General features: G+C 42.2%; 1 protein-coding gene across 1 annotated transcript; it reads left to right on the forward strand.

The window, feature by feature from the left end:
* Positions 1 to 30,935: 30,935 nt before the first annotated feature.
* Positions 30,936 to 59,862, forward strand: Dpt (dermatopontin). Its single transcript, XM_005398205.2, has 4 exons — positions 30,936 to 31,277; positions 46,073 to 46,198; positions 56,486 to 56,593; positions 58,663 to 59,862. Exons 1-4 carry the CDS (start codon positions 30,973 to 30,975, stop codon positions 58,727 to 58,729), a joined length of 606 nt encoding a protein of 201 aa, XP_005398262.1. The 5' UTR covers positions 30,936 to 30,972; the 3' UTR covers positions 58,730 to 59,862.
* Positions 59,863 to 72,089: the final 12,227 nt, after the last annotated feature.

Here is a 72,089-nt window from a genome sequence, read left to right on the forward strand (position 1 = left end):
GACCATGGGCTTAAGGGAGGAGTCAGGAGCAACGGCAGGTTAGAGCCATTCTGGAAGGGAGAGGAGCACCTTCACACAGGTAAGTCTACTCCCCTAACCTCTCTGAAGGAGGGGCAGACTGTTTTCATGCCACTGTCCAGGTAAGGCTGACAGTGCCCACGTGGTGTGAGTGTTCATTCTTTCTCATCATTCTAAATCCACCTGAAGACTCTGCTGAGAAGGGACCTACAGTTTGTCACTGCTATGAGTGAAGTGAACGGGTCCTAGACCTGAGACCATCCCTGAGAAACACTTTTCCATATGTCTCTGTCTGTTCGGGGCTACTAAAGCAGAATTCCACAGGCTGGCTCTTTTAGAATGAGTAGAAATTGACGTGGCTTGTGACTCCTCAGGATGGGAAGGTTAAGATCAAGGGGCACGTGTGGGCATCTGGAGAGGGCCTTCTTGCTGCGTCATAGCATGAGTAAGGGTATTATGTGATGGGGGGGCTGAATTCACCCTTTTATCAAGAACCCACTGCTGTGACAATATCACTAACCCATTCGTGAGGCTTTAACTATCCTTAAGGGCCTGTCTCTCAACAGTGTTGCCCTGGATACTAAGTTTCCAACATACTGACACTGGAGGACATATTCAAACTCTAGCACCAGGCACCTTGCTCAAGCAACCCAGGGATGTGCAGGTAGCTTTTCTTCAGGATCACAGAGAGCAGCATGTCTTCACAGACAGACAGCTCAGCAACTGGGAACTCCCCAAATATTGATTAAGGCTCAGGGCCCTGCAACCCGAACAGGTCATTCAGGAGTTTGGTACTGGCACACTGTCCGACTTTCCTACGTCACTCTGGGCCAGTTCTTCAAGACTCTAACCCTCGAGTTCTTCTTACCTAAAATTAGGACACTAAGGCTTGATATTTTTGAAATGACTTCTGCGTTGTATCCCTTCAGGTCTCACCACTGTGAGGCTGGATAAGCGTTACTGTGCTCAGCAGCTCTGAGAGGCAATGGACTACAGCCGTGACCATGAATGTGCTCTCAGTAGAGGTCGGAAAAGCACCCTGGGCTGCTTACCTTGAGCAAAACACCCCTTTTTCAACTGGGTGGCTTTACATGCTCACCACAGAAAAGATAGGGGTCCATGTATAGCCAAAGGTTTGTTTTCTTTTTGTAATAGTACTGGGGATTGAATCCAGAACTTTTGCACTAAGCTACATACGCAGTACATTTTATTTTTCATTTTGAGACAAGGTCTCACTAAACTGCCCACGTTGGGCTCAGATTTGCAATCCTCCTGCCTCAGCCTCCCAGAGTGCTGGGAGTCCAGGTGAGTGCCACGGAGCCTGGCTTTTGCCATTAGTCACTTTAGGCTATTTCCTTCTGAAAGACCAAATTCCTCCAATGACCGTTTCATCCCTCAGGGCTCCCTCTCTACCCTGCTCATGTGCAGCATCCAGCAATGTACCTTTGATACTGGGTGGATTCACCCTAAGTTGTCCCACTCTTTTGTGCTGGTCCACAGTGAACCTCAGCTCTACCACTAATTATCTGGCTGATCTTGATAAGTCACCTATGCTACTGGAGCCTTGGCTTTCTCATGTATAAATGGGGATGATTCCTATTTCAGAGGTTCCTTGTGAAAATTAACAAGATAATGCATGCAAATGTTTTGCAAACTGCTTTACAGACTATTGCTTGATGCTATTGATAACCAAAAAAGACAGACTAAGAGGTAGCAAGGCACAGTGAGAGATTCAGAAGACAGAGGACATATACGCCTCTCCAGTCTCGGCTACGGCGCTGTTATAATCTTGGTGAACTTGCTACCTCTACCTCTTAGTCCTCATCTTTAAAGAAAATACTTTTATCATCACTTTAAGGTTTTTGTGAAGATAAAATGAAGCAATTCATCAAAACTCTTAATACAATGCCTAGAACTCAATAGCTTGTCTTGTTACTGCGGTTGCTATTATTATTTTGTATTGTATATTATACAGATTATTTTGGAGTAGAATATTTCCATAAACATTTTTGTTCCACAATATGAAGCATAGTGTTTTGCAAATAATAGGGCCAAACCTAATTTTCATGGGAATGATTGATTTTTAAAAAAAAAAAAAAATTCTGTGAGGTGATAAAGAGGTGACAATCACTGTAAATCTATATGAGTTCTGTATAAATGCCATGCTTTGCAGTATTTATTCTAGTTAGAGACCTTGTGTAGCAGGGCAGAATGAGAAGGCTTGAGTACAAGTCAATTCTTGGGATTCATCCTTACTACCTCTCTCCTGCACTTTTAAAGGCTGAGATATATTTATCTTTATTACATGCTGTGCTTCCAGAGCACATGTTCCAGCAACCGTGGTAGAGGATGAGCTCCATGGAAACCAGGTCCACATTCAGCTCTTTGCATCCTCAAGAGTTACCAAACACAGAGTGAGAGAGAGGCTCGCTAATTACCGCTGACCACCATGGCCCCACCCACTCTGCAGAGCAGGGTCCAACAAGGGGTAGCTGCTGAGACTTTGAATAAAGGCTCCACCTTCTGTTCTTCTGTTCTGAATCTTTTGAGAAAAAAATCACTTAGGTGCAACATAAACAGAAGATGCTGTGACTTTTACTAAGGTGTTAATTATCAGTGGATAGATATTAAAGGGAAGTGTGCTTTGAATTTCACGTTAAGTTGGTTACGTGCACAGCTGGACCCTGCAGAATAACCCCATCAGATATAATAAAGTTGTTTGCATACCTCTAACTAATCCTGGGATCTTATGTTTGGTACTAAAAATTAAGAGTGAAAAGGTCTCTGACTATCTCAATTGTGATATTTCTAGAGATGCAATTTTTTTTGGTACTGGTACTTGAACTCAGGGCCTCATACTTGCCAGGCAGGCGCTGTGCCACTGAACTATAACTCCAGCCCCATACAGCACTTTCTATTGAACAAACAGTTTTTATTTACATCATATCACTGAGTCTCATCAGGACCTTTCCAAGCATGTGGTTATTATCCCCATTTTTATAGATGCAGAAACCCAGATGAAGACAAGGGCATGTGGTAAATTAAATCACTGCCTTCAGCTGTGCAGCCAGTGTATTATCCTTTGCACTGTGACAAACTTTCCCAAAACTTAATAGTTTAAAACAACAAATATTTGTTATCTCACAACTTCTGTACATCAAGAATCAGGACACTGCTCAGCAGGATGCCTCTGGCTCAGGTCCCTCGTGAGGTTGCAGCCAGGCCACTGGGGCAGGCCTGTTTCCAAGTGCACTCGCAGTGCTTGCAGCATCTGTGCCACGCAGGCTGTCAGAGTGGGGTCCCAGCTCCTTGTTGGCTGTGGGACAGAGACTCCCCCCAGTTCTCCACTGGGTAGCCCACAACATGATGGCTGGCTTCCCTCAAAGAGGCTGTCTTAGTCACCTTCCCAGCACTGGACACTAAACACCCACAACCTAAAGGAGGAGAGGTTTCTTTTGGCTCACAGTTTCAGCTCAGAGTGGGCCGGTTCCAAGGCAGGAGGGCCATGGTGGAAGGGCCTGGGTGGAGCAAGGCTGCTTACATCATGGCAGCTGAGAAACAGAGAGAAAAGGGAGGAGCTAGAGATGGAGATAGACCCTTCTGAGTCACATACTTGGTGACTCACTTCTTCCAGCCAAACCCATGTCCAACATCACATTCAGCCATGAGGCTCCATGATCAAATCACCTTCTAAAAGACCGATGTCTGAACACGTGAGACTTTGGGGGAACATTCTAGATCTAATCCATAACAGTGAGCAAGAAAGAGAGACAGAGAGAAACCTCAACACAGAGCTACCCTCATTTTACAACTAAATCTTGCAGCTGATACATCCTCACTTCTGCTGTGCTCACTTCCTTAGAGACAGGTCAATAACCCAGCCACAATTAAGGACCATGAGCCCAGGACACAGGTCACTGTCTATGGCCACCTCTCTGCCCAGCAGGTGATGAAGAAAGGACTCGAACTGAGGTTAGTGGTTGTGCTTCTTCAGCCAGGACCCAGGCATTTTTCTCATCTACGTAAATTCATGGCTGAAACTATTCTTGACACAAAGGATGAAGAACAAAAGTAAGTGAGATGAGAGAACTCACAGTGATTGAGTGAGGACGGGTGAATCCAGGACCTGGGATCTAAGCTGTGGCACAGGAAAGCAGCTGGCATGGTGGGAAACTCAGGGGGAGGCACACAGCTGGGGCCCAAGAAACCACTGGGAGGGAGGAACTGACATCTGTACTGGTGGTGATGGACTCAAGGGCCTGGTGGGACTGAGTCAAGAGGAAAGGTGAGAAAGGGGATCTCCAGCATCTACGGGAGACAGAGGTATGGCACAACGCCCCCATTCCATGAAGTGCAAATACAACTGCTGGGTGCTGGGCAGCTCATCTCGAGGCAAGAGTCAAGCTGTGTGCAGTAATTCTCAACCCTGATCATGTGAGAGGCACCTAGAGAGATTCTAAAATGCCCATATCTTAAATTAAAATTAATGAAAGAAAAGAATCTCTAGTGTGGGTTCTGAGTGTTGTTATATTTTAAATCATGCTAGGTGACTCCAAGCTGTTGTCAGGGTGAAAACTACCAAGCTTGATCTTAAAAAGGCCTTGTAGATTATGATATTTACATTTTCTTCTTGAAAACATCAAAGGCCACAACTTGAGATTTGTAGTCAGAAATTACTTTCTACCCATATAGTCTGGAAGATGAAATAGAAGGGAAGAAACTGAAAAACAGGTGGGAATGTTCCAAAAAGTAAAAAGAAGAAGGTGATTAGAGGGGTCAAATGATACAGAAAAATGAATAATGAAAAGTTATGATTAGTGGCTTTTTGGATTGACAGACACCAGGCACTTTATACTTTAAAGCAATAAATTTGAGAACATCCCCAAATTTAAATAAAGCACCCATTATTGCACATTAAGACATAGATGTTACATATTAAGACATCTATGAAGGAAGAGTCCAGAAGTAACACACAGGATGAAGTAGGACTTATACCTGAGTTGGAAGAGTATCAAAATCCAGGAAGACATCAGTGGAGCCACCTATAAAACTGTTTTCCAGTAGGAGGGAGGAGCATGATACGTAGACAACTGATAGTAAGTGCTACCTACTGTAAAGGGTTTTCTTCAAGCTCTCTCCATAACAAATGTACAAGGTAGAGATTATTATATTTTTTAAAAGACAGATGAGAAAGCCATAGGGGAGGTGAACCAGCTGTGAGGATCTGCCCTAGAAAACACATCTCAGAAATGGAAGACCTGTGATTCAAGCTGATTCCCAAGACTGGTTTTTGAGCTCACTGTGACTGTGATTGCTATCATTCCCCATAAATGAGCATAAGTCTTTTCTTAGAGTATGTTTTAGGCTTTCGTTTCCCCATTCATGTACTTGTGAAGGTGTTTTCTCTAAATAAACTGTGGCCTTAGTTGTCTGCAACTTCATGAGTTTATGACTAATTACTTCTCCAACTTGTCAAGACTGTTCAGAAGTTTCATTTCACTCTGCAAAGTGTTAGTCATTCCTTATAACTCAGGATTAACTCAAGTGAGAAACACATTCTCAGCAACAGTCTTTCAAACTGTGGCTGAAATTACCTGTGTGTTGAGTGACCAGAACACCACCTTGAGCGTGATACATGGCACATCTGCCTCCCACTACAAGGGCCCCTAAAGACAGTGTTTCCAAGCTTGTTAGCAAATTCACTGTGGTGCAGAGCCATGTGTCTTATTGATGATAAGATAAGCTACATTTATTCCTTATTTTATCTACAGAACAGTCCATCTATCTGCCTAAGAAGAATATTGAATCTTTGTAGATAGAATGGTTTGGAAGCTGGTTTGTTATTATAAGAAGCTGTGATTGTTCACGTGTCAGCAAATTTATCATCTGACTTTCTGCAAGGTCTTTCTAGGAAACCAGGTCGCAGTGATTGATCAGTCATGTCCATGAAAACTTTCTTTGTTTTCCCTTGTTTGTTTGTTTTTTTTTTTTTTTTTTGCATCCTTTTCCTCTTCTGATATTTGCCTCTTACTTTTGATCCATTCCTCTGTATTTCTCTTGCATAAGAGGTTTAGCTAATGTAGCCCTGGAGCCACACTCCGGGATATAAGGGCACAGAGTTAGAGAACACTGGATTGTTGATAGACACTTTAACCTTCAAATTTCCACAACCAGCACCATCTATGCACATGTCTGTTCCCCATACCAAAGGGTAAGAAAGCAGGCACAAAATCCAGCAGAGTTTCAAGGCATTACAATTTGCTTTATGTCCCCAAAGCCCCCACCAGGAAATGACTTACTCCTTTATGGTCAGTAAGTGAAGGTCTTCCATTCCACGAAGGACAATCATGGGACATATCCAAGTCTAATACAGAATGGAAAATGTTGGCATCGGGAGGGCCAGTGATAGTGTGAGCATTGTGCTCAGTACCTTCACATACAATAACTCGTTTTAATTTTCACATAAATCCTACCAGGCAGCTATTACACAGTCTTGTCCTACAGTAGAAGAAACTGAGGCCTAAAGGGGCTGAGTAATGTGTTCCTGGTTACACAGTGAGGTAGTAACAACCCAAAATTCCAATCCAGGTTTTTTTTTTTTTTTTAAGCTGCAAAGATTGAACACTTAACAATTCAGCTCTTCTATTTGCCAAATGTTGAAGTAAGCAATAGCAATATCCTCTTGATTCATTCACATATATCCATATCTTGCTACTACATGTACAGGCTTGAGTTTTAAAAGTGAATAACATTTTATCCATTCTTAAATTGCTCCAACTTTTCTCCAAGAAGAGGGCAAAACATATCTTGTTCCACAAAGGTAGGAGGTCTGGGAAAGGCTTTTGGGGAAATGTTGTTCATCAGGCTGGGACTGGCCCGAGCAGTTCACCGGGCTGGGACCGGCCCGAGCAGGAGCAGGAGGGAGCTCCCTAGGAATGATGGGATGCGAGCCCTGGATCGCCTTGGCAGAGTGCAGCATGATGGGGCCACCTACCTTGGGAGTTAGAAAACAGCTACTTTTTTTTCTTTTAAAAACAAAGAACAGGCTGCAATGAAAGATGGAATTCCTGGGAACCAAAAACATGAGGAAGTTTTCAAGCAGCCATTCTTCATCATGGACATCTATGGAGAGCTCACGACAAGGCAGGAGGCAGGGCTGAGCACCGCAGAAAGCATCCTTGAAGGCACAGATCAGCTGCAGGTAAACCACGAAACATCATCTAAGGAACGAAAGTTATTTGTGGAGGGGTAGCTCACCTTGGTCCAAAATGAAGACATACTACATCTATGAGAAAGCAAAGCAAAACAAAATAAACAACAACAATAAGAACCCCCACAATTCTACCCTTAAGGGAAACAGACAGAAATAGCCCTGAGCCAGGTTATTAGATGTCTCTCAGTGCGGGAGGAGGTAGGATCAAAGGTAAAGGTTCACCCTAAAACATAATGCACAGCCATGCCCAAAACTAGACCTGCAGGTAGCAGATAAGAAGGAGCAGCAGTCTGACCCCTGAGAAGTGCAGGGAGAGAGGTCCCTTCAGATGTACACACACAGGGAAAGCAAAGGGTATGGGTGAAACAGGGGCTTCAAGGAAGCCTTTAGGTAGGACTCTCCCCATCAATGACAACACAAGGGAAACCTGCAGAGACGACCACAGCAATAGCAGACCTAAGCCTTCACTGAGCAGTTCTGGAGAGAGTTCTGGAGCTGGGTGTGGCCTATTGGCCACCACTGATAAGGTAAGAATATCCTGAACGGAGGCAAGGGGCCCAGGCCTTTTCACCACTGTCTGACCAATCACTGGGCTGCAAGAACAACATGTGGAGAAAAGACCTTTCTTTCACCAAGGGCGCAGTCTGGGAAGGCTCTCAGCTGTGGGCCATCGGCAGCCAACGGCCCCAGCAACTGGGAAGGCGCACTTTCACCCCGATGGCCAGTGCGGTACAGCACCTCCTGACCCAAGCACACATCGGTGAGCAAAACCAGGGTCCTGCACAGGAAGCTTATAGTCCAGTAAGTCCTGTTACCATTTCCTCTCTTTGGCCATGTGCATCCTATCCTGATACCCTGTCCCTGCTCTGACTTTATTCTCTAATAGGCTGATCATATCATACATATGTGCAAAGCAACTGCAACCTCATAGGTATTTGGCAACTGATATAAATGAATACCTGAATGAATGTCAATTTGGTCAGCTGTTAATTAGATATATAAGAGATAATTTGACCTCATTTAGAAAATGGCCAGAAAATCTGGCTTACCAGCAAGCTGCTTAGTTTTTGGATAACTAACAATATCCTAATTCATCCTACATTTAAAGGAAGTCAGGAAAGGCCATAATTCTCCTGGAAGAGTTAAATAAACAGTCAGTGTGAGGCTAAAAGGGGAGGTGAGAAGATTAATACTCCTTACCAAAAACAATAAGCTCTGTGGGGGGAAAAGACCGTGTTACAATAATGTATTAGCTGTATGTGATTAAATGGGTGGCTGGACTCTTCTGCAGTCCATCCCTAGGCAACTGCAGATTTTACAGGAATCAGGATTTTCAGAATGGATAAGACAGTCAGGAGGTACAGATCATCTTGTTCCGTAGAATAGAAGACTAAAGCATGGCATAGACAGAGACTTCTCTAAGCCATATACCAGTGTTATTAACAATGACACTAACAAACTGAGATTCAGAGGACCTGACTTCCCTAAAGTCAGTCAGCCATTAGATGGTAGCACTTGGGGCCAACCTACCTAGCTTCAGCCCAGGCTGTGGCACTACACCATGCCTAGGTGCTCTGATGCATGGCTTCGAAGACCACATTGGAGGATGGGAAAATGGCACTGGCTTGTGAACATGTTTGTGAGTCATACTTCAGGATTCATGGAACAGTGGTGGGTGAATTTAATCTCAGGTGAAGGCTGCTATGCAAAACCAAGTGCCCTGGTTTACTGGCTATGATTAACTTGCAGTGGGAAGAGGGTAAGTGAGGGGGAGTGAAGGAGCTTGGCTCTGACCACGGACACAGCCTCAGCTGGAAAGAGACACTCTCATTGGCAATGGGCACCGGTATCTTTTGTTTATGCATCTTTGAAGAGCCAGATGAGTGTGAGACAGTGAAATACCATGATGGGGAGTGGGATCAGCTTCCCCAACAGACAACAGTGTAATCTAAGCTTAGGACTTGACATTATGTTAAGTCATTTATGTTATTCATCTAGCTAAGCCACAGCTTGCTGGTTGGGAGGTCAGGGATGTTCTGATCATCTTCACAGCAGTGTAAGGATGACTGAATAAGAATATATGCTTATAGGGCCAGTGCCAGAGCCAGCACTGGGAAATTATGGCTCTATCTCTTAGCAAGATCTTAGCTCCAACTATTGGCATGCCCATCTGGTGAAGTACTCAGAAAGTCAAGCTGCTGCCCTGGGGGTGGCACATGATCCAGGGCAGTCCTGGCTGGTTTGGCGTTCCCAGCACAAGCCAGACCTTACCTTTATTGCTCCACAGGAAGGAACAGGGGACAGTTCTGGATCACTGGCTGGTGAAAGGTGGTTTCCACCAGGCTAACCACAAAGAATGAGGCAGTGAGTCCAGGAACTGCTGGAGGGAGATTACTCCCCAGGGAACTCACAGGTTGGGTTTGCAGAGTCCCAGAGGGACTGGGGAGCAGTAAGAGAGAAGTAACATCCTTCTCAAGGTCACAGGCAGGCCTCAAATTTCCCTATGTACCCCATCTTTGCAGGGAGCAGGATCAGGCCACAGCAGCACCTCCCCCTGCCAGTTCACCTGGTGTTCTGTGTGATGAGCAGAAGGCTCCCATGTCCACAGATGTAGAAAAGCAGGAGTTTTACAATTCTGGACCAGACAGAATTTATATTGCAAAAGGGCCTCCAGGTTAATTATTCTCAGGAACTTCTGGCCACGCTTGAATTTGCAATTAATATTTTGAGCTATTTTTTCTTGGGAGCATCCTTAACTGAGAGCCCTCTCATAGCAGAACGCAAGCTACATGGGCTCCAGAGCACATACGAAGGATGAGAAACCTGCTCTACTGCCTGCCAATCAAATGACCTCAAGCTCCTAAGATGTCAGTCTATAAAACAACAGTATTGCTAATAGATACCTGATACAAGTGAATGGATATATAGTGAGATGCTAATTAAGGTTAGATCATCTGCAAATGTCACTAATATACTTGGTGTAATAGATATATTATCAACATAGCCACAAGACAAAGACAACGAAACACAATGGTTTCAAGGCCAGAAACACTTTACACAGAATTATGGAGAACAAGCTCCAAAGTGTATATTTGGGACAGATGGCCATACTGTGGCCGTCCTGTTACGGATAAAAGTCACTCAGCTCCAAGGGGCCTCAGCTTTAGAACTGCAATTTAATGAGAAGAATTTTATACTTAGTTATCATATGGCTCAGGGGTGTTGGTGATAATTTCATTCATTCCACAAATATTTTTACTGCCTACCATGTGCAAAAGTTTTTCAAAATAAAATAACTGACACATTCAGGCTAGTGTGGTACATGTAATTTTTGGTCAACTGATTGGAATTATATGAGGTAAACTGAAGGAGGCAGTTTCTCCTGCGCAGTTTCCTCTGTCCTGTTCTAGGGTCCCCTCCACGCCCCACATCCCAGGCCCACCAGCCTGAATACCTGTCCTTAATTGCTTAAGGGCTCTCCCTTTTCCTGATGCAAATCAAAAACAAGTCTATCCTTCTCATCTTGTCTTTGGTTTGCTTCCTCAGTGCCATCTCATGGGAGAAACTGAACCAAGAGGCTTTGCTTCATATTATATTGAGTTATCACACTAAAATGTGAACCATTCCAGAAACAGCTGCAATATAAAAGGGCCATTTGGGAACTCAATACCTTGGCTCAATGAACTTCACCTAATGATTTCAGGTACGAAAACAGGAAGATACTTCTCTTTCTTACTCTGACACGCCCTCCCCAAAGATGGGAGAAAGAAAGGGAAGAATGCCCAGGAAGAACAATGGGTCAGATGATGGCTTGTTCAAGGGAAATACGGAAATGAAAGACTGAAAGATTTTAAGCAGAAAAAATATAGGGGATTTGGAAAGTGTTAAGACATCCAGTGCTTCTCACTCCAAATGGGGATTTTTGTTACCTTATGATTGTGACATTACCTTAACATTCTTCCCCTCTTTCGAGATTTCCTGTGCTAGTCAACATGTTGGAGCAAGCCTTAAGATGCTTCACTTCACTAGGCTTTTTTTTGTTTTGTTTTTTGTTTTTGGTGGTGGTACTAGGGATTGAACCCAGGCCCTTTGGACTGAACTACATCCACATCCCCTTCTCCTGTTCACTTCCTTTTCTCTTCTGTTTCTTTTCTTTCTTTTCTTTTTTAAAATGAGGTCTCTATAAGTTACTAAGTCACCCAGGTTGTGCTCAAACTTTGGGATCCCCCAACTCAGCCTTCAGTGTGTGCGGTCACCCTGCTTCCCCAAGCCAGACTTGAAAAGGGAATTTGTGAGTGTGTCCATACAATGCTTCTGTTTAGTGGTCAGTCCTTAAGTTTGTCTTCCTGACAACCTGAAACAATGGTGACATCAGGGTGCGTCCTTAAGCTAAATTTTGCCAAGGAGGTTTCACAGGTGAACATTAGTTTTTATTAAGATGTATTATGTTGTGTATATTCACAATCTGAGATCAAAATATTTTGTTCCTAGGGAAATTACTTTAAAGTCATAATGCAAGTAGAAACTTTGATTCATTAGGAAATTTAAATTTTATTTAGAAATATATAGAAAGGAGCTTAGGGCTAATAATGTGAAATTATTTGATAAATTTTTTATAACTTGTGCGAATTAAAACTTAGGAGATCAGGTTTCTTTTATTTTAACCTGATGCCCTCTGGAATGTTGAATTTAAAGCTGGTGTCTTTGAGGGCAGAAGCCAGTGCCCTTGTATATTACCCCTCTTGACATCACTTCATAGTCATAAAGTATTAGGAAAGACTACTTCAGCACAGGGACCCCTGGCTCATGGCTGGATTCATGGTGTCCATAAATTCCCTGAAAAATGTATGCTGAAAGCCACATTTACAGAGAAAGACTGTCATTTTCATCAACTTTTCAAAGTTGTCTAAATTCTTCACCATGTTAAAAACACAGCTACCTCATGTCAACAACTGAGGAGCTACACAGATTCCTCCCCAACTTGAATGCTGAGGCAAGTTGCCCACATTCGCTGAGAGGGCAGCCCTTGGAGTTGGGCAGTTGTCTGACAGACATCTGAGGATGGCCAAGAGCATAAGAATTAGAGCCATCTCCACCAACTCCAAGACCTGCTGCACCTTCCAGGCAAGCTGAAGATACCAAGTGTGGTTTCCCCAAGTGTGTTGTCACTGTCACTTACAAATGGACCCTTGACTCTCAGGAGTGGAAACTATGCAGGTGAAGCTCTGCATCTCTGGGCTCATCATCCTAATTTGGCTCTGACCTGCAGCAGGTGCTGAAGTGCACTGGGCTTCCTAGAAAAATACTTCCATATCCAGACCCATTGTCTGGACCCTCAAACCCAAGTTCTCTCCCACAGGGTCTCTCAAAGAGAGGCCTTTGTACATCAGTGCTGTGGACAGTACAGAGTAGATAAAATTTCATAGATGAGGAGGGTGAGGGTGAGTGTGAGTGGAAATCTGTAAAGGTCTTTCATCCTCTTCTCCCCACACTGAAGTGTGTCAGTGGGATGCTTGCCTGCATATGTAACTACACATTGGAATCCATCAAAATTAGTGTGAGTGATCCAGCAATGAATATTTATTTTGCATACACAATATATAAAGTGCTTTGCCTTCAGTTGGATGAAGGTAAACAACATTGGATCTGAAAGGTTGAACCATTTGTCAGCAGTTGAGTGATCTTGATTCCTTTTGCTGGCAAACCTGGGAAATTCATCCATTTTAATGCTCCCCTAACAACTTGTTTAATATTATTAACTCTGGGAATGGATTCAGTCATTTTATTCCAGCACATGCATATTTTTCTCAGTGATTTCTCTGATGAGCGGAATTTTTACTTAGATGATTCAATCTCTTCTTCTCACGGTCAGCCAATTTCCTGGCTGCCCATGTCAGGGTGACTGTTAAACATGGTTTGCTTCTTGCTGGTTTAGGTGTTGTTTGGGAGACAGAACACCTTGCTTCCTTGTTATCACATTTTGTGAAAGGAGTTTTCTGTGTTAATTCATCATTTCAGCTCATTTCAACAGTGGAGTTTGAGCCATTTCAAGCACTCCCATTGATTGTGAGGAGCTCATGGCTGAAGTAAGCAGTCTTTGGGAGTTTCACATACGCTACTAATTTTAACACATGGCAGCAAAACAATTTCATACTGAAAAAAGGCACTCAATGATGTGTTATGACAGCTCAGAGAGCAATTATATTTGGGGCCATCAGGAAAATCTCCAGAGAGAAGAGCGCATTTGAGCCCAATGTTGTCCATAGAAATCATTTATTTACTGCTTCTTACCCAGCTCAGAACTTTCATATGCATTTTCTCATTTCATACTCACAAAGTTCTATGCATTAGACACTGGAATTCTCACTGCTTTACAACTAGGTGAGCATGGACTTAGAGTTCAAAGAAATCCTGCTGCCAAAGGCAATTCTGGCTGATTCCAGAACCTGCCTCTTCCCACATTACCGTATCTGCGCACTGGAGTTGGTTTCCAACAGTTCTAGCAGGCAGGAGATTGACAGCTTTCCAGGTTCACAGGATGAGCAGTGAAGGTTATTGCAGGAGGCAGGATGGTGGAAGGCCAGAACTGCAGAGGATGCCTTTCAGCTGCCCGGCAGGTCCTGCCTCCAGCCAGTGCCACAACACTTCAGACACAGCAGTCCCTTAACCTGCATAATAATCTTGAGAACTGAGGGTTGTTGCCTCAATTTTTACAACTGAGGAGGCTCAGATTGTTTACTTGCTTAAGACATCAAATATTATTGAAGAGCAGGGATTTGACACAAAGCCCAAATAATTTCTTTCCTACTCCTGTAATCCATTATGGAGGGAGAGAAGTTGTACAAACTTGATTTAAAGATTTCCTGGGCTTTAAAATATAAGTATATTTTCACTTCCTTCCTTTCTCCACCCAGGCCAAAGGGAGGGAAAGGAAGGAAGGAAGGAAGGAAGGAAGGAAGGAAGGAAGGAAGGAAGGAAGGAAAGAAGGAAGAAAAAGAAAAGAAAAAGGGAAAGGAAAAGAAAGGAAAGGAAAGAAAAGAAAAGAAAAGAAAAGAAAAGAAAAGAAAAGAAAAGAAAAGAAAAGAAAAGAAAAGAAAAGAAAAGAAAAAAGAAAAGATAATCCTAGATCTTTTCTATCAAATTGCCTTCCTGGGGCCAGTTGGAATTTAGCAGTTGGATAGCAAACTAGCAATAAGAAATAAATGGAAGTAGAGTCATTCTCCCTGTGACCCCTCAGGATAAGTAGTACTACCCACATTTTATAAATTAAACAAGTTACATTCAGAGAATAAATAACCTTTGCTAAAATCAGTCAGCAATTATGCAAATAAGATAAATGAAACATTGGTTAATATTCTCAGAGTTTACTAATAAGACAACACATTCTCTTCAGATATTGCCTCTGGCCTTCTGTGAATGGGTCTTTTAAGGATTTAGAGTCAACATTTGTAGATGAGACTCTGTCCTCAGAGTTTGGATCTGAGGCTGTTTTAGCCTTTATGGGGTTCTGGGGAGCTCTGTGTTAGATTTGCCATAGGACAACAAATGCTCCTTTAGCACATCTTATGAAGTGTCCCAGCCTCAGCACAGCTTGCTCCAGGATACTCCATTAGAAAATACTCTAATGGATACTCCATTAGAAAAAAGCATCCAACGAATGATTCCTTATGACTATGTTGGGCAATAAGAGCTCAATTCTGGTGTTACTAACCCTTGCATTCCATTTTCAGCAGAGTATTTGGTCCTACAAAGGTAACAGAAGGATTCCCATGACTCCAGGCCCTGGGCAGACTGTGCAAAATGTACCTGCTTCTCCATCCCAGAAAAGTGAAAGCTGCCTGCTTCTTGGCGGGCCATAGCATGATGCCCAAATCTCTGGTGGGTGGGCTGACCATTGTCATTTGTAGAGCAGCTCACAAATACAGTGAACATGCAGAAGAACCAATAACAGCCATGAGTGTCACGGTGTTTCTCAGAGGTCACGTGTTGCTACTGAACCACGCGGGTATTCCCCAACTGCTCAGAGTTTAGCATTCTTCTCTAACAGCAACAGTGGCTAGAAAGCATCTATCAGGAGCCAGTTACTCTGCTACAGATGGGCTTTAAGGGTAACAGCATAACATTTCTACCTCCAGGGACCCTACACTCTAGAGGAAGCTTCTAGAAAACAAGACACAAACACAGTAAAGCTTAGGAAGTGGTCTAATATGGACACTTGGAACAAGGATTCCTAGGAAGGTCAGGCAAGGACACTGAGGGGAGCTGTCTTGCAAGCTGAAGTCTGCAGGAGAATTGGAGTGAGGTGGGGAGAAGGCAAGGAGTACACCAAGCATGTTCTGTGCTATGGGAAGCTGGATGCAGGCCACAAAGAGAGAATGAGCCTAGTATTTTTAGGTGACTCAAAGTACTGAATCATAAGCCCTAGGGAAGAGCCCGGGGCAGACCTCAGAGGACAGCTCCTTGTCTTTCTCAGTGGCTGATTCTCTTCCATAACCAATAATTTAACACGGACTTCAAGGTTTCAACTTTGTCAACACTAATAAACTATGTATTTTTCAGGAATATATTTTAAATATAGAATTAGTGATTGTTAAGAGTTAGAAAGGACCTCTCGTTTAATTCAATCCCTTTGTTGAACAAACAAGAAAACTGAACCTTAGAAAGGTTTGGTGATTTCTCCAAGATTCTCAGCAAGGTTTAATGTGTTTTTACTTTAATGAAAATATTCCTGCATTACAAAAATACACATCATTAAAGAGATTACAGTTTTTCCTGATCCAGATATAGTGTTCACACAACTCTAATTAAAGTGGCAAAAGCATTATTTGTAAACAATCCAATAAACTCATTTTAGAAATTAGTAACACTTTAGTGTCCAAGCCATTTAAGGTATTTTTCTATTTCAGAGTAGATTCTGGATTCTCCCTAACACTTGAGGTTTAATATGTTACTATCAGGTTAAATAACGCTTAGTTATTGCGGGCCGATCAGGCCCACAATCTCCTAAGCGAGTGGACGGTGATGGCTTAAATAAATGAGACAACTGAAATGATTTCAGGGCTCCAGGAGGGTCTAACTCTCTTACAACTTCGATATTCTCTGGATTTAGACAAAGACTTCTCTGGGCAGCCCGTATTCATTTGGTTTTCAAACAAAAGAGGATACTCAAGAAAATGCGGGAATCTAGCAGGACCTTGGGAGAATTTTCCCAAGCAGTAAGTTATGTAAGTCAGGAGAACTACCTAATCCTTAGGTTGGTATTTATTGTAGGAGTGTGGAGCCTGCCGCTGCAGTCTCCTTGTAGTTAATTGGGGTTGGAGCCAGACGTCCTCAGCTGTGGCCTTATCTTGTTCTTTGGGGTATCACAGTTTCACAGGCCAATACAGGCCTCAGGGTGACCAGTGACTCACAGAGGTTTACTTACTATGAGTCTACTGCCCATCTTCAGACAAGGTGCCTAAGCTTCCAACAACTCCCAAGTAAACACAGCCAATTGGTTAATATTAAATCCTACTCAGAGCCACTTTGTAGTGGTCTCCATCATGTTACACCCCACTTTTAATGAGCATGAAATCATTTTAAGAATACATTTTACGGAGGAAATATTTTTGTCCTTACCCTATTCATCAGTTTGACAGGTGGCCTGCAAGTTGACTCAAAGCACAGAAACAAGTCTGCACAGAAAGGAAGCCAGCAATGGCATTGTAGTCACCCTGGCTCAAAGCCTTCCATTCCAGCCCCTAAAAATACCTGCTGCGCTAGCTCTTCTTTCTAACTGCAATAATAATTAATGCTTATATAACATCCTTTATCCTGGGAGCTTTAAGGGATTTACTAACATTACAGTGCTTGGTTCCTTTCTGATTAGCTATGGAAAATGTCAGGTCTTGTTCAGGAAAGTTTTGCCCTTCCCTGTGGAGAACACCACACACATCTTAGCTTGCCATTCACAGCCAGGAGAGGGTTGTGCCTGTGCCAAAGGGCAAACAGAGGACTACCCAGGGAGTCACACTGTCAGGGAGCTAGGACCTTCTGCTGCTGGGATGGCAGTGTTTATGGAAGGCTTGGACCTCCCAAGTGAACAGAGCTATGGACTTGCTCTGTGTGCATGGAGCCTCACCCTCCAGACTGCTCTCTCTTCTGCAGAGGTGTGATTTAAATACTGCAGGTGAAAACAATGGACTTCCTGTAAACCACCCTATGATGTCTTGTGGGCCTATTGCCTCTGGGTGTGTGTGTGTGTGTGTGTGTGTGTGTGTGTGTGTGTGTCTGTGTGTATGTGACTCTGGGCAGAGGAATGACAGAGTATGGGACACCTCCTTTCAGAACTATGCAGTGTCACCTGTAGGGTGTTTATGTAATGAGGGAAAATAGATTGTTTCTATAGGGAAATGAGCATGTGTATCTACTCCTTCTGAACTTTACGTCTTCATAAGTATATAGTTTTGGAGCTAAACTCAGGCTGCCTTGTACGATAGGGAGGGAGGAGATGGTGACTTTGAAGTTAAAGTTCTTAGGTTCAAACCCCAGGTGCTCCAGTAGCTGGCTGTGTGACCCTGGACAATTACTGAATTTTTTCTGTGACACTTTTCTTAATTCTAAAATGTATGTATCCCATCTCAAATGGTTGTCCTGATGATTAAATGTGATAAAGAACAGAGCGACCATAGCATGATGTCCAGCATGCAACCATGCAGATGACAGCTTTTGATATATCATAAAGCATTTACTCACTGAATTAAACCAACTACCCATCTGACTTCACCAAAAAGTCAGTAGAGAGCTGGGTGTGGTGGTGCACACCAATGATCCCAGCACTCTGGAAGCCAAGACTGGAGAATTACAAGTTTGAGCCCAGCTTGGGCAATAGAATGACTTAATGAGACCTTGTTCCCCACTCCCCAAAAAGTGGATCTGGGAATGTAGCTCAATGTGAAGTACCTGGGTTCAATCCCCAGTACTGCTTGGAAAATATCTCTGTTATGGTAATCAGGATTTTTTTAAAGAAAGGTTTATGAATGGAGACCTTGCAAAACAATATACTCTCAGATCCTTTTCCACTAGTAAATTTCCCATATTCTCTTTTTTAAATTTTTTCATAGTCTCTAAGTTACAGCATTTACATAATCATCAGATTGTTCTAATAGATGAGAATTTAATGGAGAATTCTCATTAATGTTTGGTTTCAAAACTAAAATCTGTTTATAACATTAACTGTATTTATCACTTATGTGTGCCTGGCACTTTTCAAGTCTTTTATCAATTTTGACTTACGTAATTTCTCACAACAAATATATGAGTCAGAAAGTGTTAATTTTCCCATCCTACAGAGGAGGAAACTGAGGCCACAGAGACATTAATTAATTTGCTCAAGTGTTCCTACTGGTTCTTCCAAGAAGTGCATAAAGAGCCTCTAGCAAGGGCTAAATGTCAAAGCTGCATTTGGGAGACACAAACCCGAGAGCAAACGAGGCCTAAGGAGAGGGCGGAAACACGAGGTGCTACCAAGTAGGTATCACCACTGGGAACCTGGATTTCTCTGGAAGGCTTGCAAAATGTGCCTCCAAGCAGCTGAATGAAGGGAAAAAGGAGGGGTCTTTATCCACTCTGCTTCCATTCTCATTCTCTGGATTGAAGTGTCCTCCTCTCCATCCACAAGGCTCACTACCCCTCACTGCCAGGGTTCATTAATCATACAGCCTCTCAGCTCAGTGGCTGCTCCCGAAGCTGATGCTGTGATAGTCCACCCTATCCGTGTGTGTGCAGGCAGGGTAAGGTCACAGAGAGTACGAAGGCAGTTGAGGGAAACTGAACAAGATGACAAAAACTGAGTCTGGGGTAATCAGGAGTAACTATGAGGATGACTGTCACCATAGTGGCAGAACCCCATAAAGCCTCCAATGACTCCGATTTCTAGGGCAGTCATAACAAATCTAGCCATGTATCACAACAGAAGTGTATTCTGTTGCCACTCTGAAGGCCAAAGTCCAATATCAAGATCTCATCAAGATCATGCACCCTCCGAAGTTTCTAAGCAAGAATCCACCCCAACCTCTTCCTATCTTCTATAAGTCCTTGGAGTTCTTGACTCCTTCCTGTCTCTGCCCTCAGCTTTCCCTCACCCTTTCCTGTGTATGCTTGTATGTGGTCTCTTATTTTTATAAGGAGATTCTCAACTAATTATATTTGCTAAGATCTTTATTCTTAATAAGGTCACAATCTTAGATTCTGTGTAGAGAGAAATTATGGGAGGACACTAGTCCAAACTTACTATACCACCAGACTTAGGAAACCATCAGTACTATTGGCTGTAGTGAAGTAAATAAAGTAGCTATGCTTATCTGAGAGAGAAAGGACCACTAGGTGCTTCCATAAGGCATCAGTTAGAAATTCCTAAAACCAAAATGTCTCAGTATGTAGTGATAATTTGGTATACTGAATTTGCCAGAGTAAAGTCACTGTTAGCTACCAAGGATTATCAGTTATAGTGAATTTTCTGTGGGTTGCCCAGCTGCAGTGTGCTTTATGATCTAGCCACACTGTCACACAAATTCATACTTTGATGCAAAAGTCCCCTAAGTGGGTTAGAAATGCATCTGTATTAACACACACATCTATGAACAGAAGGAGAGACAGTAAGCTTTACATGATAGTATTCATGGTATCATTATATGCATATAGCCAAAAAGACGGCAGGTTTGCATTTTTGTGCAATTAGACGCTTTTCTTTAGTTGAAGCTATTGGTTACTATGGCTTTCAAAGTATGATGCTTTTTGCACTTTTGTCCCTTCATTCCATGGATTGTGTTTTCCTCCCTGAAGCCATCTGATTTTGGATATTGCCACCCGGTACATTCTTCATTGCTGATCACTTTCTCTGTAATGTCACTAGCCAGAAGGTTACATTATTTCAGATCTTGCTTCAGTGAATCCTAAAAGCATTCCTGAGGAGAAAGGAGTAGAGAGAGGCTTCACTTCCTTCATGTTGGCCTATTTCAACTCATCCATGAAGAAGACGTTGATCTAGCATCTATCTGCAGTGCCCCGATCCCTGAACTGGGCTCTGGGGATACCTTGGGGCACACAGCAAGGGTGTTCCCTGCTTTCAGATGGCTCATCATCTAGCTCAGTGAAGAGCAGCTGCCGAGGGCCCTGGGATCATCTGTCAATGAATGATATGTCAGAAAAACGACTTTCTGAGCTACTTGTTGATCTGAATGTCATTTCTTAAGAGGCATCAAACAGAATTTATTCCTTGTTCCTGAAGGTAAATAGTACTCAGAATCAAAAAGCTGAATGTGACCTCAGGGGCCATTTGGATCAAGCTCTTAAATAAAAGATCAACAATGTACAGGAATGGAACCGTACCTTGGAGAAACAACTGTGTGTAAAAGTAGGCACAGGACTGGCCCTCATGGAACTAGTAGTCTACTGTGGAGGGTTATGTTAGCAAGTAACTATACGAATAAATATCAGGTTTGGGCTGTGAAGGAAGTTTATGCAGAGTACGAAATGTGGAATTTTCCAAGTCAGGCAGGTCAGGAAGGCTTCCTCAAAACCTGAGATTGAAAGGGGAAGGAAGTTTTCCATGGCAGGGAGGAAGGACAAGCATCCCAGGGAGAGAGAACAGAACAAGTTGCCGCAGGTTCTCACTTTCCAGCTTCTAGTCTTGGTTGCACCTATCCATGAATGGGGCCAGGAATCCGCACTGCAAGCTCTCAGATGATTCTGATACAATTTAGACAGAGTCCTCACTGTAAGAACCGCAATGTTTAGACTTCAAATCAGACCCGCTCCACCAGCTGGGTGACTTTGGGGAGGTTTCCCTCTAAGCCTCAGTAGTCTTATTAGTAAAGATGAGATAGTGTGTTGTGTCCCTTGAGGAATATGAAGATGACATCCAAGATAGCAAGTATAAAAACTTGTGCCACACTTAGACACACTGCCATAAGAAAGCAGGCCAGTGAGACCTTAGCTTCTTTTGCTCAGGAAGGTCCCCAGGTAGACAGGAACTGGGTGGAGCAGCCTGATTCCTATGCAAGGACAAATCAGAAAGATCCTCCTCTTGTATTTTCAAGAAACACATGACTTTCTGAAGAGAAAATCTTACAAGGGTCAGTATCAAGGGGGAAGGATGTGCAAACCGATCATTAAAGGTAAACAGCCCAGGCCAACCACATCAAGGTCTAAAAGGCAGGGTGAGGAAGTAGAATTCCTGGAACACACAGAAGCATCCACCCCCAAAGAGAGGCTGGAGAGTGAAGGCCAGGCTGTGTGGAGAGGAAGGCTGCTGCTAGCCAGGGCTTGGTGGGCCAATAGCCAGTGAAATTAATATTTAGTATGATAAAAAAATACAGAGAATATTAAATTATTTTTAATTATTACAATAAAAGAAATACGGCCAATGATCCTTCCCCCAATAACCCCTGCTTGCTTTGAATACACTTATCGCATCATTCTTGCCACTTTCTGAAGCACTTCTGCAAGTCCTCTTTTGTGTCTTGCTTGCACTGTCATGGCTGCCTTGATGCCCTGAATCAACTCAAAACATTCACTTTCCGTGGTCATTTTGACTTTAGGGAAGAGCCAGAAGTCATACAGTGCCAGATCTAGTAAATAGGGTGGATGAGGACTCATCATGATGTCTTTATTTGACAGAAATGAAAATTGTTGATCAGTGACAGGTTATCAAAATGTTTAAATTAAAAATGTAGGAGGCACATTGCCATTAACCCCCTCAAGATATTCAAAATATTCCCTCGCTGTTTGGCACACATGTCCCATTGTTCTTGGCAATGTATCTTTTACTCTAATCAGTATTTTAAAAATTTAAACATTCACTGCATGCTTCCAGTCTCCTTTGTACTATGACCCCTCTCCTATTGTTCTTCCTTGCTCTACTAGTGCCCCCCATTGGCCAAACCCAGTGGAGCCACAGAACAAAGATCAGGTCAAAAGATAAGGCCTCCTGGGGCACCAAGTGGGAAAAAGACATCCAGAAAGTTCAAGGAGACTCTGGCTTGAAAAATCTTGCAAAATGCCTCATTTTTAAAAAGATAGCAGCTCTGTTTTAGGCACTGTATGTCTACTGTATCATTTAATTTTCATGGTGAATTAGAAGAAAAGTATGCACATGTGTGTGTGACTGAATGTTTGTACACATAGGCACACGCACACACGTGCACACACACACACACACACACACACACACACACACACACACACACGCTGCAGGGTGTTGGAAATGCAGCAGAAACGCCACAGCCCCTGTTAGTGCTTCTGTTTAGGTGCAGCCAGCTCACTGACGCAGAGAGGAATTATTTCGGTAGGTGTTAATAGTACAGCATTTTAAAAAGCTGAGGTAGAAAATAGACGTAATCAGTGTGCTGTGTGCTGAGCTCCTGGGTGCTGACAGGGTGGAGGAGGCTGAGCAACCGCCTGTGCTGCAGCCCTGGTTCTGCTCTGTCACTGTCTGTGTGGGTGGCGTGGGAGCAGGAGGCAGGTGGCCGCTCCCTGAAAATGCAATTGGAGAGCAAAGTCCTGGGTATGGCCCACGTGGCATGGAGCCACAGGGCCACCTGCACTCTGACCAACAGCTGGGGCACTGGAAGAGGTGCCTGCCTGCATCTTCCTCATACCTGGGGGAGAACACAAAATCAGACATACTCTCAGCGAATAAACATGCACCTTATCCCGAGTCCTAAGCTTTACCATGCACAAAGGTCACAGAAGGGCTTATTAAAAAGGCAGATCCAGGATCCCACTTCCAGGATTCCACACCAGTAGGGCTCATCAAGAACCTAAGACTGTCTTTGGTGCATTCCTCCATGATGTGACTGATGCAGGCAGTCTGTGGACCTCACATGCATTAATAACTTTCTCTGTGGTACTGGGGACTGAACCAAGGACACTTGCATTGAGCTATATCCCCAACAATTTAAAACAAAGCAATCTTTTTAAATTTGGAGACATGGTCTCACAAAGTTGCCCAGGATGGGGTAGAACTTGTGATCTTCCTATCTCAGCCACTCAGAGTACTGGAATTATCAGTATGGGCCACCATGCCTTGCTACATGTGTCAGTACTTCAGGGTGAGGGTGAATTTCTAGAACTGGTAGAGATAGTAGAGAAATGACCAAGTCTAACATCAGAAACCCACTGATATGAAGTTCAGTGTAAAGGAAGTGTGAATCTACAGCTATAGGAATTGGGAAAACATGAATGCATATGGTGAAGGGATGATGAACTTGAGTATGAATCTTAGTTAAAGGGTACATGAACATAAATTTTGGCAACAGGATAAGCCAGCTGTGAACAGAGGATGCAGCAAAATCTGTGAGATGATGGAAAGAAGGGAAAGCTGCTTTTATGTAGTCCACTTCTCCGGCTGCATCCTGGAGCCCATCCTTCCAACATCAGGATAGCCAGAGGAGAGGAGTTGGTGAATGACATGAATTGGCTCTTCCAAAGCACTCTAAGTGGGCCACCTTGCCTCCCTAAAAGACATGTTCACCAAATCCCAAGATGCCAAGTCCCCTGAGAAACCAGCAATCTCCTTGGATTGACAGTTGGAGCAAGGTGGGCTGCAGAGGCTCTTGACTGAGATCTGGGTGGCTTCCAAGGTAGAGATCTTGCCATCCACCCTTGTCTAACTTTGTACCTCACCCTCCCTCTCAGAACCTTTCTTTCTAAATTGGTGAAATGGAAATAATAAAGCTAGTTTTACTGCGTCTATTAGTGCAAAGATGAACCAAGATCATGTTTAACCTCTATAAATTGAAAAGAATAAATAGGTATTAAGTTCATTCTAGCTGTGGGATTGTATCACTTCTCTGTTATGCAAAATGCTACACCAATGAAAGGTACAGTTATTTATTTCATCAAATTCAGGCTTAAGCATTTAGAAAGATAATTTCTAGACAGTTGGTCTTGGAATCACATAAATACTTTCAGACTGAATTGTGTTCTCTGCCCATATTTTGTACCCAAATCTCCCCAATGGGGTATTCCTTTAGGTGGTTCTCTGATAGGTACAACAGGTATTGTGATCTCCATTACTCCCCTTCTGAGAACATACTCCAGTTACTAAAAGAATTTCCTTCAGAAGCAAAGGAATTCTTCCCTTCATATCTGAGTTTTGTTCATCCTCACACATCCTGAACTACTAGTTGGGCACTTAGACAGGCGCTTCCTCCCTTGGGCATCTCAGAGCTCACTGGGTTTAGCATCAACCCACTGGACACCTATTCCCAAGACACAATCCTGGTTCCAGTTCTGCAGAAAGATGGCTCCTCCATCTGCCAGCTGCCTGAGAGCCCCCTGATTTCTCCTCGCTGAGTTCCCGGTCCTGTTCTCCTGCCACTTCCCCCTGAAAACTCATTCTCAGGGACCTGTACTGTCACACCCATTTGTACAACTTGTGGAGCCTCCAAGAGTTGTGAGACCACATCTACCCAGCTCTGCCCTTTCCCAAATGTTCCAGCTTCTCATCTGCACAGCCCTAACCTAGAGGTGCTCATTATACTGATTGTGTGAGGAGGCTCTCAAATCAAGTTTCTGCTACTTCTCTGGGGCCATAGTGACAACCCACATTTAAATCACACTTTACAATTTACAAAAGGCTTTGCAAGACTGTTATTTGACATAATTCTCACTATAATCTTGTGGCAAATAGCAAGTGTTGGAATGAGCTCCCATTTTACAGAAGATAAAACAGAGATAACTTGTTTTTTCCTAACTCAATGGTTCTCAACCGAGAAGATTTTGTTTCCCAGGGGACTTGTAGCAATAGGTGGAGACACTTCTGGTTATCACAATGAAAGCAGTAGAAAAGCTACTGGCATCTTGTGGATAGAGGCCAGGGATGCTACTCGACATCGTACAATATACAGGATACACTTGTACCTATAATCTTAGGACCGAGTGAGGCTAAGGCAAGAGGATTGATCACAAGTAGAAGAAGAAGATTAGGGCTGAAACAAATTGAACAAGCAACTGGGAAAAATGTGTCAGGAGTGAAGTCATAGAAACTCACAGCTAACCAGTGAGAGGTTGCTCTCCCAAAATAGAAGACATGCACATAACATGGGACCCCAGAAGATTTAAGGTTTAACGCTCCTAAGCACTGTTCATGGAAGCAAGCAGAAAAGCACTTTTCCTAATCCTGCAATTGAATCTGATGATTTTCACAGGACCAAGCAGAAGATGCTGCTCCCAATCCTTCATTTACATATGCGCATGATCAATCAAAAGACATGGTTGCTGATCCTTCATTTACATCTGGTGTAAGGCCAATGAGTTTTTGATAAGACAGCTGTCTCAATGTCATATCTGCATGAGGTGGGGGCCAACTCAGGTATTTTGAATACTAAAGGCCCTTTCCCTTTATCCTTGGGGCTGCTGTCAGCCTTCTTCAGCAGCCTACTCTCAACGTATATGGTGTACTTTTTACAGCCATCAATAAACCTATACCCTCACTGCCTCTTCTTTGTCTTGTCCAGCTCTTTGTTCAGAGCACCAAGGACCTAGAAAGAAGCTCCTAGTACTAGAATCTGGCAGAAGTTTGACTCTTGCCAGGGCAACTTAATGAGACCCTGTCTCAAAATAAAAAAGCCTGGGGATGTAGCTCAGTGACAGAGCATGCCTGAGTTTCATCCCCATACTAAAAAAAAAAAAAAAAAAAAAAAAAAAGACTCCACAGCAAGAACTATCTGACCCAAAATGTGAATAGTGCCAAATTGAGAAACTGTAGTCCAGTGTTATGTAGCTTACTCACAGAAGTCTAACTCAGATATTTGTATTCCGGGAATCCCTACTCTTCTCAAGACCACCTACCACTGTTGTGAGGACCTGCCTTGAGTATTGGGCATCTGGAGTGATATACAATATAATCTCTTCACTAAGAGAAAGAAACATGAATTCAAATCTCTTTGTACAATGTACTAGCTGTGAAAACTGAGATGGGTTATAAGTGATCCATGAACTTTTTTTCTCAACCACAAAATCATTATCCTAGAACTAATGGGAGATTAATTGGTCTATCACATGTACAGTACATGGGAGAGTATCTAGCACAGAACTATCTATCTCTTCTACCCTTCTCAATCTTCTCTATCCTCTGTCTTCAACTTCAGTGCTCAGTAATTCTCCTATTGTCTCCAGTATGAGCATTTTTAATCTCACTAGTAGCCTTCAAGACTAACTTCAAATGAAGTAATGTGGAGTTTCACAAAAGATCTTAGGAAAATAATGAATCATGAAGAATGGCAAACCTTCCCCAGAAAAACTGTGAAACTGAAAAATAATCTTTTGAGACAGGGAATATGGATGGTTCAGTAGAAATTCCTGAAATATATACATAAAGACTCTAGTTTGTTTCTTAAGAGATACAGCCAAATTTTGACTGTACACCAGAGTTAAAAGGGCAGAGAATTCTGTGTGCAAAAATGGAACCCTCAAATAACTCTCAGTCATATTTCAGACTAAACATTTGTTCATCTGGGGATATAAGCTTTACCCAGGCATCATTATGAGCTTTACCTAATGAGAGCTCACCCAATCCTTCTCCATGGAGCCCTTGGGTCATACTTAGAATACTTCAACGGATTTACGTGTACTCCAGAAAACTCATGGTCTATGCTGTTCCCTCCCAATGTACAGTAGGATCTACCCAATCCTGAAAGTATAAAAGTAACTTTTAGGGATGAGTGGATTCTAAAGCCATTTTGGGGGCTCTGGACTGAGAATAGGTCAAAGAATTATATTCAGAATCTCTGAAGAAGAGCTTATATGTCTGAGGAAGCTGCCAGACAAAAGCGGATATGGCTTCCAAAAAGCATCTCCAGGGTACCTGTGGGTTTCCACAGTTTCGAGAAGAAGCCAAGGTCTAAGATCTAGTGCTGATAAGGGTGAGAAGGCACAGGAACTGCAATACACTGTTGGTCAGGATCTACCCACTACTTTGGAAAACTGGCAGCTCTTCATAAGGTTAAACAAGGAGTTGTGATTAGCCCAACAATTCCACTCTTGGGTACAGACCCAAGAGATATAAAAATGTCTGGGTAAAAATTTATACAGGAGTGTTCCTAACAGCCAAAAGGTGGACATAACCCAGAAATCCTTCAATTCTATGAATAGATAAATAAAGTGATATATCCATACTCTATTTTAGGGCAATAAAAATGAATGAAATAGAGATACAAGATATAACTTGGGTGAATTTTCAAAATGGTGAAAGAAGTCAGTCATGAGCGATCACATTTTGAATGATTCCATTTATCAGAAATAAACAGAAAAGACAACTCCATAGAAACAGTAGATTAAGTAGGTTAGTTATTGCCTAGGGTATAGGATTTCTTGCCAGGTGGTTAAAGTGTTCTAGAACTGACTGTGGTGATGGTTATACTACTCTGCATATGCTAAAACCCACTGAATTAGGTATCTTAAATGGTGACTTGTAGGGTAGGTGAATTACATCTCAATAAAGGTATTTAAAGAGGAGGCAGAGGAGAAGAAAGAGAAGAGGGAGAAGAAGAAGGAGAAGGACAATCATATATGTTTTCAAATGCTAGAGGCCGAGTCTCTCCAAATCATCTCAGCTCATTAGCTATGTCAGCAAGTAAAAGGCCTCCTCCCTTACTCTTTACTAGGGATTTTGACTGGATCTGGAAATCAAGTTAACATAACATAGTAGAACAAGAGAAAAGAATACAAGTTTTATGAATTTTACATGTACATGGTGACTTCCATAAGACAGTGAAATCTGAAAACATGGCCAAAGTAAGATGATTTTATACATCCTCAGACAACAAGTAGTAAATCTGAGAGCGGCAACAAAACAAAAGCAAGAAGTGTGGGGAAACCACAGAAAGTGACTACTTGGAAGGGAGTTAACGGAGCAAGCTTTACCTGGAAGTCCTCTGGCACCTGGCTCTGAGCTGATGAAAGCTGTCTCCAGCAAAGAAGGGTTTATGTCCTATCTGTAGGAAGGAGAGGGAGATGCAGAAAGTATTCCTGAATTTTAACTTTCTTCAGCTCAACAAACTTTAATACTCTCAAGAGAAATATTTCAATTTCCTTCACCTTCTAAGAAGTGATAGAACCTGGGGCTTACATGTGTGGGCTCTGGAGTCACAGCGAATGAACTGGATCACACAGATTGGCCACTGTACTACTGTGTTACTTCCTGGGTGGGGACTTTTGGAATCAAGGTAGTGTGTTCTGAGGTGTCTTCTAATTGCTTCTTACTTTAGCATGCATCAGACCTCCGGAAGTTTTATTAAAATACCCTTTACTGGATTCTATTCCCAGAAGGTCTGACTCAGTGTGTTGAATAAGTCCAGTGAATCTGCATCTCTAACAAGTTTCCAGGCAAGGCTGATGCTGTGAGTCCTACAACCACACTCTGCTGATCTCTTACTTCATCCCGAGGCCTACTTGGCATAATTTGCAAATAATAGCAGAAATCCATAATGCAAACCAGTTATGTGTGCAATAACATTAAAAACATTACAAATAGTTTGTGTATCAGTTTCTACGTGTTGATTTATAATTTGTAATGAAATTACAAATTTTAATGAAATGATGGAAAGAATTGCACAATAGGACTTAGAATGTGTGAAGTCATAATCCTCCTGGATGTAGGAATTTCAGCTAAAACATCCTCTGACCATAGTTTCCTCACCTGTGAAAAGTAAATCCCAATAATGCCTCATTAATATAGAACATAAAGTTGTGGGGTAAATAGTATAACAATCTGATGAAAAGACATGATAAACTATATATTCATTAAAAACTTAGATTCTCAACACTGCTGTTGGAAACCATGAATCCTCCAACTCCCTTAGGGGCCCCGGCAAGTTCTGGAGCCCTTAGATACTGCATAAATTAGGTTGCTTTCAGCACTAAATAACAAGAATCTACATCTAAATGGACCCAGAGTATAAAGATGTTGACCTTCAAATTACAGAAGTAATGGCAGTTCTACCTGCCATAGAAGAGAGATCTGCAGAAAATAGAAACCATACACATATTGAGCTGGATATGGTGCTGAACGTTGGTGATCCCAGCACTCTAGGAGGCAGAGACAGAAGGGTCACAAGCTTGAGCTCAACCTGGGCAACTGAGCAATTTGCTGAGAACCTATCTCAAAATTAAAATTTAAAAGGGCTGGAGGAAGTGGGGAGGAAAGGGAGGGAAAGAAAATGGAAAAATGGGGATTAAAAATGGAAGCAGAAATTTACAAATGGGAAAAGGGCCAAGAAATGGAAGAAGGAGGGAGAGACGGCAAAAGTAGGGAACAGAAAAAGAATTAAGATGTATTCTGTACCTGTACGGACTTTCCATGATGAATACAATCAGTATGTACTGCAAACATGTACTAATTTAAAAAATGTATAATATGAATTTTCTCAAGTTTCCCAAGTTCAATTCTAAGTTGAAGTCCCCTCATTTGAGCTTATACCTGTGGCTACCTAAACTTTATCACTCTTAATTGTCATCCAACTTAGTTGACACAACTTAGTTGTCAGCCTGTTATTTATTCATATAAAAAATAAATAACAGGCAAAAAGATAAAAAGGGGACTCAGTGTGAAGGATGTGGCCTCATTTCCCAGTACTGCAAAATTCAAAAACATAAAAAGTACAATCCAGATCCTAGGTATTTATCCAAATGAAATAACTATTCACATGAAATCTACACAGAATTATAACAATTTGTGTCATAATTATTTCTATGTAGTTGTACGTAATGCTCAAAAACTGGAAACAACACCCTTGTCTTTCAAATGGTAAATGTATAAACAACCTGTGGTACATCCATATGTGGGATAATACTCAGGGATCAAAACAATGAACTACTGACACACACGTCATGAATGAATCTCCATAGTGCTGTGCTAGGTGGGAGAAGAATGCACAGGACTGCTTTTGAGGGCTGGGGATATAGCTCAACAACACAAACACCTACCTGGCAGGCTCAAGGTCCTGAGTTCAATTTCCAGTACCAAAAAAAATTCCAAAAAGACTGCATTTGATGTTGTTACTGGCTTTGGGGTCCTGAAGAAATTCTTTCCAGGTTCTTCATGTCCTGAACAAAGAATTGGACAAAACACACAGAAAAGGTAATGAGGACTTATATTTGACATGCTGGGATAGGTGAAACTACAGGGACAGAAAGCAGATAGCTGGTTACCAGAGAGTAAGTATGTGAAAAGATTCACTATGGGGGAAGATAGATTGGTGGACCTGTTCTTTCTTTATGGTACTGCTAACATGCCTATACACCAAACACTTAGAAAGGTGTTTATCTGTATATGTGTACATTGTACCTTAATGCAAAACAATACTCAATGTGAAGGCTGGAGTATAAGTACAGGCGTGGGTGGGACATCAGGGCGAAGTGCTGTGAGATGACAATGATGCTACTGCTGATCAGTCTTTTTAAATAAATTCTTCTAAAGGGAGTAAAGCAGCTGGCTCTCGTCACCTGCTATAAAGTTATTCTTTCTCCTGCAAAGTTCTTTGACTTACATGTTCCCTGCGTATTCCTAAAATTCCACCTTAAGACAAGCTGAGTATACTCATGGCCAAATTCTCTGCATGGAAAAGTTTTGCTTAAGCAATGACACACTGCATCTGGATCCTTTGCACCAACATCTGGAAGCCACATGTCTGCAGCAGCTGTATAAAAGTCAGCCCAGCAAACCTAGGGTGACACTTTTTGCCAAAAAGCCAGGCAGCATGGAACTCACTCTTCTCTGGGTGCTTCTGCCACTGGTCACTGTGGTCTGGGGCCACTATGGTGACTACGGATACCCATACCAGCAGTACCATGACTATGGTGATGATGGCTGGGTGAATCTGAACCGGCAGGGCTTCAGCTACCAGTGTCCCCATGGGCAGGTGGTGGTGGCCGTGAGGAGCATCTTCAACAAGAAGGAAGGTTCTGACAGACAATGGAACTATGAGTGCATGCCCACGCCCCAGACCCTCGGGGAGCCCACGGAGTGCTGGTGGGAGGAGATCAACAGGGCTGGCATGGAATGGTAAGGAACAGATGCTGTACTTGGGCTGGGATATCTCACAGCTGGGATATCTCACACCGGCAGGAAGACCCTTGACTCTTAGGAAATAGCAATGCCTGTAACCAGGACAAATCCTACCTGGACCAGATCCTTACACGGCATGCTCTGGGTGGGGCAGCACTCTCATGGAGCAGACATTATAGGACAAAGCCTGGGATGAGGGTGTTCATGGCAGATGGAGACTTTTGTGAATCTGTTCATGCCAGAGGCAGCTCTATTCTTGGTTTTATCCAGGGGCTGGTATCAGTCTGCAAAGCATTCACCAGACTGCAGAAAACAACAGGTATAGAAATTGAAATTCCTTAAGAAAATTTTCAGTAATTTAACATTGCTGTAACATCAGAGTGACATGTTCATTTTGAAGTGATTTGTTTATATTCTGTAACAGAAGTATTAGTCCACAACTGTTTGGGGAGAATTAGCAATTGAGCCCTCAGCAGAGATAGTATGAGAAATATTGATTTAGAGCAAGTGAATAGGGAGAGGACAAAGAAATTGAAGCAAAGGGATCTGAAATTAAATAGTTTTCTGTTGCTCTGATTAACTGTGTTCTCTCTCAATTATGAGTACTGAGATTTTTTCCTCTGTCTGAATTTAAAGTGGCTTCTGTGGTTGGAACATAGTTTACTAAAAGCTTTTACAGAGAGGTTCTGTCTGTCCTTGTCTTCACTCTGCTCTAGGCAAGGTCACAAAATGGTCCCAGGTTGCACTTCTCTGTGCAGGGTGACTGTCCTAGCTGGGCCCCAGCCCTGCTTGTTGGTCAGAGCTTGTCCTAGTAGCCACTGATTGTCAACTAGTTATTCATGGGCACCCAGTGCAGTCTGGACTGCAGTGGGGAGAAGGTGGAGGCCAACACTTGGGGAGACAGGGCAGGAAGAGGGAAGCCCAGCTGGTAGGCTGCCACAGGGGATGTGTGTGGAGCAACTCCGTGAGGGACTGGGAGCGGTCAATCACAAAACCCTAAAGGTGCTTTCACCTGACAGAGTGCCAGGAGGTTCCCACGGAGATAAGAAACTTAGACCCACTCTACCCATAGAATTAAGTTGCAAGTTCGCTGACTCCTGTTGTAGAAAAAGAATTTTCCAGATGTGTCAGTAAAAGGCACAACGGGATCTATTAGGCAGAAATTTGAAAGTACACACACAAAGAAATTGAGTACACACCCTCAAGAAAGGCAGATTATGAAATAGGGAGCTGGGTATATTTGTGTGGTCTTGGGTATGTCTTCAGGATGGGGGATCTGGGATGTGTGTTCCCACTGTCTGTCATGTCAGCCATCCGGCAGACTGTGTCTGGATGTAAACCATCTGTATGCGTTTGAGGTTGAGATATGTTGCTCATTAATATTCCTGCTTCCTTGGGGGAGCAAGAGGAAGCACAATTTACAGGTAAAAAGAGGTGGTCTACACACAGATGATAAGGCCAATTTGCAAGTGAAAGGAAGTTGCTTAGTCTTACTGTGTCTTAGGATGAGACAAAAAAAATTTAAATTGGACTTGAGTAACTTTTGTGTCCTGAAGCTGCAGTTTCTCTTAGCAGTACAATTTTAAAATTATGCTTTTCCTTGCCTCCTTTCTACCTACCTTTATTTTTTCTATCCTACCTTGGTCCAACAACTAGAAATCCCAGAAGAAAAAATGCTATTAGGTGAAGGAGCTGAACAAAAGAGGGATTTCTCAGAAAAACAGCTTTCAGTCATTGAGTGCTTATCCTGTGCCTGTCCCATGCTGGACACATAGGGATTACCTCATTTAGTGCTCACAACAAATCCATAACTCACTTTTAGACGGAGAAACTGTGGTTTAGAGATCGAGTGTTTCTTCTTGGCTGGAAAGCTGGATTTGGATACAGAAAGTCTTAACTCCAAAGAGTACATGCTTAGCCACTAGGGTGGATTCCCAAGAGCCAACTGTCCCAGCCCAGTGTCAGCTCCAAGCACGCAGCTGCCTCTCCATCAGCAGAGCCAAGGTCACAGACCAGACTCGATATTGGGGATGGAGGGACGGTCCTGCAGGATCTTGACAGAAGCCCAGTCCTGGAGGGGCTCAGCTTGGTTACCATGACCAAGAAGGGGCCCAGCAGCCCTCACAAGGGGTGGGCAGAGGGTTTCAGAGGCAGCTGCGGGTTGGGGACCGGGGCTGCAGAAACTGCTGGGACAGCCTATCTTGTGCCTCTACATCCACCCCTCCTGCCTCTGGCAAGCATATTAAATGACTCCAAGCCCCTTCAGACAGATGGCTGACTCAGAGAGCAGGCTGGCCCCAGGACAGACTCCAGTGACTCCCCACAGCCTAGCATGGAGTGTGACAATGACCTAGTTACAACTCTCTCTCTAGTCCTCCCATTTCAGTGGACCTTCATGTGGACAAAGCCTCTTTTAACACCTCTTTTTAGAGCCACAGTAAAACAGCGTGCACAGAAGATTCCTCAGACCTTAAAGAGGGATCCCTGGGCTGAGTCAGAAGGCCTGGGCCTGGATCACGACCTTGACCCAGGGCTCAGCTCTCCAGGCTCCCACCCCATTTGGAAAATGAGCAGTCCGACTGCATCATCTGGAAAGGCTCCTCAGGGCTGCGGCTCATGCTCAAAGTGAACTTGGGTTTTTCTCACGTTCACATTCCTGTGTTGATCCCGGTGAGGGAGGGAAGCCAAACGGTGTTTAGTTTCGAACTTGCCAAGTGGTGACTGGTTTGTCATGAAGTTCTAAAATATCTTAAGAAAAGCAAAAGAAGAAGAAGGTGAAAACGCATGTTTTTGTTTGGCCTGTGGGGGTGTAGCGGAAAGCATACCCCTTCTGCCTCCTCCTCCTCTGTGTTTGTGGGAGACAAGATGGAGACATTTTTCCTTTCCTCTCTGTTGCGACCTTCTCCCTTCCATTAATCATAGGGCTGAAAACTCACAAACAAGCCAAGCAGCTTCTTTAATAAAAGGCTCAGCTCCCCCGGAATGAGCCCAATCCGCTCCCCAGGCATTTTTCTAGGTGGTTACAATTTTGAGTTCAGACTCTAGTTTCAGTGAAAAATTTGGAAGGGAAGCAATTGCTCACAGTCTGGGAGAAATGACATCTTCCATGGCTGCAGCCTCTTAATCTGTTCGGTGGGGGGGGGGAAGAGGAGTTGTTGATGGTTCTGTGCAATTTGGCTGCCTTTTATAAGCAAATTAGGTTTCAGGTTTATTTTAAGTGGAAAGGGAGTCTGGGAATACAAACCTGACAATAATATGTAGGAACTGCTGAAGAAACTTGCTAATGGGGCACTGTCTTTAAAAGGTACAGCCACCATTGCTGAGTCACCTATAATGCTGCTCTTTGTCACAGTGTCTGTGCAGAAGAGCATCTCTTCAGATGCCAGGCTCTGAAGCAGGGATGCGGGCCTCCACCACAGCCACTGTTGGGAAACCAGCTGGAGTGTGGACTTATGGGCCCTGTGTGAAACAACAGGAAGCTGGAATGTTCTAGTGAAGCTGAGCTGTCCTGTGGGCAAGCAGCACTGGGCTGGGTATCGGGAAACTGGGCTGGGTTCACTGTTGTAGGTTGTATGACCTCTGAGTGCTGTGGCTATAGCAGCCCAGCTTTTCATCCTGATAAAGAGAAAGGGAAGACAAGAAAGGTGTGACCCACTTCACCCGCTGTGGGCAGTGTTCCTGTGATGCTTATAGAACAAAACCCTCAGGGAAATCTAACTTCAAAACAATGCTTGCCACATGGTATCCTAAGAATAGACAGCCAATAAAGACAGACAACGTGGAATTTTGGTGAGGCTCCCATTGGGCAAGCAGTCTTGCATGGAGCTGTGTTAGAGGAAGAGTGCTCTGTGTATTTATACTTTTTCCCCTCCTGTGCTACAGAGAATCCCACTAAGATATTCTCAAGCATCAGTTTGTCTTTGAGTTGATTTTATTTATTCATCATTGACAACCTACATCATACAGAAAAGAAGAAAATTATCCCAAGAGCTTTGTCAGTATCAAGGTAAATTTGAAGCTGGATCTGTTGGGCAGGAATTCAGTTTTCCAGAACCTAAGTGTAATTAAGACTAAGGTTTCATGAACTACAGAGCAATCGTCCCACTTCATGGTTCGAGTATTTAGTACACACTGCACCCATCTTTTCTCAACCAACTTCTCCCACGCTCTACATGCTTTTTTCCTGCAGGGCATGCATCACTACTGGGTTTGTATTTGTTTATGGTTTGTCAAAATGTAAGCTTCATGAACACAGGGACTTTGTCTCATTCACCACTGTATCTCCAATGACTAGGACAGACCTGGCACATAATGGATCCCCAGTAAATATGTAGTGAATCACTGAATCAGTCTTGGTCAGTGTTTCAAATCCCAACCAGTGTTCCTACCATCCTCAACAAAGAGGCCAACAGTTTTTCCCACAGGGGAAGCCACTTTGCTTATGTCTTTGATTCTCAATATTCTTACAGCTATAACATGGGGCTCAACTCTAATGTTTATACCTCATTTTATCTTGTTGCATTTACCAGCATGCAGGGTGGTTTTTGAGATTTCCTGAGTGTCTCTAAAGTATGCACAGAGGATGGCCAATATTCTGTCACTGAAAGAGGAGTTCCTTATGAAGATCATATCTTCTCAATAATTTAATATCTCAATACACCCCAAAAATAGAAGTCTTGATTTCAGAGACCATGAAGACTAAATGCTACATGGTATCCTGGTTTGGATCATGGTATCACTTTAAAAATTGGTGAAATCCAAAAAAAGCCTAGAGTTTAGGGTGGTGCTGTGTTAACTTTGCAGTGTTCCTGACCGTGCCTGAATTGTGAGTGCTAGCACTAGGGAAAGGGTAGACATGAATTTTATTTATTTTGTTTAGATTTCTTGGTTTTTTGAGACAGGATCTCACTACATAGTTCAGGCTGGCCTTGAACTCACTTTGTAGTCCAGGTTGGCCTCGAACTCACTGCAAGCCTCCTGTTTCAGCCTCTGGAATGCTGGGATTACAGGCATGTGCCACCATACCCAGCTCTAGACATGAATTTTATGTTTTCAAAATTCATCTGTAAATCTGAAGTTACTTCAAAATTAAAATAATCAAGATTGTGAAACAGCTGTCTCTATATAAACTGCACACATCCAAGCTTGTCACGTCATGAAATGAAAGAATGAAATGGAGGACATTAGGAGAGTATTTAAGTAAGAAGAAAAGTAGCTCCTGTTGGATATCAAGAGAGGTTTTGGAAAGTGGGGTGCCACGTGGCCCCTCTGTCCAGAAGTTCTTACAGAGGAGCAGAGCATGGGACTTGTTCGATTTTTTAGCAGCCACCTATCACAGGCAACGCTGTGAGTTTAAAATGACCAATTGGAATTCATTTTCTCTAAACCAATTACTCAGCACACAGAGTTTAAAAGAAACTGAGATTTTAAAGAAAAAGCAGTTATTCTGCATTTTATGTTCCTCGAACCTCAGGAACTTACAAAGGAGGGGGTGAGATTCCTTCAGGGAGAGGGGTTGCGTTCCATGTTGCCTGAAGAAGGCTTTTCTTGGTCAGAGTCTCAGCCTACTGCTAATTCTCATTTTAATTCTTACCAATGTGGCAGATCACCCAACACGATCTCAGGCCCCTTTTTAGCTAGCTGACTAACTAAACTGTCTTTTATGATATAATTTGCATATGTACTAATTCCCCAAAATCGGTATAATTATTATGTGTCACAAACCTACACTAATAAAATTTTTTTAACAACATAAGAATGCAAGCTGACAGGGCCTGTACTGGGAATTTAAAAGACAAGTGGAACATAACAAAATCTAAGAATTCCAGTATTGAAAAAGACTTCAGGCATGATGTAGAACATCTTCTTACATTATAGATTAGGGATTAAACCAAGAGAGTGATAGGACTGAAAAAAAAATCAGTGAAATCATCACAGTAAGTACAAGTTCTATGACCCTAATATCTATGCGATGATTTGTGGTTAATAAAGTATTCCTCATTTATATCTGTTTGCTTATTTATTCACTACCATGTGCTTATCATCTATCCCAAACTCTGCCAGGCTGCAGGAACATGAAGATTAGTAACACAGGGTCAGTGCCCTTGAGTTACTCATAACCCAGTAATACTGGGAAGCAAGTATTTTTGTCTGTTGTACACATGATGAGACCATGGCTCTAAAGCATCAGAAACCCTGCACACTCATTACCGGTGAATGGCAGAGTGGCAGTCTGATGCCACAGTGTCACGGGTGGATATGAAATGTCCACGTTGTGTTTTTCTTAGATGAAGCCACAGTGAGTGCTGAGCTAAAAAAGATACCAAGCCCACATAGGAGTGACTTCTGAAGGCCAGAAAGTGAGAGTGTGGGAACAGGATTATGGCAGATGGAGAATTCTTGCCAACTTTCCATCAGGGTCGTTCTCTTAAATAATAGGAATCAATCATCTGGGGGAATTTGAGCTATGCAAAAAATGTGTGATGGATGTTCTTGTAAGGAAGGCAAAATTCACTCCTTCTAGAAGGAGATTTGGTTTTGTCTGGGAACCTGCCGGATGTAAGCATCCTCATCTATAAGTGAGTTCTGCAGAGTTTTGGAGTAGCATCCTCTGAGTGTGTGAGAGTTTCTGAAAGTTTATGAATATTCAAATGGGAAAGGGAACTAGGGAGAAGAATGGAGAAAGAAAGGAAGGAAAATTAAAAAAGAGAAAAATGGAAACAAAACTTTTGTAACTAAGGAAGAGAAGAGGGGTTGAAGGGAGGGAAAGGAATGGGAAAAATGAAAGCATCAGTTTAAATCATGGGCACATACAAATTCCCTAGGATGCATGTGATATATATATATAGACAGATAGATAGATATAGATAGATAGATATAGATAGATAGATAGATAGACATAATCATTATATGTATATCTAAAATGTACAGATAAATTAATTTTTAGGAATGAAATTTGGAGTCAGACAGAATAGAATAGTTCTTAAAACGCAGCTCTGTTCAATCCCTTCCCAAGTAATACCAAGTCTCAAATACTGTTTCCACATCTGCAAAAACAATTCTCTAGAATTATGAGAATGAAATGAGGTAATATATGTATTTTACTGGATGTGTCTCATTAGGGAAATTTTCTAGACTCTATCAACTTGCATTACTTTGTATACAAAATTGTGTTGGTGATGGGAAGCCCATTTCATAGGATTATTTTGATGATTGAAATAATTAATGCACGTATAATGTTTAACAGTGTCTAGCACATGGTAAATTCAAGAAAAAAGTTATTTATTACTGAACATGACTATAGAAATTGAGGCTCATGGAGATAAATATCACACAGCTGATAAGTAATAGAGTGAAGTAGAAAACCAAGCTGCTAGGTTCCAGGACTTCTGATATGCACCATTTTGTTTTGGGAGTATATAATTCAATTGTTAACTATAGAGTGTATATTATTGTTACAGTTAATACACATCAGACTTCTTTGTTAAAAATAATTGTCAGTTATAGGCTTCTATAGTTAAGCTTGCAATTCCTGGACAGCCTGAATTCACTTTGAAGATGTAAATACGTCCTTTTGAGCAGTTTCTTTCCCTTTCACAATATCTGTTGTACCTTTTAGATTTTATTTATGCTTTCAGGTTCTTACACTAGGGAGACAATATGGTGTTTACACATACAGGTCTGATTTGTTTCACTTATGAGTACTGTCTCTAGTTGCATCCATTTACCTATAAAAGCCTTGAGAGATAACTGGGATGAGGGAAAAGAAAAAAGAAAGAAAGAAGGGAAAAATGTATGTATGTATACATAAGATAGCTAACATAATTATACTACTAATTTCTATTGCTTTATTGAAAGGAACGGCCAATGTTTAATTGTTTGATCAAACTTACATGCCTATATTTGTTTATCTGAGTAACCAATTTAAAGATAACAATATGTAATACAATATGTAATACAATCATTGTTAATTTCCTATCACTTTGTCTGAAATTCTGGATTGCTTTTATTGGTTTTTATGTTGTTTTGTTTATGTCTCAGTGTTTGCTAATATGTTTTCATTCTTTTATCTTTAAAATTAAAAAAAGATGTAAATACATCTCATAAAATTATCTCCATCTTCTCAAAGGCCTTTGGTGTAGTCTTCACTGCCTGTACTTTCCCAAGTGGGTGAAGGTTTTGTGTTTTGAAAAGTTTCCTATCTCTGTTCTGCGGTAGGCCTTTCTACCTAGAGATGCTGTTTGACAGGCCATTTCAGCTTCACATCTTAATAACTGGAAGACAGACAGTAGATTTAAAACCCGCATGTGTGGACCACAAAACTGTACCCGCTGATGGCAGGAAGACAGCAGACTGTGCACAGCTGAGCATTATTTATAGACTGCGCATGTTCGCACCGTTGGGCCAGGAAGATGGATATTAAGTGGTGTAGCATCTACCTTCAGAAAGCTTGCACAGTGACACCACGAGACTGTTCAGTAAAGAACATGTTAGACAAAGGATGTGATAGTGATATCAGTATATCATAAGGAAGAAAAGCCAGTATGAGTTGAAACTGTCAAGGAAGGATGGGGGCTGGGGATGTAGCTCAGCGACACAAGCGCTTCCCTGGCAAGTGCAAGGTCCTGACTTTGATTCCTGATACAAAAAGAAAAAGAAAAAAAAAAGCTAAGGAAGGAAGAATTCTTGGAGAAGAGGAGGCTTGAAATGATATTCAATATTATTCTCTGATATCTACTTCCTGAGGCTTGTCTCCTTGCTCCCCTTGGGGCATTTAACCTGACAATTCCTGACATAGGCCCTGAGGCTTCTAGAAAGCGGTGTTTGGAGACTAGTATGTAGCTTTCTTTTAATAAATTACATATATTTATAATCATAGCAATAATAACTAGAATTTCTGCCTTAATAACATTTTCTAGGCACTGACATATAGCATCTCTTTACTCTTCAGATAATGCGGCAGGCTAGGAATTATCATCCTCATTTCATAGAGAGAGATACACATATCACATGTCAGAAAGCATTAGATGGGTTATGGAGTCACTCATTTTGTTCAGCCTTAATGGAGAAATCCAGACATTTAAAAGCTCCATTGCATAACCTTGGCCCTCTTTCAGGCTTGTCTCTACCCCTTACCACTTTGGGCCTGTCTGTCCCCACCCACTCTCCTATTTCTCTGCTCTTGTCTTTGGTACCAATCTCCTTGTCTTCCATGTCAGTGTCATCATAGAGTCTGACTGTCAGTACCAGTCTTCCAGAAAGAATTCCAGATCAAGTACACCACCAAGCGGAGAGTAAGTTCCAGTGAATATTTATTGAAAGACTTAATGACCATTCTAAAATTCTGTGGACCGTGTTGGAAATGCCTGATAATAACTCCAAGAGTTCTTGCTAAAATTGAAGCCCTTATCTAGCTTGGTGGAAAGGGAAGAAATTTTAGGGAGTGAAGGAGGCTATAGAATATGGTTCCCAAAATTCAGGAAGTTTGCCGCAGGCTTGGCTTATGGGGAGAGTTTTCACAGCCTTTGAAACATGTCTGTGATTGTAGCACTGGGAAGAAAAACAGTAGTACAAGCAGTCTATTCATTCTATAAAATTTGAGAGCTATTGACCAAGATGGTACTGTGTCTGTTTATCATGTTCTATGTCCTATTTAGCTCCTCCTCCAACTTTATAAGGGTGTGGAAAGAGCTCAGACTCTCTATAAATTGGAACTGAGACCAGCAGGAACCAAGAGGAGAGACTAAAATGCCACAGAGGAGTTTGTAGACAAAACCAAATGCTCACACACTTTCCTGTTCTGGCTTCTATCATTTTCTTGTCAACAGTCCTGGACTTGATGAAGAATACAGGCAACAAAGAGAAATCCCACTGGATACCAATCAAGTAGAGAGAGAAGGTATAGATGCTATTTTTTTGTGTTCTCTAAGAGCTCATGAGTGTGAACTTTGGCCTGAAATTACCTAAATTTGGATCTTGGCTCTCACACTTACTATCCTGGCCAACAGTCCTGAGGGTGCTGTTTCATGAGGTCCTCCTGACTGTGTAGGTGAGGCTTCCCAGGAATGTGAAGGAAGCCCAGAGTCAGGACTAGAAGCCCTAGCTGCTGATTCTGTAGTGTAGGCTTTTTGTTTGAAACTTGCTGTTTGTTTTTCTACGGCAGATACAGAAGGACTTCTGCACCACCAAGGTGATGGCTCTGAGGTTAACCAATTGCAGAAAGGCCATTTTCTCAGAGCAGATCAAAAGATGTGGCCAGAGGAAGAGCAATCACTGCATGGTTTTCCCTCTACATAGTTCCTAGCGTTAGGCAGGGCGGAACTAATATTGCTGTAGTGTGTGAAACTGAAATTGAATTTCAACTCTGAAGCAGGGCACTGGGCCCTTGTACCTCAAAGGAATGTCACTGTGCAGTCTCTGCTGGGGGCACGTGGCAAATCACCAGAAAAGCTGCAGTCTTGGCCCATACTCTGATCTGCAGAGCATTCAGGAGCAAAGAAGGTAGATGCTGTGCAGTGAATCAGCACCTGCCTCAGGCATGTCTTTGGATGCCTTGCTATTTATTTTTAAAGGGACTTGGAGTCACTTTAGCAATGCCAGCCTTTCTAGCTCCCCAAGACCTGACAGTGGCCCTCACATCTGTTCTTACCTGCCCAGTTCCTGTGTCTTCAATCCTGCATCCGTGATCCACATTCAGGCAACTCTTTTGATATAAGGAGCTTTTTAAAAGGTGATTGAGAGGGAGAGAAATGGAACAGAGAAGGGGAATCTACAAAGCTATATTCATTTTGCACCCTCATCCTGCAGGTCCTGAGGGAGAGGGAGGTGGAAGCAGGAAGATAGAGCCCTCACCCAGTTTCCACAGAGCTGGTTGGAGGGAGTCTCAGAGTCTTTCATGGCCTTGAGGGATGAGCTCTTCCAAGTCAATTTGTGTGTTCATTCTTCCATTAAACATTCACCGGACGTGTCAGGCATTATGAAGGATACACAATAAAGATTAAATGACCTTTTCCCTCAAGGACCATACTATTTATTGGGGGTGAGAAGACATATTGAAGCATCTGTCTTTGGGAGTGGCTGGCTGAGTCATCCAACATAGCGAGCTTCGTTGTGAGGAGACAGCAGCTCTGGGAACACACATGAATCCACTGGCACTTTAAAATCGAGACACAGAGCCATGGGCAGCTTCACAAAGATACGCCCACTTACCGAGTAGACTACATGTAAGTGTAGTGGTAATACTAAGGAACGTACAGTGGTTCCTTTGTTCACAAGTTTAATTCTTTCCAGGATTCTAGTAGCAGAATTCATCCCATGATTCTGGCTGCATATGCTTGTAATTAGTTTGCAACCAGAATCATGGAAAGAACTAAGTTCATGGACCAAAGTATCCCCATACTAGGGGACAGGCCTTGAAAGATCACTATCTTAGGACTTTACATTGTTTTACTTGGTCTTTACAATAACTTGAATCAGTATGTGATATTATTTTGTCCTCTACAGTTGGAGAGAGAACAAAGCCATCCAGTGAAGAGATAGGGCCCATCCTATCATCCTGACATAGGGGAGCACCAGTCCCACAGTCTAGCCCCTGCTCTGACCTACTCCACTACACTGCTCTCCATGCTGGGAATATGCACCTTTACAAAGCTCCAGTTCTAGAACCAACGGATTCATGCTGCCTGGTTCCCAAGTAGCCTCGCTCTATGAAAAAGGTGGAGGCAATCAATCTGAGGCAGGGGGCAGAGGCTAATCCTTAGTTGCCTGTCATAGACTTTTCTTCAGCTTGGAGCCTATAGGGTTCACATTATCTGAGATGGTGGGTGAACAAGTGACATGGAGCTGGCTGCCTGACAGGAGGTGGGGAATTGACAAGCTTGCACTGCCTTCAGAACTGGTACTCCATGAGACAGGTGCTCCTATCTCCTTATTTTATTTTCACTTCAGGGAACTTACCACCATGAGAATTCTGTTTCCTATAGAGTCTGAGTGTACAAACCAGAGCAGTGATATAATAGTTCCAGGGAAACCACAGCCCAGCACAGTGCTGAAAAAAGAGAGGCAGCTTCTTAAGAGAAGAAGTTATGTCCAGTAGCAGCCTGCTGCCCCTTCTTTCTTGGGACATATGAGAGTTTTGCTTATGATTCTTAGAGCGCATTCTGAAGTGGCCTCTCACCCACAATGCTAGGAAACAGGATAAATAAATCTTTCTGGAATGTCAGCCCCTAAAGCTACCTTTCTACCTTATAATGATGCTCCTAGTCCATTTCAATCATGTGGCTTATCAAGATGGACCAACCATTTACAAAGTGCTACTCCTGACAAGATGTGAACCATGGTACAGCAAAAAAGGCCAGATCCTAAAAGGTCTGCAGGTCTCAATTTACACCTTAAATTATGTTACTGATCTCTCATGCTGAGTTCTGTAGTCCATCATAGTTTCCTACAAGTCTTAGGAGCATGGTTGACCAAGTACCAAGTCTGTCTCAAGGTTTCTTCTGATGTAGTAGAAATGACTAATACAGAATAGTAGCAGAGTATAAGGTGCTGAATGGGCAGATGAATAAATAAATGCATATTCAAATGTACATATGTGCATGAGTAGATGAGTAGATGAATAATGAATGCTGAGGACATACATTTCCAGCTGGAGACAAGCAATCTATTTAATATGTAGTTTTGTCAGATCTACAAGTTCATTTCCAGCAGCAAGAATGAATAAAATAAAATCTAGCTTCTAATTGTATTAGTGTTCATATGTCAGCAGGTTCTCTCAGTAATCACTTGGGGTACATATTTTTACTTTATCTATTATATTTTTTGGAAATGTATCTTTACTTGTAAACATAAACAACCACTTTCTGCTCTTCCCATTCCTGAGAGAGAACAGAACAGTGGCCTGGGTGGGTGGGAAATGCAAAAACCAGAGGTAGCCAAAGGCCCATGTCTTGGTTACTTTTCTCTCTTTGCTGGGACAAAATACCTGACACCCAAAATTAAGGAAGGAAAGGTTTATTTTGCTTACAGTTTGAGGAGGTTTCAGTCCATACTTGGCAGGTTATAAGGCAGAGTGGCACATGCCAGAGGGCTACAGCTCATGGCGGCAGAACACAGCAAAAGCAACAAACACAAAAGCCAGGAAATGGCCACAAGCAGCCTCTTGTTCTCCCTTACATATGTAAACTATCCACCCCAGGGCGGGTGCAGCTCTCACATCCATAATCAATCAAACTCTAAAAGCCTGCCCCATCACCGCATGAGGCTTTGGGGGGACACACAGACACAAACCATAACAACCCATCTTAGAGAAAGTCTTGTGCTACAATTTGAATTTGTTCTTCAAAGTTCATGTGTTGGAAACTTAATCTCCAAGTTCGAATGTGGATGGGTAGTCCTTTGGGAGATGATTAGGAGTAGATGAGGTCACAAAGGCTTTAGTGGCTAGTATTTGAGGCTTTACAAGAAGAGAAAGAGTGATCCAAACTAGCACAATTGCTCATCTAGCTCCGTGATAACTTCCACTATGTTATGCAGCAAGAAGGTCTGTGATAGATGCCAGCACCATGCTCTTGGGTTTCTGAGCCCCCAGCACCATGAACTAAGTAAACCTCCATTTTTTTATAAATCGCTCTGCTATTCACTTCTAGCAATAGGGAGGAAACTAAGGTATTTTGTAAAACATTGCATTCTGCATACAGTGGAAGCCTATCATGTCCAAGGAGAAAACAGCATGTTCCTTACTTAGCAGAAGATAGTAAACCTTACTGTGGGGTTTGGAGAATTGGAGACAGAAGTACTGGAGATGGAAAAAAGGAAGAAATGACTGAACTGTTCTGAGCCAATACTTCCTTAGCAAAGTGCTGTAAAGATGAAAGGGGCTGATTCCCAGACTACCTGCAGCAGCATAGGAAGAATGAAGATGAAAACTTTCTTCTGGATGGTGGACCAGAGTGCAGAAGTTACTGTATCTGAGGATTTAGATGACGTTATAGCATGATAGAGACCCCTCTTGCTACTCTGTGAGAAATGCCCCATACCCCAGGGCCTTCTGCAGGTGCTGGGGATGGAGTTCTGAGAACCTGTGGAGCTTGTGGTCTGATGGGTGGTAGAAAGGTTGCTGGGTAATGGTGAGATCCTGGGGTGTGGCACCAGCCTTTGCACTGGGTTGCCCTGGAAAAATCACGATGCCCATCTTGGTTTCATGGGCTCTACTGGGGCGACTGAAATGTTTGTCTGACTTTCACCAATTTATAATATTTCCCTTTGTCCTCTTTTCATTTTAAATTCAATTTTAAAATGTATATTGTTTTGTTTTACTTTATTTCTTTTGTCTTTTTGAGACAGGGTTTCACTATGCAGTTTGGGCTGACCTTGAACTCACTTTGTAGCCCAGGCTGGCCTCAAACTCACAGTGATCCTCCTGCCTCAGCCTCCCATGTGCTGGGATTACAGGCATGTGCCACCACATGTGGCAATTGTTTTATTTTAAATGGCATGAATAACATGGGCTTCTGTATTTGTGATAATCATAACCACCCCTTTATGTATTCTTTCCTCTAACTATATATTCATAGAAGTATACCAGGAAAAATTCTGTTGAAAAATTCTGACTCACTCATCTGAATTTTAATAGTGAGCATATGTCATTTCCACAAGTATAGCAAAGTCCATTGTTATATTTTCAAGTGCAATGTTATTAGGAATCTAGGTCAGGGAAGCAGTGTGACTGTGGCAGGTGGGGTCTGTCATGTATCAGTGTCTCAGGTTCCTGGGGACTGTCTTTTTCTCTGCAGGTACCAGACGTGTTCCAACAATGGACTGGTGGCGGGCTTCCAGAGCCAGTACTTCGAGTCAGTGCTGGATCGGGAGTGGCAATTTTACTGCTGTCGCTATAGCAAGAGATGCCCCTATTCCTGCTGGTGAGTCTAAGAGCCACATCCAATCCCTGGTGACCCATGGTGTTAGAGTTGGCTGAGAGTAGCTAGCTTGTTCAGGCTGAACTTAAACTTATGATCCTCCTTCCTTGGCCTCCCTAAGTGCTGGGATTACAGGCATGTTCCATTGTGTCCAGCTTCAGGTGCCAAGTCCTGAGATGAACCCCTGAATCCTGTCTTTATGCTTTTTCCCACTATCATGGCAACTTCTCATCACAATCAAGGCTACAGGACCTGTTTGGGACCTTCGCATCCTGCAGTCCTACCTGGAGAAGCAACCCTGTCACGGGCTAGAGTTTACAGTTACACACAGAGAAAAAAATGCTTCTATTTCTGGATGAATTTACCATCACACCCTGTACTATCACATTCCTTTCCCTCTCCATGGCTCTTACCAACTTCCTCCTGACCCAGCTTCCCAGTTGATTAGGAGAGTATATATATATATATATATTTAACCTGATAACTCATAGCACAACTTGTCCCGAGTCCTTTGATCAGCAAACAAGCCAGGCATTTCTGCCTTGGACAAAGTAATCCAAAAGTATCAACCTTTGAGACTTGGCTCACCCGAGTGATTTATCTCTGCACAGTTTAATGCTTGTTCCCTGCAGCCAGACAATGTCCCTGCACAAATGCCTGAGAGGGCCACACTGCCCCTAGGGAAGCAATGTTCTTTCTAAAGTCACGACAAATAGTAAGCTCAGAGCTCAAAGTCAGCTGATATCTGTAGCTGCAGAAAGGAGCAGGGACTCCTCCAGCTCCCTAAAAGGGCTTTCTTTACTCAATTGCAAGAGGTGAGCAGGCACGGCCAGGGTGGATGATACAATGTGATAGGTCCTGGATCAAAGACCTAAAGGTCTGCATGGGGGAGTAGGTGGAAGAAGGCTGCTGTGGGCAGCAAAAAACACGAGGTCCTGTCTGTGCTGGCTGCTCCTTACGGCCTCCTCCTCCCGCTTTGCCCTCCTCCTGAACCTGCTGTAGTCACACTCTCTCTAGCAAACACTTTATGTCTCCAGACCCTCAGTCTGTCACTGAAATGAGAGCCACGTTTTCTAAATTTTACAAAATCTGATAAACTAGGCCTTGTCTTCTAATGCCTAAGACAGTGCCTGGACCATAGTGTGTTTCTAATAATATTGACTAAATGTGCAGATAAATGACCCTGGAGGGCATGCAGAATAAGGTGGAATGGCCTAAGAAATACAGTTTTCTTAATGTTTTTATTCTTCACTTCCCTCTGGCTACCTCTGCCCTATAATATCAGCCCCTACCCAAGCAGAGATCTTCATAGTAATGTATGCAAAGCCCTTTCAATAACGTCAGACACACAGCAGGCCCTCACTAACATTTGTTACATGAACGAATGACTTCAATGTATTTGCTGGTTTGGTTTTGAGAATTATATGAGATACATGCCTGGCACTGCCAATGATTATGATGAAACAGAGCTGGCCAGTCTTAAAGCAATGTATCAGTCCACTTTTCCATTGCTGAGACAAAATACATGACACCCATCATTGAAAAGAGGAGTGGCTTATTCTTAGCTCATGGTTTCAGAGGATTTAGTCCATGGTGAGCTGGTTCCAAGGCAGGAACATCATGGCAGAAGGATATGGTGGCACAAAGCCACTCACTTCATTGTGACCAGGAAGCACAGCACAGAGAAATAGTGCTACAGAAGAAGGGGCCAGGGGCCAGATATAGTCTTCAGGGTCACAGCCAGAAGTGTGTTTTACTAATCTACTAGGAGTCTGTCCAGCTACTCCAGTTGACAATCAAAATTAACCTTCACAAGCACAATCCCTCCCAGTTGAGGAAGAGACCAACCTCTTCACCAAAGAACAAGTTTTTCAAAGACAAACTCTGCCCAGGGTCGGGTTAGGGGTCAGATGGCCTTGTAGGAAGTGACTGGAGTTGGATATGCAGAGACACAATAAGTGGGTCACCTCAGAAAGTCTCTTGGGGTACACTGACTCTTCCTCCCCAGGCTAAGAAGGAGAGATTTGGGGCAGCCACATCCCGCATCACTGAAGCCTGAGGTCTCTGTGAAGATGCATGACAGCCTGCAGTGCAGAATACCATAGGGAGCAGGACTGGGCCTAAGGCTTTGGGTAACCAGCCAGACAGGACCTTGAGGCTCACTGATGTAAAGACAGCTGTCAAACAGCAGAGGTAGAGAGTGCATGAGGGGAAGGGCAGCACTAAGGGGAGACATCCAAACCTTCTGTTCCTCCTATATTCAGTGGATCTCTGTGATCTGTGTTAACATTCCAAGTATTTTGCTTGAAATTTATCCTGTTTCCTTGGATGCTGAGGCCTGAAATGGACAGGTCTTTATGTTTCCAATTCCATTACTGTTCTAATGACAACCCAGACCCATTAGACCAGATTCAGTGGCCACCTGGGCTGGTTCCAGTTCACTACAAATTCTTCCTCACAAATGCTAGATGCCCTTCCTCTCACATAATTTAGAAAGGACTACTCCAGTTTCCCTCAGGTACAGCTTATGCATTAAGACCCTAAGAATCTCTTGAGTATGCAGATAGAATGTAGGAACAAAGTCTCACAGTTGACAATCAGCAAATAGAGACCAGCAGGTAAAATTTCTCCCAAGCCTCAGTCTGCAGTGACCTTCTCACTCTCACACCCAGCCTCAAACCTCTTCTCTTCTCCCACTAAACCCCATGCCCTGACACACTGCTGTTGGCCAGAACCTCCAGACAGAGGGCAGGATGGCTGGGAAGGGCCTGGCAATTCACCTTTGACAAGAATCCCACTAGCTTTGGCTTCAACTCCTCGATTGGCTCTATTTTTGACAGCACCATGTTACAGCCAAGAGCTTCCATGGTGGCTAAAGCAAATGGGACGGTTTTAAAAAGAAAAAAAAAAAAAAAGCAAAAGAATGTGGAGTGTGTGCTAAGCACCATGGTACAGTGTATGACTCACTATCCCACGGGTGTCTAGACATTTTTGTGACATCTTTAAATTGCCTGAGTCTTAATGTTATATTATGTCTTTCTAAATTGAATGAAGCCTCCAGGGCATAAATTAGGTCTTCTTCCTTCAACATCTGTACATATTACCTGCTACAAAGTAGACACTTAATAAATTTGCAAATATCAGTGTGTTACACGCCCCTAGGAACAGTGACAATGGGTGAAGCCTGCTTTTGCTATGATGATGTTTTGTACGTGACACTTATTTCCTCTACTTTATTTTACTTGATCTCTTTAAAAGCCCTACAGACTGAAGTGAGAACTCTTTTCTAATACCTTCCTAGATCGAAGGTGCTGATTATACTCTTATTTGAAACTGGTTTGAATTGCCTCCCAGGGAACTGACACTCCTGGGTAGGGACCACACTTTTCCTCTTCCATTTTGGAAGATATTCTGCAGCAGTGTTTTGAGCTAGCTTAAGCATTCTGAAATATTAAAATGATGGGCTGGAAGAAAATAAATCATCAACCAACTCCCAAGAGAGTGCAGGATTTATTTGTTTGGTGGGAACCAAGGTGCTGCTTCATTTCAGTGTGTGCAGTTCCCTGGTGTCTATCAGAACATCACTGCACTCTGGCAGGAAAGTGAATTCCTGATAGATGTGGATATGCCGTCCCCACTGGATTGGATGCCTGTGTAAATTTTACACATATTTATTTATGAAGGAAAATTTCAAATTCTTAGTCTAGTGGCCTGCAAACAGCAAACACATGTCAGTGGAGGAGCCACAGCCCTTCAGAGACAAAGTACTTGTCCCTCTCCAAGGAGCTTCAGCTGCTTATGCAATGCACACCAGTTTGTGTTCTGGCCAGAAGAGGCTGTGTGTCCCAGGAGTCGAGGGTTTTCAATTGAGCAACCCCTTCTTCTCCTAAACCATAGTTCTTCTGATCCTTGGTCATTCAGTAGGTTCACTGGATAATATATTTTGGCAGACAAAATAATGCATTGGCTGAGATCACCTTTACATTCTCATTCATCTCATAGATTCTGTGACTCAGACTTTGTATCCACCACTGCCTACCTCTCTTCTCTCTGTGCCCAAATCCTAAACCAGAGAGTGGTTGATCTTAATTCTTGGATAGCTTGAATTAATAGCAACAAAATCCAATAAGCAGGACATTTGTCTCCCCTCTCACACTCAAAGCATCTGATCAAAGCTAATCTTTCATTCCTGTCCTCATCATTCAGATCTGAATATAAGATGGGGTGCATTTGCCAGACCCACTCCCTGAAAACACTGTCTTAGGACAGGAAGAGCCCCAGGCCCTTCCACCATCGTACCTGTCACCCCTGGCCCTTCCTGGCTAGCCTCTTCCAGCTCATTTCCCAGAAGCCTGATGAGAAGGGCAGTTTCCACACTCACTGCTCTCAGTAAATTGGAAGTTGTTGTTACAAACATGACAGTAGCCATACTTTGAGAAGACAAGGGTGGAACATTACATTTTACAGAGCTTGCATTGGGATGAGATGCTTCTGCGCCCTCCAAAAACCCTGGCAAGCATCACTCTGGCAGACAACAGCCCCTTAGAGCTTGAGAAAAGTCAGTCGCCCCTCTCATCAGCTAGAGTGGCTGTCATAATTACTGAACTGTATTTGTAATTTAGATATGTATTTCCTGCCCACATTTGAGCACCACCCCCCATGCTCAGACTTCAAAGGCAGACATTTCAGAGATGTGATTGGTTGTCTGAGAGCTGCTTAACCCAAGCCAGGCCCTGCTAGCTGCTTAAAGCAAAGCGAACCTCTCAGTTGCCGACTCAATCTGTTGCTTCATTCTATGTAGTCTTCTCCCCCTACAGGATCCTAGAGCCAATCATTCATTTCTCTGTTCATTAATTAATTTAACCAGCCAGTCAACGCAGATGAATGGGTATAAAATAAGTGTAATTCATAGATTTTGATTAAGTCCGTAATGCTGATGACTTTTATTGATTGACATCTACCCTGTGCTCACATTAGCTCATTAAATCCCCACACACAGGAATTATGTTACTATTGTACTGATGAGGGAACCAAGGAGCAGAAGGTCTATCTGTCTCCAATCCCATACCTCAATCAGTGGAAGGACTAAGACCTATACAGGCGAAGCTTTAGGCAACAGTACAGTCGGTATCTGGTAGTGAAAACAGCGAAGGAAGTAGTTATTTTAGTGAAAGGGGAGATGATGTCTCTACTGATGCTCAGGCCCAGGGAGGTCGTGATTTAATGTCAATGAAAGGCAACATGAGTCAGAACAGACTTGCTGCTGACCAGCCCTGGGCTTGGACAGAGAGCTGGAAACACACTCCATAAGAGCATTTGAAAACTGTTCAGGGATGTTACTCTTCTAATTTCTAAGCCATAGATATCCTTGAAACTACATTCCCTTGTGTTGTGATACATATCTGAAATGTTTGGGATATGAACCCCCCAAGTACCACAAGAGGACATGGACATTTGACATTCTTTCTCACACTCCCAGAGCCCCAGGGTTCAGGCTGTTTGTGCAGAGGACATTTGGGTGATTGTACAAGTCCTAGGCATTTGGTCCCACTTGGCCATTCTCCAGCTCCTTGGGAAGGAAATGAGGGTAGTTGTTCTTTTGGAGTGAATTTTATTTTTTTTCTGTCTTTGCAAAATAATTCAGTCAGTTTCTACTGAAGCACCTGTTAAGGATGCCAGGGCATTAGCAACATCATCTAAATTAAAATATTCCCATTCCTTGTAGCTTACCTGGAAAAGCATTGTTCAAGGGAGATGATCATGAGCAGACTGGGTTTACTAAAGTAAATTCTTAATAATTTGCATGTCAGAAAGGCCCAGCCTATTTTTAGCTAACTATAGAACATAACTCAACTTCAACACATCAAATCCACTTCCATGCCTTCTTTAGCACTAAATCAAAAAGATGAGTAGGATGGCATACCAATGATTCCTCAGAGCGCTTACTGTATCAGTCATTTTCATGAAATAATGCTGGTATTTTCTCCTCATTTGTACAGTAAAGAATCTGGTTTCCCCTCTAGAGTAGGATAAGATCAAGGAGGTGATTCTTGCTGACTTGGGCCCATGAGACAAGATCACATTTCTTCACGTGCATACTAGTAGGAGCAAATGTCCCAAAGTGGAGCCTCCAGGACAGCTCCTCTGAATAATCCAGGTGTTCCAACTGCCTGCAAGTCGGTCAGGCAGCTCTAACAGGCAGATCTCAGAGCTGTAACATTTTATATTAGCTCCAATCACTCCATAATGAATAAAGTCTAGTGGAGATGGAATTCCACATAATCTTACATCAAGCCAACTTATGTTGAGGAATAAATTGAAACCCAGTTTTCACACAAACTTCTGACAATGAGTAAAATTTGCCACTTTGTGAAAATACATTGTAGCTCTCTACTTCTTTTCAAAATGCATGTGGGAGCATGTATCTGACCTCTGCTCTGTGACAGGTCCTATTCCCATGACATAGAAGCCTTAACATCAGTTGGCAACAGCTCATTCTGTGATATTGTATTGGTCAGCCCATATTCATTGAATAGAGTTGGATCTGTTCATAATGTTAGTCCTTAAAGAATCTTTGATGAGAGGGTCTATACAATCTTAAAATATCTCTTCAGTTAGAATTGGCTGTCTTCAATGATAGTCTTTCTCTCTATCTCCTTCATCCTCATTTGACACAAGAAACTGTACATATGGTCTTGTGTGGTTGCATTGTCTCTTCCTTGTAGCTTTGGAAAAATGTTGTTTCTTATTTTGCTTGGAGACAAGAGGAAAAGCATTGGAGAGTAAGAAATGGTACCCCAATAGAATTTCATCCAAAAGTGACTGAGGCATGAACACACACACACAAACACATACACACACATACACACAAAAAACCACACACATAGGTTTTTTTTAAAGGGGATAAGAATGGCTCCCTGTAGAAGTGCTTTAAATATAGACTTATTTTAATAAGTTGAATGAAGACTCCTTCCTGATCTATCCTCCCCTTCATCTTGCCAAGCCAAAGACTACTTTGGTTGTTTTAATGGGTCTACAAAAGTATGGCAATGCTTACTATGAAGTAGCTTTGCCAAAAAGCTGCCTAAAGTGACCTAGTAATTCACAAGAAAGCTGGAACCACACTGAACTTTCTCCCAGGGTCAGAGCCAATGGAACCCTGGCCAGTCTGCTTCCTTGCAGCCTCTTTTAATTTCCTGATAAATTGTTATGCCCTGTCTCAGTGTCTAGCTGTGAAAGTTTAATTTTTTTTCTCACAGGAGATATGACTAAGATTTTTTTTAGTTAAAGCTATGAGTGTGTGTGTGTGTGTGTGTGTGTGTGTGTGTGTGTGTATGAATGTGTGCGCATATGCCCAATACCAATAACTAAGTGGAGACACTTGTATATGATTCAAAAATAAGGAATCTTGGCCTATATTGAGAAAAAGATCTTGTTATCAGTGGTGTTCTAAAGAGTCAGTTTTTATCAATGATTGGGGCCATTTCTCCCTTATTATTTTTAGTTTTCCAAAGTAGCAATGATTGCCATCAATATTGAACCTTCTTCAACATCTTTCTTACCCCAAGATTCTGTAAGAAAGTATAAACTCCATCTCATGGTTTTATGACAAAAGCAAAACAGTGACAACCAAAAATCTAGCAAAAGCAAGCCTGACTTAAAAGACCATAGTACCAGCAAGAGTCAACCCACTTCCTCTAGTCCGTTCTAGATATCCACCCTCAGTAAAACTGTCCAACTGGGCAGGAGGCCCTCATCTGTTTGCTACCAAAAATGAAGTAATACAGAATCCTTGTCAAAGAAAGTACTGGATAACATTTTCCCACTGCTGGAGCTTAAACCTTCTTGTTATTTATTTTAAAATACAAGCTGTCTGTTCCAGTTTTATTCCAAATATATTTAGTTATCCAAGTAATCTGAGGACAGATTAGAGGGTAAACACTCAAAAAATAAAAACATAGCATGATTATTCCCAAGTTGTTTTGGCAATTGGGTCTAGCCTCATGTATTATTACCAAATACAGATACTGACTGCCTTCACAGAAATAAAATATTTTTGTAATTAACTTTCATACATTAAATCTAAACAGTGCTTCCAAAGTTCTGGAAAATATTTTATATTTCCTGAAATAAAAACATCCCTTTCAACAATCCCATCTTTCTTTGGATAAACTTAGTACAGTCCTTGTCAGAATGTTCATGGATAACAAATCAATGAAGCCAAATTAGATATACTTTTGAGCCAGTTAACTGACTTTTTCCTTAGAAGTAGGAAGTCCTATTTCTGTTCTCTTTGGAAGCACAAAATAGGTTTCTGAAGTAGCAGAACCTCATTTCCCTTCGCAGATATAACAAGCAATTATGCATAGGTTGAGGCTTGGCATGTGATAAAGCACAACTGCATCTTAATAAAAGACAAATCAGAGGGTAAGGATGATTGAGTAATATGGGAAGAAGAATGACTATGAGCCAAGAGAGTGAAGCTTCGGGTTCTCACCAACTCCCAGGGATCTGGGCTAACCATTTACTTTGCAGTACCCAGGCACTGAGATCCTGCTAGGAGTCCTGCCAGCTTATAAATCAGTCTTTCTGGGTTCTCAAAACAGTCTTTACATTCTTGAGAAACAGATCATCAGTCAGGATAGGAGATCTTTCTATCATCGATATACAGTGACCTGGTAAATACAGATCAAATTAAATTACTGACACTGAGTAACTTATTTCCTGAGCAGACTTAAGAGTCTTGATAAACTTTGAAAAGGACTATTTCATGTGAAAGGACTGTTTTTATCCCAAAGATCTGTAACAGTAAAGCCCTCATGAGAACTATACTAGATTTATTCTACTACAGAAAATACAAGATATGATTGAAATGTATGGTGAATGTTTAAATTTTATAGATTTATTATAGTAAAAGACACATTGCCATTAATGTCCCTAAAAATATTCCCCCTTGCTTCAAATGCACTTATCCCATTGTTCTTGCCACTTTCTGAAGCAGTTCTGGACATCTTCTTTTGTGAATGTCTTTAGTTGCACTGCATAGCTGCCATGATTTCCTGAATCCTTTCAAGACATTTAACTTTCATGATTGCTTTGACTTTGTCAAAGAACAGAAGTTGCACAGTGCTAGGTCTGGTGGCAAGGTGGACGGGGACACACCATACTGTTTTTACGAGCCTCTCTTTCTGCCGGATGGCTTTTGGCCACAGCATTTACCATATTTTTTTTTATCATATCACACAAGGACACTCAAGAAAGAAGACTTCCAGGACCACTTCAGAAAATGTCAAGAATAATGAGATTAGTGTGGTGAAGCAAGGGGGAATAGTGTGAGAATTACTAGCAATTTTTTTACTATAATAAATATTTGTAATCTATATAGTACTGTATATCTGATACTTCACAATGTGCCTTCTCACAGGGAGCCCCAAGATTGATTCAATTTTGGGGAGAAAAAAGGAAAAGGAGGAGAAGGGGGAGGGGGAGGGAAAATAGGTTTTTAAAATTTAACACATGACAAGCACCATTATATTGTTTACATTTTCATTAGTTCCAAAGAAAAACTTATAAGGTGGCTTTCATTCTTCTGTGGATCAGGAAACACACCAACTCATTCAAAGCCATTTGCTTATTCAGCAAATATTTACTATGCACTAGGAACTGTTTTAACTGCTAGAGAAACAATTGTGGATAAGGAAATCTCCACCTTTGTGGAGATTACATTTTAGTTAAATACTCTTGAATACTTCTTTGGTTATGACTCCTGATAAGAAATAAATATTAAACTATCACATAATGTGCATATCATATAAATATGCACAGATACATTTGAAACAAATTTTTACACACAGAAGTGAGCCTATCTTTACTGCATGCAATGCATTCTCTGATATTCTGTTCTATTTTATTTGTCCTCTTTTAAAGTTGGTCATAATCAATTGAGTTGAGTCTGTGATCTAATAATGAGTCATAATTCACAGTTTGGAAACACTGTCCTACCTGCCTTGAATACAATGGGACTAACATTGATATTATTCACTGTTACCTCTAAGCCAGGGAGTCTGCTATGTCTTTGCCAGTGTACAGTTAAAAAGGAAGGTGAAAGTGGCAGAAGAGCTGTCTTTTTGCAGCTTGGAGTGGTTTCTTAGAGATCAGCTAACCTCCGTTTAGATCTCCCAAGGTATCCAAACTTCACCCCTTCTTTATAATATGCCTTTTGTTTGCTCCTAGTGATAATGATTTTTTAAAAAATCTTTTCCCCTCTAATCCTCTGTTCTCCTCATATAGGCTGACAACAGAGTATCCAGGCCATTATGGGGAGGAAATAGACATGATTTCCTACAACTATGATTACTATATCCGAGGAGCCACAACCACTTTCTCTGCTGTGGAAAGGTGAGAAAAATGACCATTTCTCATGGGCTGGGAGTTAGAGGAAGAGGGGCCTAGCTCCATGCAAGGACTATGTTTGCAGGAATTTTGGCCTAGGATTTTTTCCTATTTTAGATTCTTATTCAAGGATTAACTAAGGGTTTGGCTATTCATCAGGAAGCAATGAGCAATGAGTTGTCCTCCGGAACTCAGCTCATCATGATGCAGAGAAGATGGATTCCAGCTTGCCCCAGAGAGGAGTCCTAAACTTGTATGTTCCAAGTTCTTCCCCTCACTAGATTCAGAGAATACTTTTGTCACTAGACATGAAAGAGGAAGACAAAAACGATTAGAGAAGTGTCCACCACCAACCAGGACCATTTCCAATCCTGGACCTCTATCTGGCCCCCACTTTAGGTGGTAGGAAAGGAGAGAAAAGGGGAAGAGATGAGCAAGAAGGAACACGCGGAACTTACTGTCTCTGTCTGTTTTGGTGGCTCTTACACAAAACCTTAGGCTGGGACGTTTATAAACACTATAAATTTAACTCTCTCTTAAAAAAGCAGTATGAATGCCTGGCCATGAAACCTTGTTTATCTTTGCCTTTTAGTATATAGATACCTAAGAACCGGGTGCAGCAATGAAATTCATTTGGTAAACACACATGCCAGCAGTTTGCTGAACATCTAAAACAAACTATGTCCTCTGTTGACATTTGCAGGAGCAAATGCCAATAAATAGCCAATCACCCAATCCCTGGAAAACCTGTTCTGGGGCCTCTGTAAACGACTGTTCTAAAACAAACAATCTGTAGCAGCAGTGGGAGCAATGAAGCCTCCTCAGCCTGTGGGGGCGGAGGGCACCAGCCCTCCAGAACTGCCAGTGGTCAGCCCCACTGCCATTCAGAAGCTGTGCTGAGGCCTTTGCCTGCTTGGTGCCCAGGTGAAACTGAATTGGAAAGAGCGTGGAAGATTGAAAAGGGAGAGAGGTAATTCTGAGTTTAAATTAAAGGACCCCACTGTACTTTGAAAAGATTTGCATGATTAAATAAAGAAAAATTCTTTATTTTTATCCATTAGTAGCACTGTGTAAAGGGCATGAGAGCCATATCCCATGGCGTTCTGGGCACCATGTTAGGGAAACAGAGCAATCTCCCAAATCGAAGACCCAGATCTGAGTATAAGAGACTTGGACTCTGCCCCTATCACCAATTACTTGCGTCCCCTTAGAGCAGGTCACATATTTGTCCGCATCTGCTTCTTCATGGAAACAATGGATCACTGTGAAAACTACTGAGAAAACATGTTGAGCGTTTAGTACCATGCTGGATATATTGAAGTGCATATTACATAATAGTTACAATTGTGATTCTCATTGTTCAGTGCTACTAAGCCACAGGAGTGCCAGGCCTAATAGATCTTATTAAATGGCTGAGTGAAAAACATGGCTTTGTCCCTACCAAAGAACATTCTTTGACACATACCCAGACCAGGATTTCCAAAACTGGGCAATCCTCTGTTCCCTAAGACCCATCTCCACCACTTCAGCAAATAAGCATTTCTGATAGGCCAGAATGGCTGGCATTCTCTTTTTCACTTTAAAAAGTTCTAGGGTTGCTTTCCTTTCCTTTCTTTTCTCTGTGGTGGTGCTTTCTGAAAGGAAACCTATATCTCTCTGGCCTGGAGCCTAGCCCAGGTGAGCACTCCTTGAGAGAAAGAATCAATGAGAGGGTAGACTGATGACCTTTTAAGAGGCTTCACAGTGGAGTGGATTTGATGTTAAGTAAATGCTTTTGCTCCAAGCTGTTAGCCTAGAGCTCCTCGAGGTACTGGGGGGAACAACATAGGGAGCAATCACCAGCAACCCCCAGGAGCCTCTCCATGGTAAGTAACCCAGCTGGTCCCCTTCAGGGGAAAGACCTGTTGGTTCATTGGAGACTTCACAGAGAAAGCTTCTAAGAGCAAAACTGAGGTTCGGTATCCCTTCATTTCTGAGATCCTGCAAACTTCCTTCCTCACTTCTCCCCCAGCTGTGCTTTATCCTAGAGCACGTGACTATTCTCACTGACATTAATTTCTTGACTCTCCCAACAGGGATCGCCAGTGGAAGTTCATAATGTGCCGGATGACTGATTACGACTGTGAATTTGCAAGTGTTTAGATTTGCCACCTACTAAAGCTGGGTAAAGGGAAAGGGGCCAGGAGCCCTGATGGTGTCGCTTATGTTAACATCGGTTGGAACTCCTGTAGCTGTCTCTACTGCTCTCCTTTTTTCTCTCTGAGCTGGGAGCTACAGTGCCAGCTTCCTGGGCCTTCCTGACTAGGGTCACATTTACAATTAAATTGTGCTTCTCACTTTTAACACTCTCCACGGCGACTGTCCTACACGACCGGTGATGGCTTCTGCGCACACCGTGTGTACGTACAGCAAGCACGCTTCCAGCCCACCTCCTAGAGCACCTGCCACAGCCTTGTGACTATCGTCACTGTAAATTTAGCTTCAAGTTCAGCATGGTGAACCTGGATGGAGGGAGGGGCACAGCTTAAGGAAGGGTACAGTGAAGGCTCTGTATACCTAAGTCTGCTCGAATGATAACGAGGGTCCTCATTAAGGCAGCCTTCAGACTTCAGGGGATAGGCATCCACCTTCCCTCACCACAGGAAGCATGTGTGCTGCCAAGTCCAAGTGCGGAGCTCCGTGCCCTAGAAGTAAAGGGACTGGCAGGTGAAAGAGGGAGGCGGAAAGGTTTGAGGGCAGAGCTGAAAGACAGGGTTAGAAGAATCTCCTCAGTTCAAAGACATGTTACTAAACCCAGAGACGAAAATGGCTGTGGGGCCAGTGGTACCTGTGTGAATCAGTCTCCAGGAAGGTCAAAGTAATGAAAAGAGAAATGTCAGAGAATGGGGTTCAGATTGGAACCCTGGGGAGATGAGAGTGGCCAGGTGGCTTTTGAAAATTAAAAGTGGGGTTTGAGTCATCAGAAGAAGGGGGTTGCTGGTGATTGCTCCCTATGTTGTTCCCCCCAGCTAGAAGGTAGATTTTTCCCAGGACTCCTGAGAGCAGACTGGCATGTGGCTGACAGCCATGGGGTACCACTGGAAATTCGCCTGCACTGGTCCAGTGGGAAGGGCTGTCCTGAGGATCTACTTCTGTTGGTGTTAGCTTGGAGATGTCTTCTGCAGAGATGGTCCTAGCTTTCTTCCTCCTCTGTTGCTTCTGTCCCCAGCCATTTGTATTATCCCTTCATTAAAAAACCAAAACAATAAAAACATGAACATTCACTTCTTTGCAAATTTCAAGAGTCACTTTTTGCTTTCTATTGTTCTAAAAGTACAACTTAGCATTGTAATTCGTGCCAAAACACCAGGAATGACAATGACAGGGTATGATTGGGGTCAAGTACTTAAAACAAAGTATCCTTTATTTATATAAGATTATCTGTATCCAGGGGCTGGGGATTTAGCTCAGTGGCACAGCGCCTGCCTGGCAAGCGCAAGGTCGTGAGTTCAATTCCCAGTACCGGAAAAAAAAAAAAAAAAAATTATCTGTATCCTTTCCTTACTTAAGAGTGAACAAAGGATGGAACCACATCTCTCTGCCTTTGAGTCCAGCCGAATTTTTCCCTTAGTACCCTTCAGCTGTCCATACTCCAATAGGTGACATGCAATTGTAACCACAGGAAGTACCTATTTCCTCTACCCACACAGTTTGCCTTTCCTCTTCTGATCTCTGTTGCCCTTCCCTCACCCTCTCTCCCAGGGAGCCCAAGAAAAAAGCCAGCTGAACAGAACCTCAGGGATGCACTTTGCTATACCCTTAGATGGTCAGGATGGTGAACGTCAGCCCGTGCTGACATTTCCCACTGTCAGATCCCAGCATCATGATGCCAAGGTGCAGCTGAGGGTGTCCTTCTTTGTCTTCACTCTGAAACACTTTTTCCTCTTATGGTTTTCATTTCTTCCATTTCACTGTCTCTGCTTTTCTGGCAACTTCAGTTTACAATAAGAAGCTTCCTGGTGTTATTTTTCATAAAGGAAGCCATTAATATTTTAGCAGTTGCAGCACTGGATCAGGATGACAACTCAGAAGTGCCTCAGTTGGGTGTTGGGAGAGTGGGTGGGAGAGAGATGAACAGGGCCGATTGGCTGGCCTGGTAGCCATGATGGAAACAAAAGACTGGGGTTTTCATGGAGGATGGTACGGAGAGGCCATGCTTAGAGGAGATGTCAGGTGTCTGCCAAGAACACAAGTCAAGAAATAAAGTGGCAAGGCAACCCAATAAGAGGAGCCTTTTCCAGATGGAGTAAATGAAGTTTCTACAAGGAGAAAAACTATTCTTTGTACACAAGCCAAGGACAATGACAAGAAAGACATTACCAACTTGGCTTGAATCTGAACAATTTATACTGTATATTATATGTCAAAGAGCAAGAACTACATATCAGAGTCAAGACTAAATTCCAAATGTGACTGCATGTTCTTCCTCTGTTGTTATTTGCCCAATCTTTCTATTTGTTTTGGTTACAGTCTTGGATAAGTTACCTCTCTTTCCTAGCCATTTCATAGAGGGTGGTAAAGGGAGAGGATGAGAAAGTTATATTTCAGGCAATGGAAACAATATGATGACGGGTGTAAAGTAAGGTATGGCATTAAGGAAGTTTTCTCAGGAGGCAGACCTCTCCAAACGCATCTGAAAAGCCCAGTGTGGAGCTATATAGCCCTAAGGAGATCCATAAGAGATACCATTATTTTTACATGTTAATCATATCATATCATATTTATCTGGAGATCAGCCATAATCTAAGGGCTCTTGACCCTAGAAAACTAAAGAGAGGGAATTTATTACACACATACACACATGCACATGCATACACACACACACACCCTGGCTTGGGGACATCCTTCCTTTTTGGCTTCTCATCCACACATATGCCCTTTGTGCTCCACTTCTTGGATAAAGCCATGAATCAATACATTTTTGAGTTCCCTCAAAAGAACACAGTCTTACAAAAGCATGGGTGAATACACAAACTAAAAAAAAAAAGGACAAAATAAAATACAAAGAAACCTTCAAATTCTAGACATTTCCATCTTCCAAGTATTTCTTACTCACCCTGAAACGGGCTTTTCCTCTCCAGCTGCCCCCTATCTAGCTCCAAGCCTGCTTGAGCCTTTCCCCTCCAGTGGATCAGAGAACATGTTGCTCACTGTGGCCTCCACACCCAACTCCTGTGCTTCTCACAGTGGCCAGGAGAACAGAGCCATCTGGTAAGCAGCATCCACTCTCCAAACAGAGTCTCAATCAGTTGGAATTAAAACACAGTTTTTGCTCTATTTCATTAAACCACATTGTTTGGGAGTGGCTCCCAATCCTGGCTGCCTTTCCAGAATCCCCAGTCAGCGAGGTTGGGTAAGTGGAATCTTACAGAAGAGGACTGGCCCGCATGGGTGGGTCATCCACCTGTTGTTAACTTGCTATTCTCTTATATGCAATTTATTCCTTTGTAAGCCAAGGATAGGCAAACACACTTCCCTCAAAATTCAGTGGAAGGAATAAAATAATGCACTCCTGCACAGCTCAGATTTTCTAGGAGGCTACAAATTTTCACAGGATGGAACAGCCCTAAAAGCTGAAAATCAACCAAAACTGCCTGTTAGTCTTAAAGTGTATTTTTGGCAGCCACTGGGCCTAGCTAAGTGCTTGAACCTACCCTTCCTGACTCTCCTCACCTGATGAAGGCCTGCATCCCAGGAGGAATCCACCTACCAATGTGAATGAATGTATGTTTCAGAGACAAATGCTGAACAGACATATTGCAAAATGCAAATGATGATGTTTTCTGGATCATAGCATAACTGTGTATTTATTTCTTTGCCCTTCTTTATACATGCTGCCTTCCTCAACTTATAAAAAAATTACCATTGTGTTTATAGTCAATCAAAAAAGAGAAGTAATTACAATCTTATGGAACAAAAGCATTCACTGGCTGAGCAGTTCAGCCCTAAGATGGTGTTCCCACTGAAAGGTGACCATATGGTTACTTCGTGGACAGAATGAGATTATAAAACCAGATCTTTCATCTAACTTGCCATCTAGTGGGTTGTAATTTAATATGCAGAATTACCTGCTCTTTTCAACGTCTCTCACCATCTCCAGAGACAGTGGAACAGATGTTCAGTCTGTCATATGGCTAATGAGAAACTAACATTTAAGACAAGAGCTGGAAATCTCCCTCCCCTCCCCTCATCCAAGTCCTATTTTGGGGCTGAGCCGAGTCAGCCTCTTCAGGACACTTTCCCACAGGTCCCCATGTGGAGTCCTTCCTGGCCTCAACATTCTGTCCTCCATCTCACTTCTCTGAGAGCAGGAGCCCTACCTCTCTGGTTTACTAGTAGATGTCTGATGCCTAGCAAAAGTGCTTTAAGCATAGTGGGCCCCGAAGATATGTGCTATAAAACTCATCTAGATTTTTGGTTGCATCTCAGATATTATTAAGACCTACCAGAACTCTAAGCAATCAGTAACTGAAATATGTGTGAAAACACTTCAAAAGTTATGAGGTTCTACTAAGAGATAAGATATTATGACATTGCTGTAGTTTTGAAAAGGACTAATTCAACTTCTACTCTCTTTCCCTAACATCATTAGGTAAGTGTCAATTTCATCCTTTACAGAGCTACTCACTAATGACAGGTAAGTTGGAAAGCACACTAGTCAGTCCACATTTGTCGCTCTTTCAGAAGGTGAGTGTCACCATTGGAAACCAAATAACAATTTTGGTGTTTTTATGAACTGCGTTGAAATGATCGCCTGAGCAACAGGCATAGTACCAAACACTTGGTGGAAATGAGAAAACAACCTCATTGACTAAACCTTGAATAGACTGGGAACAGTCTGGTCACAGGGACAGAGACATAGAACAGGTGACATACAATGAAAAGACTTCAAAAATTTAACTGAGGGGGAAATAAAAACCATACAATACAGCAAAGTATAGCAGGAGCCCAGAGCAAGAAACCAGGGAATCTGGAGAAGATTGTGTGTGTGTGTGTGTGTGTGTGTGTGTGTGTGAGAGAGAGAGAGAGAGAGAGAGAGAGAGAGAGAGAGAGAGAGATTGAGAATTGAGTCCAGGGCCTCTTACTTTGAGATAGGGTCTCAAGGTAACTAAGTTGCCCAGGCTGGGCTTGAACTTGTGATTCTTCTGCCTCAGCTTCCCAGAGTGCTGAGATTAGAGGTTTGTGCCACTGTATCCAGCCTGGAGTGGAGCTGGTATCCAGCTGGTCCTGAAAAGTTTCAGAGTACAACAGTCTCTGTACATAGAGAGGAATGGGAAGGATTTCTCCATCTAGAAAACTCACTAGAGTTATTGATCTCAGTCACCATTATTACATGAATTCTATGTGCCCGACACTATTCAAGATGCATTGTATACACTGATTTTCTTTAACCCTACTAACAGTCTCAAGGGTAAATTTTTCCCTCTACTTCACGCAGCAATAAATAAATAAATAAAGCTCTTGACGGTGAAGCAACTTGGCTAGGTGCCTGGACTGGCTGAAGGTTTTCTGGTTCAAAACCACATGTTTTACCACTACCAGACATTACCTCCACCTCACATTTGTGATGTGATTCATGTACATAACAAGCCCCATCCATGTACAAGAACCACATCAATCAATCTGTTCCTTTTGGTCTCCATGGGTCGCTTGTTGGCAGATTCAGAGATGAGCTCATTACCATTACCCCCATGGAAAGATGTTCTTGGAAGCCAAACAGGCTCAGAGTCACACATGCGACTGCATACCACAAGAGAGCATGTCATGTAGATTAGTTCTGCTCATAGGCTTTGAGAAGTCTGGAACTGAAAACCTCTCACAGTCTGAAACAGCACAGCATGTGTTGGAGTAGGACTTCACAGAAATTCCAAGTGAAAGCAAGCTCTTGGTACTCTCTACGAGAAGGTAAGCTCAAGAAAATCCACAAGGGGTAGAAAAAAATGGGAAAAAACCCCCAGTGGATCTGTAGACTTGGCCCTTCCAAAAATAGCACCATTGCTGGTTCTAAACTGATAATCTCACATGGCTGTACTTATGTACCAGGTATGATCAAAATATATGATGATTTCAATTTTAAAAGTTTATTATAGTAAAACACATTGCCATTAATCTATCTCAAACTACATCCCCCACCCCTACATGTTGAACACACCTATTTCATTATTCTTACCACTTTCTGAGGCAGTTCTGGAAATCCTCTTCTATGGTTAGCTGTAAAAGGTGTGTTCAAAGTTGTGGTGAATGCTGCTGCCAAGAACCATCTAATGAAAAGGCAGGCTCATAAAAACATCACAGTGTGTTCTCATCCACGTTGTTCACCAGATATGGCACTCTAAGACTTCTGGCTCTTCCCAAAGCCAAAATGACCATGAAAGGTAAACATTTGAATTGATTCAGGACATAGAAGCAGCTGTGACAAGCTCTGAATAAGAACTTCCAGAACTGCTTCAGAAAGTGGCAGGAACAATGGGATGTGTATTTAAGGCAAAGGGTATTTTAAGGGGATCAATAGCGATGTGACTTTTATTAGATATATTTTAAGATTAAATATTCACCATAGTTTTCAGTCACATCCCATATACACAATGTTGACAGTTACTTCATCAAGGTGTTATTAAACATCTATGTTGTTGAGGTACAAATGCAAAGAGTCCAAGAAACTTTTTAAAAGCACATCCCACATTCTTTGTCTCAAAGAGGTTGCATATGACCAAGCTCATGATGAGTAAAATACACAAGGAATGTGCTGTTTCAGAGGTAGGAGGATCACTGTGGTTTGGAGGTCAGAAGATAATAGAACAGGCAAAGGAAGAAGCAGAGGCTCACCAGTAGCAGAGACTCCCAAGTAAACTCAAGGGAGAAAGGGTACTCCCCCTGGGGCTGAGGGAAGTCTTGGCCTCTTGACTCCAGTTCTCAGGTGGGAGCCCAGGAAGACAAAGGACTTACCCATGGAATACCCTATGAGTAAGTGAGGGCGATAGATCAGAACTCAAAACTCTGGGGATCTTACTTGGGTGTTATACTCTGCCAAGATCCTGTCCAGTGGTTTAGAGGATGAAGAGAGATGGGGGAAATGCATTGTAGATTCACATTTACTGACCTACCAGGCTTGCCATTTAGCACTCACTGGACAGGGGTGTTTACTGTCACCTTACAGATAGGACACAAGGCTTCCAAAATATTAGGTAGCTGGTATTTTGTGACTTGTCCCAGGTCACATAGCCTGTAGAAGTGGACTTCAAAACCAAGTCTAGCTATCTTCAAAACCCAACTATCTGTACTACACCAGCATAATCAAACACTTCCTTTGGGAGTAAAAAGAGAAAACATTTTAAATTTTATAAACCCATAGCTGAATACTACACAATAGGAAGAAATGATTCACATATTTTCCCAATATTTTAATTTTTGCCTTTGGGCAAAAATTAGAGAGATGGCATTGCACAGTAACCTCGAGAATGTTGCCAGATGAGTGGGTCAAAACTCATAACATTGCTGCTTCACTTTTTCACATTAATGTAGCCCTCACTCATTTTAATAAAATAGACACAGGTTTAACAGCTCCTACAGTCATGATACTCTCATTGTCTGCCTTCTACGATCATTTCTATGAACAGACCCTCAATTCCATAAACTCAGTCTAACACAAAGAGGCAAATTACTCTGACAGCTGAGACAACGATTGCCTTTTCTCGATCCCTCAGCCTGCGCAAGTATTTTAACTCCACACAGATTCATAGCCTGTTTATCTTCACTGTGTGCTGGGAAGCTTTCTAGCTAGAGAATCCATGCACTGTATAAGCACCACTGTTCTTGTCAGTTGATTAAAGCCCAGGACACTCAGTCCATTAGCAGAAATGAGCTGGGCTGATAGCAAAGCTCTAGCCTCTCCCATTTCCTGATGCTCTTTTTCAGCACTATCTTAGAGCTCACAGGCTACCTGCACCGTAAACCAAATTGATCACTGGAATTTGGTAGTTATAATAGCTTTTAGACATACAAATTATTTTTCATTAGCTTTAATTTTCAGTAAAGGAATTTGAATGTCTGATCTAAGGAAGTGAAATAGTGTGGTCCTGCTCTGTTGGACATTGAAAAGATCTCACTAAAAAGTAGAAAGGGAAATTTACAGTAAAGTCAACCTTGATGCCCTTCCACGTGAAGTCAGTCTCCATGGCCATTAAGGCAGCTCCCTCAGAAATGGGGTGGGGAGGCTTTGGTTTATACCAGCCTCAGTAAATTCAGAGCAGGTCTTCATCTCCTGAGACACCCAGTCTCTGATTCTGCTAAACTCTAAATATAGACATCAAATGATGATGATTACATTAATTTTTGCACATAGTTGGATCCAGGCCTTTACCCAGCAACTTATACTTACCTCAGTTGAATGCTCATGTAGACTTCAAAGGTAGCTATCATTATCCTCATTTTATGAATGAGAAAACTCATACTCAGAGAAATTGAGTTACTTTCCCTACATATTGGAACAGAATTCAGATTCAGACCTGGATGGGTCCAGAGCATAAATATTCTAGTATATTTATCCTGAAACTCCACTGTAGATTGTGTTATGTTACATTCTTTAGGCTAGGCCATACCGTAGACCTCTAATATAGTCTTTTATCTCACCACCTAGGGTCTTCCAGCCAAAGTAGGAAATCAGCTCACCAGCCAAGCTCATTTGAAACTTAGACCCAATCAAGCATTCCCTGCTAAATATGGGTCATTACTGCATCCTCAATCTGAGCAGAATACTGCACATACTGTTGGTGCTTAATAAATATCTGTCAGGCGGTAGAGGTATAGCTCAGTTATAGCATGCACGAGGCCCTGGGTTCAATCCCCAGCAACACACACACACACATCTGTTGAGTGAATGGGTCACTTATTCAGTTGATTATTCTTGGTAAATGTTCAAAGTAGCAGCCCGCTGACTCATCCATCCTGTCTCATACCCTGTATTTATATTCTTTCAGCCCGTATTACTTCACGGATGTTCTCATCCTCATATCCCCCAAACATTTACACTATCTGTACTGTTAGAATGTCTAGCTCATGGCTCAAGGAAAAAGAACCGCCTCTTCTCTCCCACCTTTTAAGATTCAGGCTTCACTCCTCACCTTATCTGACCTTGGCCTCCCCTGCAGTCCTCTTGAGTGCAGCCGAGCATTCATGTATGCTCCGGGGAGTCTGGAATCCCTCCTGATAATCTTCACCTCCTAAATCTTGGATGTGAGTTCCTTTATCAGTTGTCCTTCTGCTGGCTTTATTCAAACCCTCACCATGACTTTGCAGTCTCTTTATTTCCAGTCTTTTCTTCAGAAAATCCATCATCTGTTAAAGAAAGATCTTCCCCAAAACATAAATCTAATAGGCAATATCCTTACTTAAAATCCTTTTGTGATTTATTTTCCAGGCACAATACAAATTTTTTCAACAGTACAGCACCCTTCATAGGCTCTCCCTGTCTGTGCTCAAGCAAACTTGGTCACAGCTCCCTGAACAGACCACATCCCTTTGTGCCCCAGTGCCTTTGCACAGTTTCTGCTGCATGCCCAGGGTCTGCTTCTGGTCTCCTGGCTTTTTGTCTTCCTCAAATCCCTCCCAGGCTGGGGTAGGACTTCATAGGGAACCTCACCATGCTGTGCATAGAACTGTCACTGCCTTTGCACAGTGCTTAATGATTGCTGTTTCAAATTATGTCCCTTGCCAGACAGTAAATTCCTTGAGCACAAAGACTGTCTCATGCTTATCTTTGAACCTTGGGTAGGCTATTTCCAGTAGTTTCTGGTCCCTAGTAGGTGCTCCATAAAAGGTACAGAACTAACTGTGTAAAACAAGACAGTGAATTGGCAGAAGAAATCCAACAAAGTATTACAAAGGAAATACTTTTGGATGAAGAGCAAGCCTAACAGACTTTAAGCTCAATGTGTTATTGAATGTTATGGGACTTGTATTTCTCATTAGAGGTTTTCAACCAAGGACAATATTTCATAAATGCTCTTTGTTACAAATGAAAATCTGATGATATTGTAAAAAATAATTAGAAAATAAAAATGCAAATAAACTCCATAAAATGCAGCTAATTCCAAAGCAAGAATTTTGGATATGTTTTGTTAAATCTAATGATACACAATTTAACACTATTGCATTTCTTGCTATAAAACACACCAGATAACTGCATTCCATTCCATTAATCACCACATGATACATCCCATCACCAGGCAAGAGTTCAGCCAATTGGTGAACAAATAACTTATTGAAAACATCTTAGGACAGCACCGTACAGGTTTCAGGATGTAATAATGAAGTAATAGATTTCTGATACTTGAGCAGCTCACACTTTGTGTAGATAGAACAAAAAGACATCCAAGAGCAAAAAAAAAAAAAAAAAAAAAAAAAAAAAAGAAAAGAAATCATCTATAAATACAAACTCAAAACCTAACTACTGCAGATCTGCTGAAATAAAGGCTCAATAGAGCAAGTAGAAAAAGATGTGGATAGTTGGAAATAGAAGCCTTTTACATAATTTGAGAGAAAACATATGTTTCATCCATCACTTCGGTTATTTACCAAATATACACTGGAGCTGAGAGCCCAATACAGATTCACCTCCATTTCCAAGGGTACCTTTGTAGTTTATATAATTGCCCTCATTTTACAAATGAGGAAGTACACATCTGCCCATATTTACAAAGCTATATAAGGCAGGACTAAGACTTGAGCCCAAGCCTTCTGACAGCCAAACCCAGGATCTTTGCAAGACCAAACAAGAGAAAAACACCAAATTTTGCCCAAAAGTGTAATTAGTCCTTCCAAATTCCCTCCTGCATGGGATGGGAAAGACTAGCTCTGTTAAGGCAGATTTGGTTACCTGTATTGGAGTAAGAAATCTGTAAAACCTCTCCTAATGTAAGAAAGACATAAACCTCTTTAGTCTGTGTTTGTGGACATCATCAGTTCAACTATAGCTGAATTATGGGTTTAGCCATTATGACTAAATTATTCCATCAAGTGATGGATCAAGGAAACAAAAAAAAGAACAAACAACACATCTTGACTTATTTAATCAGAAGATTCAAGCACATTAGATAAACTACTTAAGAGTGAAACAAAACCAGTCTTACTCAAGCTTAATATTACCTCAGCCTTCAGCATTATCAGATTTAACATGCTGAATCCCTGTTTATAAACAACATCATGTCCTCATTAAAACTGCGTTTTGTCTATGAGAAGTTCTAGTAGAATTTATTTAGATGACTCAAAAGTATTCATTAGTCTTTTCTTGTGTCCTTCATATCTCTATACTCTTATGCAATATTTTTTCTCAATGTTATTGAATTACTGAGTGTAATTACTTTTGTTACAATTTGAGCATTACATATATCAAATGTCCACAGACATTACCTTCATGTTAATCTGTACTCCTATGAAGATAATTATCATCTTTTGGAGATGTTTAAAGCAAATTTTCAACTTTCATCCATCTCCCATCAGGAATCCAGAGAACACAGAGACTGGGGTTCACGTTCTCAAAGCACTGTTAATGAGACTGGCTTTTAAGCGGAAGAGCAGGACAACCCTCCCAGGTGCAGCACAGGGAGATCAGCCCCCCATTTGCTTTCATCCCTGCATCAGGCTACAGTTTCTCCAAGGTCACCTGTACCTGGAAGTGCATCCCACCTGGACCCAACTTCTAGGTCTGACTTCCAAGACACACACCGCTTCTGAAGGACAACATTGTAACATAAACATAAACAATTTTATCCTAACCAGGATCTCAAAATTTATGTAAATTTAATCCAGCACAGAAAACTAGGAATTAATTTGTCAATCTGATTCATGAGATTGAAAAATTTGTCCCTGGATATTTGTACTAAAACATATTAAAACAGTATATTAGTTAACAAAAAATGTTCTGATAAATGCAATTGGGCCACATAAATTGAGATAGATATGTATGTGTCTAATTAATATGGTCTTGCATTTTGCTGTACAGTAAGATTCTGTGTTTTGGGTCTGCGTGCCAAGAGATGACAGGAAATGAAAACTGGATCACTGTGGTTAAGCTGAACGTGTTGGAAATTGATGAGATGCTGAATATATTTAATATACAATGCATCAGTACAGAGTTAATGGGAAAACCAGAATAAACTTTGCATTGCAAAATAGGTAACGAAGTTTGGGCAGATGAGTCACCAAAAATTTCCAAATAACTGATACCTTCTTGCATACTTCAGGACAGAAATTAGAAGTATCAGCCACAGAATGAGCCAAAATTCCAGCAATAGCCACTTTCTCTACGACTTGCATTGACCCTAAGAACAGAAGATTATAGGGAGCAGCTGAAGCTGGAAATCAATCACTCGTGCGGGGCTAACACAAAGCCAGAGAAGAACACAGGAGCTCCTTCAGCCATGTAAACAAGCTGTTCCAGCTGGCAAACTGGTTGCTAGGCAGAGAGGTAGTAGAAATTGCCATCAACCTCCTGAGTGTATAAATAAATGCTCTACAGTTCTTGGGTAGTTCCTTTTCTCCCATCCAGAGAGAGAAGTTCACCTGATTCCAGCTTTGTCTCTTGTCTTTATTTCTCCATTTTCTTGCCACTTTCTCCCTGTGAATATAGAGAGCTGCATGGGATGTGGCAGAAGATGAGGCCATTCCATTTTCAAGGACATGTTGGGATGAGGGGAGGGAAGATTGTTTCCAAAGACAGACTCATGACAATTTTCTCAAAAGGAAAACTGCTAAAAAGTAAGATAACATTTGAATTTTACCCACAGGAATTCATCACAACTGAAAAATTTAACCTAAAGAGACAAAGTTGTTCAACTGAACCATCATTTTTTCCTAATTTGTGACAGTTTTCTCTGTAAGTTGGGATATATCTTCCACTATTATGTTTGAGTGGTGGCACACAGAACTGATCGATGTAGTTGTAGAATGCGGAACATGGCTCTGTATAACTTGGTTTGTAAACCATTGTTAAACAAATTAAAATCTTCGAGAAAGGCAGAAGCAAGGATCCTTGCCTGTTACCAAGAACATTCTCAGTAGAAAATTAATAGGCTTTCTCAAGCACTTTCACAATACCAAGGACTGGGATCCTAAACAGCACCAGGAAAAAAGACTGTTGGGCTTTGTGAGATTTAGTCACCATAAAAGACAGCTGTGTACATATGGTTTTAACAGTCCCAACTTTTCAAAACCTTACCCTGAGCTGCTGTACTGAGTTCTAGCTGGCAGCTCAGGACATTGCTGCCTCTGTTCTCACCACCAAGCTGAAAATCATCCAGCATTAAAGGGAAACCACTCAACCTTCCCTCAGCAGCCTCTTCCTCTTCCTGAAAGCTGGGTACAGCCATGTTAGCCTGAGTGCCCAGGGAATAGGGAGTGGGAGGCCACAGTGTAAAGACTTGCTACGCCAAGTCTTTCTTTCCATTTGACAAGTTTCTGCTTCTTG

Source organism: Chinchilla lanigera, unplaced genomic scaffold (genome assembly GCF_000276665.1).
Source record: "Chinchilla lanigera isolate Chin_1 unplaced genomic scaffold, ChiLan1.0 scaffold00061, whole genome shotgun sequence".
Lineage (NCBI taxonomy): Eukaryota > Metazoa > Chordata > Mammalia > Rodentia > Chinchillidae > Chinchilla > Chinchilla lanigera.

Bases quoted from the DNA above. Each gene is read 5' to 3' on its own strand.
- Dpt (XM_005398205.2), top strand. From the start codon at position 30,973: ATGGAACTCACTCTTCTCTGGGTGCTTCTGCCACTGGTCACTGTGGTC. The intron at 31,278-46,072 runs GTAAGGAACAGA...TTTTCTCTGCAG, and splicing joins AACAGGGCTGGCATGGAATG to GTACCAGACGTGTTCCAACA. The intron at 46,199-56,485 runs GTGAGTCTAAGA...CTCCTCATATAG, and splicing joins AGATGCCCCTATTCCTGCTG to GCTGACAACAGAGTATCCAG.